This window comes from Malus domestica, chromosome 06, assembly GCF_042453785.1.
Source record: "Malus domestica chromosome 06, GDT2T_hap1".
Lineage (NCBI taxonomy): Eukaryota > Viridiplantae > Streptophyta > Magnoliopsida > Rosales > Rosaceae > Malus > Malus domestica.
The window spans coordinates 8,054,599-8,126,687 of NC_091666.1; the positions used below are offsets into that span (position 1 = coordinate 8,054,599).

The 72,089-nt window shown below is 38.7% G+C and overlaps 3 protein-coding genes across 3 annotated transcripts; all 3 read left to right on the plus strand.

Moving 5' to 3' along the window:
• Window positions 1-22,105: 22,105 nt before the first annotated feature.
• Window positions 22,106-23,849, plus strand: LOC139196765 (uncharacterized). The gene is made up of 3 exons (XM_070823107.1): window positions 22,106-22,912; window positions 22,998-23,304; window positions 23,407-23,849. Exons 1-3 carry the CDS (start codon window positions 22,106-22,108, stop codon window positions 23,847-23,849), a joined length of 1,557 nt encoding a protein of 518 aa, XP_070679208.1.
• A 2,094-nt stretch (window positions 23,850-25,943) lies between these two features.
• LOC139196766 (uncharacterized) lies at window positions 25,944-26,972 on the plus strand. Its single transcript, XM_070823108.1, has 2 exons — window positions 25,944-26,339; window positions 26,406-26,972. Exons 1-2 carry the CDS (start codon window positions 25,944-25,946, stop codon window positions 26,970-26,972), a joined length of 963 nt encoding a protein of 320 aa, XP_070679209.1.
• Window positions 26,973-49,714: 22,742 nt separating this feature from the next.
• Window positions 49,715-53,371, plus strand: LOC103437149 (pentatricopeptide repeat-containing protein At5g47360-like). The gene is made up of 3 exons (XM_008375601.4): window positions 49,715-51,423; window positions 52,365-52,494; window positions 53,060-53,371. Exon 1 carries the CDS (start codon window positions 49,827-49,829, stop codon window positions 51,258-51,260), a length of 1,434 nt encoding a protein of 477 aa, XP_008373823.3. The 5' UTR covers window positions 49,715-49,826; the 3' UTR covers window positions 51,261-51,423; window positions 52,365-52,494; window positions 53,060-53,371.
• Window positions 53,372-72,089: the final 18,718 nt, after the last annotated feature.

Sequence of the window (72,089 nt, forward strand, 5' to 3'; positions counted from 1 at the left end):
ACTTCAAAAAATTGACTAATGAAAATGGAACAACTAAAGTTAGAAGAATTCAAGCAGAAAAGAAAACAAAGAACTAAATTAAAACGTAAAAATATACCTTGTCGTGGAACACGGTCTTGAGCTTGAATTCTCCCATGCCACCCATTTTTGTAAGGAAATAATTTATTTATTTTTAGTAAATTTAATTGTCTCTCAAGCTCCTCTTCCCATGTTCCTTTACTTTCTTCATTCCTCCCCACCCTTTTTTTTTTTTTCTGGTCCCCTGAAAATCTAAAAGCTTTAAATTGATAACCATGACCAAGAAAATTGTATTATGTACTCCCGCAATATGAAACAAAGATGTGTACAAGAGTATTTATATAAACTGTGGGTGGCAAAACTGAGAAATGAATTGAAGTTTGTTAAAGTACCGACAAATATATTACTGGTGGCACGTGAAAAATCAGAGAAACTGCATGTAGCTAAGAAAAATGCTAAGGATATCAAGTTTTTAGACCATATTTTATGATCTACATGATGTGATGGTTGATGGTTTAATTTTATATATATATTAGGATTTTTATCACAAATGATCCTTGAAATTGACTCACACAATCAAGATGGTCCCTGAAATTGAAAATCAATCAATGTAGTCCTTGAAAATAGTTGTTGCAAATCAATGTGGTCATTCCGTCATAATTCCGTTAAAATTTATATTAAGTGCTGATGTGGCATATAAATGGATCCCACAAATTTAATTTAATATTATTATGTGAATAAAAAATATTTAAATAATAAAAATCATTGTTATTTTTTTATAATTAAAATATTTTAAAAAAAAAAGAAAAAAGAAGGAGATCATTGAACACTGTTGATCATCTTCTTCCCCTCCTATTCGCAGAAATGATGAAATTGGAAGGAGAAATCCCAAGCTCCTAGTTCGACCATCCGCGTTCACTTTCGAAGCCATTTAACACCTGAAATAATTCCCACACTAACTAATTGCCACAGAAAACGAAATCCAAAAAATGCAAATACTCTCTAATTACAATAAAAAGCACAAAACTTGAGTTTTTTGTGTCCCAAATGAGATCCAACAAAGATTGGAGCTTTACTGTGCTGAGGTTCAGATTAAATTTATCAAACACCAAGGATCAATCTCTGATTAACGCAAAAGGAAAAAAGCGAGCAGAGGATCGAGATCTATCCAACGTATCAAAGGAAAAAGAGGGGGAAAAGCAAAAGAAAATAAAGAAAATCTTCACTTTTTTTCTCTGTTCGAATGATGAAGGTGAGAAATTGATATTATGAGAGAGAGAGAGAGGGAGAGAGAGAGAGAGAGAGAGAGAGAGAGAAAGTGGAGGTGGAGGATTCACTGGTAGCGATGGAGACTCGACGCAAAGCCTTTGAAAAAACCTCAAAGAGCTTTAAAATCTAGTGACTAAGGGCGATGAGATCCTTTTCTGAATTGTGGATTTATGAGTTTGTTGTGACTTTCATATGGGACTAGATTTTCTCCTTCCAATTTCATCATTTCTGCGAATAGGAGGGGAAGAAGATGATGAACAGTGTTCAATCATCTCCTTTTTTTAATTAAGATTTTAATTATAAAAAATAACAATTGTTTTTTATCATTTAAATATTTTTTTATTCACATAATAATATTTAATTAAATTTTGGGACCCATTTATGTGCCATATCAGCATTTAACAAAAATTTTAATGGAATTGTGACGGAATGACCACATTGATTTGCAACAACCATTTTCAGGGACTACATTGATTGATTTTCAATTTCAGGGAACATCTTGATTGGGTGAGTCAATTTCAAGGATCATTTGTGATAAAAACCTTTTTTTTTTTATAATTTAAAGAAAGAATCTAATTATCAACAACCACATTATGTATTATATAAAATATAGTTTAAATAAATTCTCTCTCTAACTTCTCCATAAAGCTAACTAATAAATAAATATATCACTATCAAGTGAAGACCACAGAAACTACAAATAACAGACAAAATCCAATTGAAACGGATATGACACATATCGTAATGATTCTGACATTTCATGTGATAGAATCTTATATATTTTCTTTAAAAAGAGCTCTAGAAATTAAATACTATTGAATTTAACTAGTATAAATCCTTTTCATAATATATTGTTGCAGTTCTATTAGATTAGGAATGTGATTGTGTAAATCCTAGTATATCTTAAAATATCTCTTATATTCCTATTAGAAGTAGATTACCTATTAAATGTTGTAATCCTAAAGGGTAAGAAATTAACCTTCCCTACTACTATAAATAAAGGCACAATGGAATGAAATAACACACACCCGCAATTACACATCTCTCTCTATATGCCGCACCTCTCTCGTCATATGGCCTCCATAATTGTTCAGTAAATTATGCCTACAACACGTTATCAGCACACTCTTGACGCTGTGCTAACAAAAGAATTTATTCTTCAACCAGGGGAGTATTACGTTTTAATCATTCTTCTTATAATTAATTGATTATTTTATTGAATTGATCAACATGCTATTGGTCGTACCCAGTGCACAAGGCTCCCGCTTTACGCAGGGTCTGGGAGAGGTGAATGTCGGCTAACCTTACCCCCATTTTATGGAGAGGCTGCTCCCAAGTCTCGAACCCGAGACCTACCGCTCATGGGCGAAGGCACTTGCCATCGCACCAAGTGCGACCTCTTGATTCAATTTAATTTTTCTTTGTTGAACGTGATACAACGTATTGGAGATGCAATTCTTGCTTTATGAGAATGATCTTCTACAAATTCAAAGGCTCTTGTTGTTTTCTGCCAATTAGGTACGCTTAAAATAAAGTAAGATATTTGAAACGATCATGAAGCATGAAAACATTCCCCATGATGCATGAAACCCCTATGTTTATATTTTCCTTCCAATATATATATTGTGACAGCTTGTCCCTAAAAATTATGGTTTTTGTAATTTTAAAAGTGTGAATTTACGAAAATGCCCTAGAGGTGAAGGTGTGGACTTTCATTGACCAATGTGTAGTGAGACATACTAAATATTCTTTTACCTTATTCCTGAAGTACTCAACGATATGAATGATTAAGCGCAAGCAGAAGTGAATTTGGAATTACGAACCGAAAGTATTTTGAAGAAATAACTATTCTATTTATATTATATTAATGTATGCTAAATTAGGAGGACATGTGTGTGTGTGTGTGTGTGTGTGTGTGTGTGTGTGTGTGTGTGTGTGTGTGTGTGTGTGTGTGTGTGTGACTGAAAGGGGGAAGAAAAAGGAAATGAATGGGGGGAGAAGAAGAAAGGAGGAGAAGGGAAAGGCTGTTTCCCAATCAGGAAGAGAAAAGAAGTGAGGGACCAACCAGAGAAGAGAGCAAGGAGGTATGAAAGTTACTCTACTCATTAAGATCTTCATTCCTCTAAATTTTGGTAATTTTTTGAAATAGTTGGATTTTCTGGCGAGTCGGTGCGGCCGACAGCCACCTGCGGCGACGCATGGCCAGGAGACTATTGATGCTACTTTTAAGCTAAATTAAATGCCCTAAATTCAGTTTTGATATCCGAATGTCATAGGTTGATCGTTTGAATCAAATTTTGTTACAATACTTGGTTTGGCCAAAATATGAATCGACGATCCGACTGTTGGATCGTCACCAAACTTGGTTACATTATAATGCGTAATATTTAAGGATCATAGGAATTTACGGATCAGGAATCCGAAGTACGGATCTTCCCGAATTGGATTTGTAAGTTCGTAAAATAAATGTTAACCGCCACTTGGTTTTGGGTAATTGGCGGAGATCCGACTGTTGGATCTTAATGAAATTTTAGTATGTTATTCTAGAAGCATAATGTGAATCTTTGGAGGTTGCAGATTGGAAATCTGAGATACGGATCTTCTAGATCAAGTTTTGTAGGGTTGTTGACCCAACCGTCGATCTTCGATCGACGGTTGACTTGTGGTCAATGGGTCTCAAACTATTTTAGAATGTCCTTGAGGATGTGCCATATGTGAATTACGTATTCTATTGATAAGAGTTCTGAGATGTGATTCTATAATTGGTCACAGACGGCAATCGTTCGGGACGCCTTGATGTGCGTGCTAGAGAATCATAGTGTGGACTCCAGATGAGTGGGCCTTTTTCTTTTTGTCATATGTATATAATTGATAGTTCCACAAACGCTTCTAAATTGATTTAAGCATGTTACCTACAAATAATTATTGTGAACTACGATTGGCTTGATCCCTGTTTAGGGTACGTAGGTAGTCTAACGAGACGTTGTATGCAGCCATACAATAAATAAGACTCAATAATTAAGACAATAGCCTTGTTTGGGGAATTGAGCAATGTGAAGGAAATTGGTGGAAAATGTGAGACTTAACCTTATGTTTTAGTGGTTAAATGTTGATTATAAATCAATGTGTGAAGAATCGTAACATTGAAGTGAAAAATAGTTAGTAATGATAGTTAATTAAGCTAGTGTTTAGTTGGGCTTATTACCGATAATTATTTCCGAAGGTAATTAGTTCGGGAGTGGGGCAATACAACTTATGTTGTAGAACAGTGGATGTCCACTCATGAGAATTAAATAATGGGCAAGTGGCCCTTCCATTGTCTACCAAAACTTGCTTCATACGATTCCTATTTTCTATATATATACAAAGCCCACACAACACCAAGGGAGTTAGAAGTTCACGGGAAAGAGGAAAGAAAAGAAAGAAAGAGAAAAAGAGAAAAGGAAGAAAGGAAGAGAGAGAGAGAGGAAAGAAGAGGAAGAGAGGAAGATGAGGAAGATGAGGGGAGATAATAAAGAGAGTTATCTTTGTACTCCTATTTTTCAAATTATAATGAAAGCACCACTGCTGCTCCGAGGACGTACTCCAGTCACACTGACTGTAGAGGAACCTCGTAAATTTTGTGTCTTGTTTCATTTATTCCACTGCACCCACAGTCGATTTTACAACACGTTATCAGCACGAGAAGCTCTCATGTCAGTGGAAAGCACAACGCCACAAATCCTGTTCACCTCCTTCAGCTGGAATCTCATAGATAAGAAAAAAATTCATTTCATCTTCAAATCTCAGTACAATTGATTTTCTTGAAGCAACTATATATATTGTTATATGACTGTATATCATCCTTTGCAGAAGCAAAAGAGTAAAAGACTCAAAATTTGTAAGAGAATTTGACAGCCATGTAAATAGCCTCGGAACTCCAACTTGCGGACCTCGGATTGAAATACTTTCTTCTTGAAAGTTGTTCGTCGGCTCAGTATCTACAACATATCAAAATTTCAGAAAATGTTAACGGTGCGATCGTCGCAGATGTCTGAAATACCAAACCAGTTTCCAATTTCCGCAGAAAACTGGGCAGCCACCTTATGAGTACCAAAACTCCATTTCGGTAGCTCAAATCGAAATTGTTTCTTCACAAAAGTTGTTTGGTATCCTCGTATCCATATCATACTAAATTTTGAACTAAATCTAACGGTTTGATCTTCTCATAAGTTGCAGACACTCTTGACTCCAAAACTTATGGGAACCGTTTCGACTTTTTCGAAACTCACCGGAGGAGGAACACCAATTGGAACTTATTGTTACTATTATTTACTGAGTAACCAAAATGACTTCGAACTGTGAAATAATAATAAAAATAAAAGGGATGAAACAAAAGAAGTGGCAGACCAAGAAAATGAAAAAGCAAAACATGAGGACTTAATCATTGCATTTTCTGTTTTGGCATATTTATGTGCATGGTGTTGGTTTAAAGCCCATGTCACAAGTTCTACTTATTTAAAGCAATTTATTTACAGTGGGTAGAATTATTACCCTTTGTTTTAAAGCTTTGATATTTATGTGAATGGTGCTGAATCAAAGCCCTTGTCACAAGCTTTATTTACTTTAAAGCAATTTATTTACCATGGACGGTTTTACCGCCTATTGCTTTAAGTTTTAATGGTGCTGAATTAAAGCCCTTGTCACAAGCTTTATTTATTTAAATGCAATTTATTCATTATGGCTGGAATTACCGCCTATTGCTTTAATTTATTTATTGTACTTATCTTTTGTTACAATGAGTATATATAAGACCCAAAGTTCCTTGATCAGATCAGAACCTGCAGTTTCTTGATCCTCATCATATAAAATGATTGGACCCGAAGTTCCATCATACAAAAAGATCAGGCATGAAGTCCTTTGATCCTGAAGATCAGGACATGAAATTCCTTGATGAGTACCGTAAGTTTAAAGTGCCGCAGTGCCTCAACTTAACTATAATAAAGGACATAAGAGTCTCAGTTCACAGACTATTAAACAAGGACCAGAAGTTCCTCATGTCCATACTCAAAATGGTTTAGCAGAAGCATTTATTAAGTGGGTGAAATCAATTACCAATGCTCTGCTCATGAAAACGAAATTGCCAATTTTCTACATGGGAACATGTAAACTTTACATGATGCATTATTAATTCGATTGAGACATGTTACCAACCATCAATACTTCTCAGTACAACTCGTGTTTGGGAACCAGCCAAGCATTATACTTTCACGAGTTTTTGGTTGTGTTGTCTATGTGCCTGTAAGACTGCCACAACGTACTGAAATGAGGCATCATCGTAGATTAGGCATTGATGTTGAACATCATCTATCATTCAATATTTAGAACCCTTGACTGGGGATATATTTACCGCTTGATTTGCGGACTGTCATTTTGATAAGACAATTTTTCCGCTGTTAGGGGGAGAAAATATCGTTCCAAAAGAACAATGAAAAAATATCATTCCAGAAGAATGACGAGAAATGATCGTTCCAGAAGAACGAAGAGAATTTATTTTATTTTGATTCACGAAGCAATCAATGAGAAAATGAAATATGAATAATTGAATGATGCAACGAAAGTGATGAAATCATATATACTTACTGCAAATGTGTCTACAAGAATTGATGTCTCTGTTGGATAAAATAATGAGACAGTAAATGATTTATCTGTTGCACACCTGAAGCGTGGCAGATTTTTAGACTCAAAAGGTTCAGTTATTCGAAAGAAGAATAATATGGCACTACTGAACTATTGCATTCCCGAAGCATAACTGTTGCATGCCAGAAGCATGACAGTCGCCGCATGGATACACGTCCCAGATAGGACAATCCACAGACATGGGAATATTGATGTCTCATGCATGTAGCATGATAGATGTATAGGTTCCAAAGACTCAACTCCCGGAAGTGGAGATTAAAATCCAAGCTCTATAAAGCTCAAGAGGAGGTTATGATCCACATTCTCTAAATTATGACTATCCTGGAAGAGATAGCGTCATGCCCTTGAAGAGGCAATGGATATCCAAAGAAATGAAAAGTTTTTATGCATGCGCATGCACATGAGAATATGGGATCACGGATTGATGATAACCAATGGTAATTTTGGTTTTTATAAGTAGCTACTAAATTCATCAATGAGCTATGTTAATATTGAGTCACGTTCTTTTGTTCGTCGACAAAAGAAAAATTATTGGCCAAAATGGAGAAAGGCAATTCCATTACGATTTTGTAAGAACGTGGACAAATGAACCTATATATATTTGAATACAATACAAATAGCCAAAAGATGTTGAACCAAGGAGGTTACATATCGGCATTTGTAATACATTCACATAATATGACACAAGGTTACTAATTGAAACCTGAAATTATACTCTTGTAAACGAGTTCATATAAATGGAGAATTATATACGAAGGGTTGTGAATCGCCCACATCATATCTCCATAAGTAAATCCCTCAAGTATACATGGGAGCAAATTGCTCTGTATAAATTCCAAAGGAAAATGTGTCATGAAGTGTAGAAAATCCTTGAAGGATTCAAATTGCTTGAAGTAAGCCCCTGAAGGGTAAAGCATAAAATATATACTCAATATCAATGGATGATATAAATTGCCTTAGTGAGTACTATCATTATGATATTGTTGCAACATACTAAAATCTCTTACAAGAGTCAATGACATTAAATTATAACTCTTGAAGAGTTGATGATATTAAATTGGGACTCCTGAAGAGTTTAGAAAAATTATAAAGTGTTGAAGGAATTATTGTCTCGAGCTGCAGATCGAACAATCTACCAACACGAATCTTATCCATGATATTTATGATATTAAAAGAACCATATGGATTGAAGATTATGAGTTGAATACACATATGATGAAGACACTAAGAATAATCATTTATCTTCGTGAGGGTAAAGATAAATTAATATTTGGTCCAGAAGTACCACATCTTAGTGACGTATATGCTTTATTGTATTTGGCACAATACATTGAATGAAATAAAGCTTATTTATTAATATCTCCAAGAAATTACAGATATATACATACACATGAGTTAAAACAAACAAACAGGATGGAGCCTTCACAAAGGTTGCTCATGTGAAGCCTCAGTACTCGGAAGTACCCCAGAAGGGGGAGGCACTGGAGATTGATCATGTGGCACCCCAGTACTTAGCAAAACACCAGAAGGGGAAGGCATCAGTTGCTTTCGGAATCTAGCAACGAACCTCTGGTGATCACTTTGAATCCGACTTTCGGATTCCTGCAGTTGGACGAGCTTTCTTTTCATGCTCGTAGAGTAACTATTTGCAAGCACGTGTAACACCCTATTCTCGTGCTTGAGCCCTCTGATCTCTTGTTTAAGACTTGCCACCTCCGCCATCAATGATTCAACTTGGCGAGTTTGAGCAAGTAGGCGTTGGCCCATATTGGACACAGAGCCAGCACACTGAACACTGAGAGCCAATGAGTCTTGAACGGCCGACTCTTCAGACCGTTTTGAAAGGATCTTGTTATCCCTTGGAGTGAGAAGATTCCGAGCTACCACAGTAGCGGTTATGTTATTCTTCATCATAGAGTCCCCAACCGTAAGAGGACCATTAGAAGATAAGAAGGACGGGCGCCATATATTATCCTGACGCTGCTCGTCTGTATCACTCCTAAGACTCAAATCTAAGCAAATGTTAGATGGGCAAGTCATTTTTCAGAAATGATGAAGGAAAAACAGAGGTCAAATAAAATTTCAGAAGTGCAAGATAGAAGAAATTTCTACATGCAGCAACTTTTTTAGCATACTCTTGAACACAATTGATGTCTCTATAAAAGAAGAGGCAGCAGAGCCACTTGTTCAAAGATCGAAGAGGCACCGCTCTCCGAATTTCAAAAGCCAGATTTTCCTGAATAAAGTTTGTTGGCATTTTTCAGACGTAATCCCAGCTTTTTCAGATATCGCGTGCAACTTTGTCAAAGATATCTGACAAAGTTGAAAACGCGTAAATCTTACTGTTCTATTTACACCACAGTTGCTGACAAGAGTAAAAGCACATCACCACCACTTGCTATTAAGAAATCTCTATATATGTCGACCTCTGTTCTCCATAACAAGGCAGACCCGCAACACTGCAAGAATACCTAACTCTTCCTCATCTCCGAGAATGCATCTTCAACATAGCATCTCGAAATACTCAGTTTTCTTCCTCTCCGAGAATACCTCTTCAAACATGTCACACCAGAGCAAGATTATCACATATCTTCAGGGACCAGAGCAAGATTATCTCATATCATGCAATCTCCCTGTCATTTCCTTTGTCCTTGTTCTTGCCTGCGAAGACAAGGATAAAGAAAGCAATATGTCGGAACCTCCACTCAAACTCCCGGTAAGGAACCGACTGCCTGGAACCTTTCCTGATTGCTTACCTAGTGTTGCTCTCGAGTAGTCATCTTCAACGGTTGGAGCTGGGTCTCCAGTCACTAAGAAGTGATGAACCATCCAAATGCAAGGGTTGCACTCCACTCCGGCATCAGAGGGCAAATACTGCCGGAGAAGATGCCACACATGCATGGGGGAAAAGCAGGGAAAATACTACTTAAGCAAGGGGAGCAAGTAAGGAAAGTGAAAATGATACATTGAAGCATGTGGAGACAAGCGCAACAAACGCGTGCTGATTCATCCCTGACAAAACTGAAGATCACTTGCCACATGAAGCTCCTCATGGTCCAATTTCATTCAAGATCAAGCCTCGAAGGTCCTTGAAGAAATCACAAGTCCGATTCAAGATCAAGTGTTCACTACTCTTGAATCAAATTCCGCTCCAGATAAAAGGAGTAAATTCAGACCTTTGGATGCTAGTCTAGCAGAAAGTCCTACAACCCAGTTCAAGAAAAAGCCTGTGGAAAGTTAACAACAAGTAAAGCAACTCTTTCAGCAACTCTTCTTACTAAGAGACTAAAGCAGAACGATCAACGATCAACCTAAATGATTTGAAATCAGAGGGAGATACTCATCAGGGGGAGCATCCAAGACAGATCAAGATTTTAACGAGTCAATCGAAGACTTGTGGCCATCCAAGGGGGAGTGTTGTAGAACAATGGATGTCCACTCATGAGAATTAAATAATGGGCAAGTGGCCCTTCCATTGTCTACCAAAACTTGCTTCATACGATTCCTATTTTCTATATATATACAAAGCCCACACAACACCAAGGGAGTTAGAAGTTCACGGGAAAGAGGAAAGAAAAGAAAGAAAGAGAAAAAGAGAAAATGAAGAAAGGAAGAGAGAGAGAGAGGAAAGAAGAGGAAGAGAGGAAGATGAGGAAGATGAGGGGAGATAATAAAGAGAGTTATCTTTGTACTCCTATTTTTCAAATTATAATGAAAGCACCACTGCTGCTCCGAGGACGTACTCCAGTCACACTGACTGTAGAGGAACCTCGTAAATTTTGTGTCTTGTTTCATTTATTCCACTGCACCCACAGTCGATTTTACAACAACTTATGCATTTTATGCCATTTGTATATATGTTTATATGTTTGGAAGTATTAGGATATGGTTGAATTTCAGATTTACATCCCGGTATATTCACATGTATGTTACTTGCACATAATTAAAGGTGAACGCTCTGAAGTGCAAAGGTGAATGCAAGACACGCAGGTAAGTTCAGGTGAGTTTATGGTATTAATTGAAATGATGGAGTTATGGCATGACTACATTTATGCTTTAGGCAACTTCGACCTTGTCGTACAAGTTGCCCATGAGTCGTACACGTTATATCAGATGTAGTTAGAGCTCATAAACCTGCACCCCAATGTTAGTTTTCCCGTCTGTGGCCAGGGCACAATCCTTCATGTGATGTTCACCTTCTGCACCTTACGCTCACCTTGGATCCAAGGTAGGTGCACAATTCTATCATACAGACCACTTTAGGTGGTTCTGACTCATGTGCAGGTATACTTATTGAGCTATGGATAAGTCGTACAGGTCATTGGAAGTGACTCTGACTTATGAGCTAGCATATATGATGAGATGCTAACATATATGATGAGATATGCTATGAGCTAACATATATGATGAGATATGTTATTAGCTAGCATATATGATGAGATATGTTATGTGCTAGCATATATGATAAGATATGTTATGAGCTAGCATATATGATGAGATATGTGATGAACTAGCATATATGACGAGATATGTTATGAACTAGCATATGTGATGAGATATGGATAAGTCGTACAGATCACTAGAGGTGACTCCGACTTATGAGCTAGCCTTGATTGATGAGATATGGATAAGTCGTACAGGTCGCGTGAGGTGACTCCGGCTAGCATGTGATGAGATATTGATTCAAGCGTACACGATAGGTAGATCCGGCTAACATGCCATTTCATATTGGTTTATTTCACCTGGGTTACTTATTCTTGTTGAGATATTGGACGTGGCATAACTGTAAGACTATTATTTTGGTTATGATTTTGATTTATAGTCACGCCTGTTATTTTTTGGGAAATTATACAGGTATTACGGTAAGGGGCTACTACCTTTGGTGGTTGGAATTGGTTTGAAAAGTTTTGTTTCACTCACTCACATTTTCTATTTTTGTACCCCTTCAGATTCTAGCAGCAGAGTTCCGTATCGACAAGGATTCGTGGCACTTTTTAGCACGTATGTCTTTTTATGGTAGTATAATTATTATCTCACCTTACTGTACTATACCTATGCTTTGTATCACACGTGAAATTTGTCCAGATGTCGGCCAGCACGGCCCGATTCAGGGTCCTAGTGAACATTCTGGGTCGGGGTGTGTTATATATTGTATATGTTCATATATTTTGTCAATATATATATATATATTTGTTTCATGCATTACGCAATTTTTGCTATGTGGAATAGTCAAAGAATCGAAATAAAATAGAAGTATGATTTTTTTTTTTGGGGTTCTGAAAACCCTAGAAATCGAAAAAGAAAAAAAAAGGAAACCTAAATTCGCAACCAAGCTGTGGCTGGAAGCCACGACTCAGCCAAGCCGCGACGTTGTCTCCTTGGTTGGACCTACGATCACTTGAAGCCAAGGCTCTCTGACCCTCTTCCACCAATACTGGTGAAAACCGACGACCTACAGTCGTCAAGTTGACAGCCTCTTTGTCCCCGATGACCAATTCGACTGAGATTCCAGATTGAATCTCATCGGGCTTTCGACAACCAACTCGCAATTTTCTTCGATTCCGACGTTGAACAAGTCTCCGTCGTGAATTTAAGGGTTCTTGTTGACCCTCGAGTTGTCCTCATCTGAGAACACCACCAATTGTGGCGCCGCCGTTCAGCTATACCAGCAGTTGCACGCACCCAATGAAGTTGGGGTGCCAGGACCACAAACCAGACCCGTTGGTTTCTAAAGCCCAGATTGGGCATTTAGGTTTTTGAGCCTGTTACCCAGTGGCTCGTCTCTGCCAATCAGCAATTGCTGCTGGGTTTACATCACTTGCAGCCAACACTAGCTCATGCTGGGTTCCACAACCAGCAGCATGGCGGCTCATTTTCACATCCCGAGCCCAATTGGGCTTCCCTAATTGATTTGGCCCGGAACCCAGATTGGACTGGGGTTACCCATAGCAGATATAAACCCATTTTTTGGGCTGCTTCCTAAGTAGCCTGCAGTCAACATAATTTCTGTGCATAGGCCTGAATCTCTTAATTACTTTGCTTCTACGATTGACCCTGAATGGTCCCGATCTATTGAATTAATTAAAAATGACCTGCAGTCTATTAATCTAATAATTAATCCAAAATTATTGACCTGAAGATTATTTTTGGACATTAACGATTCAATAATTTATTTCTCTTCTTTGAACCGTTGACTCACTTTCGTAGTCCCGAATCATTCACACTTGAGTTCCCCAAAAAACTCAAATCCACTGCACTTAGTTATATATTGCATTCTATGTTCTTGCAGGAACCTCTCTTTTTATGAACTAAACATTCATAAACTAAATTGAACCTATAGTTTCAAATTTAGTGCTTTTGAAACCTGAAGTTTTCATAAAACAATACACCCATGAAAACCCGATGTTTTTCATGAAACCATGTCTTAGAACTCAAATGTTCTAACTTTGATGCTTATGGATGATTTATTCCTATAACACCAATCACAATCTTGTTCCCTCTAATTCAGTGGATTGTCGAACCGTCACAAGTTTGATTTTCCTGATTTGGACGTTTCTAATAGAAACCACTTTATGTGGGTTACAAGACGTGAATCTCCACTTGACTATCAAGAAGCCGAGAAACCATTGAAGCCAACAATGGCATAGAAGAGCTGAATAAGCCTTCGCCATGATCGTTATTCGAAGACTTATGCTCAAAGCATTACAAATGGAAATACCTCCCGATCGAGGATTCCTTGGCTCTTTGGCTCGCTCCTACGGATTGTCTAATCATGAAAGGCATTACCTGAAGCACACAATGATTACATCCATGAATGAGAACAATTTTGAAGTTTATAAATCCCATCGAATTTTGACTGGAGAATACTTTTCTCGTCCTTCCTTGTTTCTAACTCGCCCCTGAAGCAGTAGTGTAGATAGCAGAAGTTTACCAATTCTCAGATCTGATTACTACCATAAATGTGAGAGAAATGTATGAACCTAGTTCGGCTGGAGTCTACCGAATAGCTCGACCCAGTTCAGTCAAAGCATATTGAATGGTGATGCACTGCTTGTGAGACCCCGTTGTGGAACCAAAAATAATCACAAGGCAACACGTGGATTTTTGGGTAAAAGAGGACAAAAATACCCTTGAGGCGTACCGAGATTCCTACGCGCAAGCGGCGGACAATCATCATCAACCAAGTCAAAAATGCTCCAAAAAAGGTAACCAATTCCAATTTATCTCATCCATCCTCATTATAGGTAATTACTTCATAACCTATAAATTATCCCACAAAAATAGAGATTAATTGGCTAATTAATGAATTAATTCATTAATCACCAAATTAATCACCCATTATACCCCAATAAATCACCCCAAAATCACACCAAGGGCCGGCCATTCCCATCCAAAAAGAGCCTATCATATTCTCTACCTTTTCCACCATTTTCCCTTTTTAATTACACTAATTAGCTAGCCAATTAAACCCATAACCATCAAAACATTCCTTTATGTTTAAATTAGCCAATTAATCATAATAAATTGGCTAATTAAACCTAAACTAAACCCAAAAACCCTAGTGATGGCCAGCCACTTCCTATCCCTATAAAAGTGATCCCATTCTCACCAAAAAGCCATTCCAACACTTTGGTAAAAATCCCAAAATTCTCTAAACATTCTTTCTCTCTAAATTCTAACTTTGGCATTGGAAGTTCTTCGGCCAAAGCCCCCCCATTCATCGTGGGCGCGTGAGGCTCTTGGCCTTAACCTAAGGTGTTAATTGTTTTGTAGGTGCAAAATTGTCCAAGATCAAGGAGGAAGAAATTTGCATCCACAAATTGGTCCTTTCATTGAGAGAAGAAATCCACACTCGTAGAAGACTCTCGCATAAAAAAGGCTTTTCTCTATTTTCTAGTCTACTTGTATTTTTTCGTATATTCTTATTATTAGAATTTTTTATTTGCAAAGATTCTTTGATAAAACATAAAAGAAGAACACAATGGCTAGAAATTTAGAAAATTCCATGAGTGAAAATTCTAATATCCAAGGAATGGGACCACGGCAATCCACGAGGTTATTCCATGTTCTTGAATTCAAGTTTAGTGTATGTTTTACTTATGGATAATCTTATTGTTATTGTCCTCGAATATGAGTTAATTGAATCATGTTTCTTAATACATGTGACCGATTCAATTAAACACGTGATTAGGTAGGAATGTAGTTGTCTGGATGAATGCGTACCACGCACACTAACTTTACACCTAAATCACATCTCGAACAACGACTTCAAGTCTATCCAACCTGATTAAGAGCATTGGCACACTCCTCGTTGTATGAATGGTATTGCATCACCATTTAAGGGACCTTAAATTCTCCATGTCATTGAGTTTTTAAGGATATTTGGGATGACAATGATCATAAATGAAACCACTAAAGAAAATAGAGTGAAATATCTTTGCACCACCTCCAAAAATGAGCCTGAAACTTTGATTTGGGGCCAATGAGTTGTCTCCCAACTGGGAATACACCACATATGGCCAGCCTGAAGCCAAGTGATTGAGCAGTTTACTTGCTTTGGCACGACCTTTTGGGACACTTAGATCAAACAATGATGCTACAACGCATCTCCTTATCTGAAGTAAGGATATTGTACTTACAAGCACACTTTGCCAAGCATGCTCATAGGGAAATTGATTTTCTATATCATTCCTCGCAAAGATACGACACGACTTTTCTTTCACAGTGGATTCAAGGGAATATATGTGGACTAATCCAACCAAAACACAGACCATATAAATACTTATGGTTTTGGTTGATGAATCGACAAATTGGTCACATGTTTATCCACACACATTACTGCTAAACCTCTTGGCCGATTAAGGGTTCACCACCCTACTTATACCATAAAGTCCGGGAGACTGGATAATGCTGGAGAGTTTATATCGACGGTTTTCGATAAAGTATTGCATGTCGTTTTGGGTTTATAATTGAACATCAAATTCCCATGATTCACCCCAAATAGCCTCGCCTAATGATCATAAAGCGCAATTTAAATGATCGCCCGAATTTTGGTAAATGTACCAAGTTTTCAGTTTCTACCTAGGGCTATGCAATCCTTATACATAGTTATGTTGGTCTGCCTTGAGGCCCATTGCCACCTAACCTATATGACGTTACAGTTGGTTATTGGGTATGAACTTGATGCCTTTCGTATTTATGCATTTGGGTGTGCATTCCATGTGCCAAGTTGCACCGCCTTAACGTACCACCATGGGTCCTTAAAGAAGGATGTGTATCTTTTGTCGATCATGATTCTTCTTCACACTAGCTCTCTTAGAGCCCTTGCATGCGATTTCTTTACCACTCATTTACGGGTTGTCACTTTAATGAGACAATCTTCCCGCCGTTAGGGGGAGATAAGAACGTCAACGTTCCTGTAGAACGACGTGAATTTCCATGGACATTACCCACTATGTCTCATCTTGATCCCTATACCGCACAAGTGTGATAAGCAAAGTGCGATAAATTCTAGTTTTCAGAATGTTGCTCCAAACGCATTCCTCTAATCTAGCTAAAGTGACAAGATCATATACTAGCTGCAAACATGCCTGCAATGATAGACGTACTTAACAGACGTCAAGTCAACATCCCTAGAGGGTGCGCCGCCCTTGTTGGACGGTTTAGACGCCCTTATTGGACGATCTGGTACACCGACAGATAGCCAATTAATCTGTTTTGGCCTGGAGCATGACAAATCACTATGTTTGTAGGATTCACTTCCCTAGAAGAGGAAGGCACGACACAAAATGAATTTACACTTGATCGCTGTCTCAAATCATTTCCATCTCATGAGATTAATCTAGATTTCTCCCGAGATTTAAAGTTTTTGGTCTAGTATACTAGTTTGGATAAGCTAAATGGAATTGAAATGAGATTATCATTGATGATGTTTTCACTTATATGGTGGCTACCGACATAAATGAAAAGCGACGATATTGAACTGTGTTCCGTTGATTAAGTGACAACGTAGAACTAATTGGACAACCAAAATTACAATCCAGGTCAAATTCTTTACCAAAGTGTGTATTGGACTTGTCGTTCCTACACTGCTTGAGGTAACCCTATTATGTTCCGAGTGGGAAAGGAATCGTTATGAGACAAATGAAATAGTGCGATATGATGCATGCCTTACGGCCCAAGGTTTATCTCAAAACGTCCTGTGATTGATAACAACATTATGAAATGTGGTTAGTGTTTTCTCCATGGGGATATAGATACAGAAATTGACATGTAAGTTCCTGAAGAAATACATGGACTGGTTCAAATAGTTCCAAACCACGGAACACCCTCTTAACTTGTTTGAGGCGTTCACTTACAATTCGACGGATGTGGTATACTCGTCTAAGTGATTATTTGATGAGTTATGGATATGAATTATGCCCTTGCATGTTAAACTATGAAGTCTTATTCTGAATTGCTAGAGTTACAGTTTATGTCGTTGACACGAATCTAACTAAGACTCCGGAAGAGCTTGAGAAAACTGCTTCGCACCTGAAGATTGAATTTGAGATGAAGGATCTTGGGAAAACTTGTTTATGCCTTGACCTGAAGTTGAAGCATTATTCTGACGGTATTTTAGTCTACCAGTTGAACTACACCCTAAATGTGTCACCTTTGAGTATATTGATCGTCCATACGTTATATGTAAATGAAACCCTTGAAGAGGATATGGAATCCAAAATTTCATATCTGAGTTCAACTTTGCGCTCCGTTGTACTTAGCTCATTGTATTTAGACAACATCTCTCTCGCTGTTAATCTTGGTAAAGATACAGCACCGCGCCTACACGCAACCACTGAATTGATATTAAAGACGTACCCTGAAGGTACTACTAGGGCAAATCCCAAATGCATCTCAGCAGATCCAACCCCCTTGATCCTCGAAATGATGCTTGTCTTGTTTGTTATGATGACGCAGGTTACTTATCAAAGCCACACAAGACAAAATCCCCAAATGGTTATGTCTTTATTGTTAGGGATTGTTTGGGCCCAAAATATCAGTTTGGGCCGAGTATAGAATTATTCTCGACCCAGAAGGCCTTACGACAGGCTTATCAGGGATCGTTTAGTTCTGGATCAGTTAGGTCGTGGGCTTCCAAACCTGGGTCGGTTAAGTCATGCTGCAAGACGAGTCGAATCTTGGTGCAATGAGGAGTCTCGGCAAGATTAATAACCCGAAAGTGAATCCGGCTCAATAAAGGACTAGGTTCATAATTAAAGTGAAAATAGGACTGGTCGAGTTAGTGTTTGATCAGGAGAAAAAGTCCTAATCCGGGTAGGTTTTTAACTCGACCTTGAAGGTATCCGGTGCTATAAATAGAGAAGGCTGTACATCGTTTGAGCCCCCTCCAATTCAACACACAATTGCCCTGTGCAAACTCTCTCAACAACTTTGAGATTTTTATTTTCTCTTTTTGCTGGCACATCTTCCGTTGGCATCAACAGCACTGTGAAAGTAACCGGTGATATCTTAAGTCGGCATAGATAACTCTGTCGTCATAGAATTAGCCGATCTCGCAGCATCTTCCGTTGGCATCAACAGCACTGTGGCAAGGACGGTTGGTTACCTATCCAAGTCTCGGTCTAGAAGGATTTCCGAATCCTTATTGATTGAGGTCATTTCATTAGCCTTCTCGGGGAAGTGAGGTGTTATAGTTTACTGAGCTCGGCGCATTGCACGCCGAGTTATTTTATGATTGGATACTCTCAAGTGGGATTTAGAGTTCGGCATTCAGACGGCTGAACCACGTTCACTATTAAGACTTATATTCACTTTGAGTATTTGTGCCCTTACACTTTGGTGTCGATTCGGCGTGAGTTTACTCTGACGAATAACATCACTGTGACCGAATCCGATGACGGTGATTCATGAACTTCGTAAGAATAGTAGCTTGTCTTTAGGTTCGAGAACCCAAGACGCCGAGACGTGTTCCTTCCTCGGTCACAATCGCAAGACGCAGAAGTCAGCCGCGCACCTAACGCAACATCAATAAATTTACTCCTCGACCGAGCTCAGCTGACGAGTTGGCACGTCCCGTATTCACTGAAGGACATAGTTAGCTTATAGATTACTCGACCTGCGCGTCACGTAGGCTTGGTAGTTTTTAGGGTCAACATTTTGGCACGCCCAGTGGGACCTAGTGCTAAACTACGAAGTTCATGCCAATTGAAACGCGATCGGTAAAAAAGAAAACCGTTATGGGAAAATCAACAACCGATTTGCCAATTCAGAACATAGGAGAAAGTGTGCCGCAGACGCAGAATCCTATCAACGCCGTAACACCTGAGTCCACGAGCGCGATTCGTCGAGAAAGGGAAGTTAATCTCGGCGGTCAGTTTCGCGGTCTTGAAATCCCTAACAGGAACACCTGCGTTCTCAATGAAGGGATAATGGAGGATTGTGACGAGGATGGTGGCGAAGGATCTGATCCACCAACAAGATCGTTTCTTCGAAAACGACTTGACGACCAATCTCGGACGGTTGAACAAACGTTTAGTCAAGGAATCAATAAACTGCATGACGTGATACGTAATACCAGTGAGGCATAAACCAGATTACTTGAAATATTGGTTAGTAAGGTCAGCGACGGTAGGTTTTTCGATCTTGCCCAGCACTTGCCACTAAGAAATAATCTATGACCAATCGTACCGGCCAAGTCAATCCTTGCTCGGCTCAAACCAATTAACTTTGAGAAATAAGGAGGATCAAATAGTAGGTCAAACGGATCCGACCAGAGAGTGGAAGCAACACCCGTCGATATGACCGAGGTCCAACGGATGATTGATTCGGCCAAGAAGAAAGGGCCGAAGTTCTCTAAATTTATACATCCGTATCTAGCTTATGTGGAACAGTTCGAATACCCTAGAGGTTTCAAAATCCTGGATTTTAGCCTTTTCGTCGGAGAATCATCCTTATCATCGTTAGAACATATGGCTCGTTTCACTGCGCAATGCGGAGATGTCAATAGCGACTTTCACAAGCTGCGACTTTTCAATTTTTCGCTGACCGGTTCAGCATTTGCTTGGTATATCAACCTCCTACCAAATTCTGTCCAGAGCTGGGAGGAGTTGGTCGAGAAATTTCATGAGCAGTTTTATCGGCCAGGGATGGAAATGTCAGTGTCCTCGTTAGCAAGGATGGCTCAAGCATCCGACGAGTCACCAATGGATTATCTTACCAGATTTAAATCAGCCAGGAATTGGTGCCGAGTACCTCTCCCCGAAGTCAAATTCGTCAGACTTGCTCTGAACGGTCTTGACGTAGAATATAAAAAGAAGATTTCGAGCAATATGATTATTTGCTCGGCCACTGAAGAAACAATGAAAACGTCAAAAGTTTATACTTTTGATATTACAAAGGCCGATGCAATTTTTGATCAATTGTTATCAACGAGGATCATCAAACTTCGGCCCGAGCATAACATTCCCAAGGCCGAAGAGCTTAAAGGAAAGATATATTGCAAATACCATAATTCAAGCAAACATTCGACAAATAATTGCGTCGTGTTTCGAGACATCGTCCAAAGCTGGATTGATAATGGCAAACTCATATTTCTGGAGAAGAAGATGAGTGTTGATACTGACCCATTTCCCACGGCAACAGTAAATATGGTAGATGCACGCCTACCTAAGGACAAAGGAAAAGGGAAGGCCGAAGCCGTTACAACGTAAAACTTTCTGAATCAGAATTCTCGGCCACGTTTCACTGCTGATTTTCGTTCAAACAAACCACCTACAGCTCTAATGAGACCCGCTATTGTCAAGCCCATGACAGAATACAACACTGACGAAGAAGGTGGGTCAGCGCTTTTATGCAGAAAGTGTAAAGCAAATGTCAACGCTGAGCCAAAGGAAAAGTTATCTCCGGCTATAATGGAACAACCTACAGCCGCAACACAGCAAAAAGTGCTCAACGCAGGCCAACATCAAGGGGTTTTGATAGGCTCGACCCTAAAGTGCGGGTGGAAAAAACATCTTCGGTCAGACGGTGCCTCGACTTTGATGCCCCATTTTATGACAAAGATTATTACATACGCAATTCTAGCAGCTCGGAATCATCACAGAGCCAAAAAACTTTCAAACCTTCTAAACCTTGAGACCAGCGTTGGTATACATATCACTCTTCGAAATGTGTATACACTGCACTGTCCAAATCCCAGAAACATCGACACCAAAGAATAGACTGCATGGCCCGCCGACGGGCAGCCCAAGAAACTTCGGTCCCTAAATGGCGGTCGAAGGAAACAGTTGCCAATGATGATTAACGACCATCTCCAACTATTATAACAGAGCTGGTTCAAGGGAAACGGCTAGTCAATCGAGATGTTGAAACCACATTTGAGGAGGCTGATAAACGGATCAAACTTCTTCTTCGGCCCGAAGAAATGAAGGCACACTTCGAGCATTTCAGGCAAGAAGCTGAAAGTACACTGTCCCCGCCAACCACACAAGAACCTTTGATCAAAATTCTACGGAATTTACATCCACCATTTCTCGGGGAGGCATTTGAATATATGCGAGAGTTTCATGAAAAACATTCCGCCAATGATCTATATGGCTTGCCAAAAGCATGTCAAGATATAATCTATCTCGTCCTAACTTGCCAGGATGCCGAGTGAATTATTCAGAAGACCTCAGACCCAGGATTGAAAGCTAGGTTCCAGCACATACGAGAAGCTCGAGTCATTGGCTTTGAAGTCGACCCATATACTGATATCGATGCAGCCGACCTTCATTTCTCAATGGAGGACCTTCAGTATTTACGATACCACTTCGAAGTCTTTTCAGCTGTTTCTCTCTTCGGCCTTACGACCAATGAAATAACACGAGTTGCACGGTTGGATGCCTATCTCGACACCAGGGATGCCCGTATAATGTACCAAGAGCAAGCTCGTATCCTGGCATCAATCCTAGACACATTTCCAATTTCAGATGCACCTGAGGCACCTACACAGAACAAACAGGCTTCCGAAGAGACACCGCGAGAACAAACCATTGAAGAATGAGCCGAGGAGTCTCTTAGTACAACTCCGACAGAAGCAGATGCTGCAGTCGGTGACCAGGAAAGAGAAGAGGCTGAAGAGGATGATCGTAACTCGATGGGCCCATCGGTCTTGGATAACATGGAAATCAGTATGGTCCATGTCTTGCTCGCTGATTTTCAATCGAGCACATCTCAACTGAATTTCCTCGATGGCGACGTAATTACCGAGGAAGCTAGTCACATTGTTTTTGTAACTGTTGCTGAAGTCGAGTCGACAACAAAAGATGACAACCTCAAGGCAGCTTTAGCCGAATTGTTTCCTCGCTCATCATTGGCCAAACTTCATCATTTGAAGCCATTGTATGTAACGGCCCATATCGAAGGGTATCCAGTCTCCAAAGTTTTTGTCGACTGTGGAGCCACTATCAATATCATGCCTGTAAATGTCATGAAGGCATTACGTCGCTCCAATGACAAACTTATTCCCTCCGGGATCACAATGAGCAGTTTCGTCGGAGACAAATTCCAAACCAAAGGGGTGTTTCCTTTAGCAGTAAACATTACCGGTCGTAATCACATGACCGCCTTTTTTATCGTCGACTCCAAGGCCGAGTATAATGAACTGCTCGATCGAGACTGGATTCATCAAACCAGCTATATTCCTTCATCATTGTATCAAGTGCTCGTTTTTTGGGACGGTAAATCAATCATTGTTCACCCGACCGATAGTCAGCCCTTCGAAGCTAACATGATCCAAGCACGGTATTATGATGACCACATCGACTACATCACCCTACAGGGTTTCAATGATGAAGGACGACCGACTCGGATTTCTGTTCAAAAAGTTATTGAGGTTGGCGTCGAAACTGTCCACAAGGATTCGACGAGACTCGGTTTAGCTAACTTTATCCCCGACCCCGATGTTTGACACCGATCGGGAAAATCATCGGGCCGCGGTTTCATCTACTATAGAACAACTGCTGGCTCATTGGTATACTATATCTAAGCAACTAAATTCAAGCGTTAACCTTGTCGAGTTCCTCGTCGAAGGAGATAATGGTCCTGTCTTATCTCTTGACAAAATTCAAGTTGCCCCGGCCGAGCTCGAAGACAATCGACCCCAAGTTAAGGACCCCTTGGAAGAAATTAATTTTGGGGCAGCCGATGACCCATGGCTTTTATTTATTAGTGCTTTACTTTCCCAACCTATGAAAGCCGAACTTCGTGCCCTGCTTGAGGAATTCAAAAATTGTTTTGCTTGGAGCTACCATGAAATGCCTGGCTTAGATCGCACTCTCCTCGAGCATGAGTTACGTATTAAACCTGGGTGTAAACCTTTCCTTCAACCACCTCAATGATTCTTGACCGAAGTGCAACTCGGTATAAAGGATGAATTGGTTCGGCTTTTGAAAACAGGGTTCATTCGGACAGCTCGATACGTTGAATGGTTGGCCAATATCGTTCCTGTTTTAAAGAAAAGTGGTGCATTGCGCATTTGCATTGACTTCAGAAATCTGAATCTGGCAACTCCCAAATATGAGTATACAATGCCGATTTCGGATTTGTTAATCGATGCCACGGTGAATCATGCGATCTTATCTTTTATGGATAGACATGCCGGGTACAACCAAATTTTCATTGCCGAAGTCGATGTGCACAAGACTGCTTTTTGTTGCCCGGGGGCACTCGGCACTTACGAATGGGTTGTCATGCCATTCGACCTCAAGAACGTTGGCGCCACATACCAACGAGCAATGAACACCATATTTCATGATTTAATTGGAACCATCGTCGAAGTCTACATCAACGATGTTATAATTAAATCTAAACGCCGGCAGACACATTTGGATTATCTCTGACAGGCTTTCCTCCGTATGCGTCAACACAACCACAAAATGAATCCTGCCAAATGTGCCTTCGGTGTGTCGACCGGTAATTTTCTCAGCTTCCTCGTGAAGGAGAAATTTTGTCCTAGCTAAGAACAAGTATGAACATTTGAATACACATGCAAGCTATTAACACTTTAAAGTAGACATGCATCCAAAAACAATTCATAAAACCCATGACTTTCAAAGCCTAGTATATGGTGAACCAATAAACTCTTTAACAACATTAAAGATAAGTAAAGATTTAGAGTTTCTTTACCCTTGAAGCTCATCCTTGTTCACCCAAGTGGAGGGCCTTCAAGTCACCTCCAAGCTCCTTGAATCCTCCTTGTGTTTTCCTCCCTTTAGTGCTCATTTGAAGATTTGAGGAAATGAGGATAAGTTCTCCAAAACACCAAAAGTTTGATGTCTCTAAGTCTCTTCACCAAGGATGTATCTTGTGAAGATGATATGGATGACTTAGGGAAGAAGAGATTGCTAGATGTCCCTTCCCTTAGTGGCCGGCCTCTTGGAAGAAAATGGAGAGAAAATGTTTCACCCAATTTCAACTAAAAAACCCTAAAAAGAAAATAGCTATAAAGTTGCTTTTATAACCTTTTCTTTGGTGAGTGGCAAACTTGCAATTAAGCAAGCTTTCACCATCCACCCTAATGGCCGGCCATCATATTGTTGTTGGGCTTGTTGCTCATTTTGTTTTAGTTGTCATACAACTTAAACATAATGGGCCTTTTGGACCAAAACGCTTTTGGGCCCCGAAACCCAAAACCAACATATAAGCCCAATACGAACCTTTCGTAAAATTTATTAACTAATTAATTAATCTTGACCATTCTTCAATTAAACCATTTAATTGCTTATCCATTTCATTTAATTTCTTCACATACATCCTTACTCGGTGTACGATCCATTAGGTTCCATTTAGCGAGGCAGTGGGCGATGTTACTCTTAACGATCGATTGTGAATTGAAACCACATTTCAATTCTCCCTTTGATGATTAGTGTTTGCTAATCATTAGGGCTTCCACAAACCATGAGTGACGCCTAGCAGAATATCATGGTTACCCAAGCTAAGTAGAATTGGTTGGAGAACCTATCCAATTACAACTACAATGCAATACGGTCTTTCTCTAATACAATACTCTTAATCACATTGTTTAAGTGATAGTTTGTTTCATGTCTACTATCCAATGTGATACTTTCCTATATGATTCCCTTGAATATGATTTGGAACAAACTTCCTAAGTCATATTCATTTGCTTTGGCCAAAGACTTTAGAATCATATCTTAGAGTATTCTCCTTCCACCTTGGAAGGTTAGAGATCCCTTGTTGTGCATTCATATGCCTACATGACTAGATAGCTTGACCCCAACAATGCCGTGGACATTCCAATGGAATGCCGTTTGACATGATCAAAGATCAAGGACCTAACCATTAGACATCTATGATGCCTCAGGTCAAATGACTACTTTGCATATTGCAACTTTAGAGTTCATACATGACATGTATGTTCGAACTCTCTTTTGATCGTAGTTCAGTGTACTCGATTACTCTTTCGAGCACCTATGTGTTTGTCTTAGTGTCCAACACCAAATGACTTGAGACTAGTCATACTCACGCTTGAGTCAACACAACACATACTAACCTTAGCGGATTGTCAATGCCCAATTGGCAATCCTATGGCTAGGAACGTTTTAGGAATGAACATAAGAGAAAGGTCTCGATAATCTAACTCACTTAGATCACTTATCTCTTAGAACAAATACATTCCTTGGATTCTCTTATTGCTTAAACACATGATACAATAAATAGTGATTAACAATAAGATTTGCCCTCCATTAAACATATAAAAGTTTAATACATTAAGTATTCCAAAAAGCTATTACATCAAATGAGTGGCTTTGTGGGCATACTTCCAACACCTCGTGCATCACCGTGGGATTGAAGTGGATGAAAATAAAGCACGCATAATCATCAATGCTCCACCCCCGACGACGAAGAAATAACTACAATCCTTACTCGGTAAGATAAATTTTCTCCGCCGATTTATAGCTAACTCGGCGGGTAAAATGAAAGTGTTATCTACGCTTTTGAAACTTAAGGATTTAGATAAATTTGAGTGGAAAGATGAGCATCAGGCGGCGTTTACACAAATCAAAGTTTCCCTCACGACACCACCTATCCTCGTCCCACCCCGACGCGGTAAGCCTCTCAAGCTATATATCTCGGCGGTCGAAGAGACCATCGGTTGTCTCCTCGCGCAAGACAACGATGCCGAACAAGAGCAGGCTATTTTTTACCTCAGTCGAAATCTCAATCAACCGGAGATCAATTATTTCGCCGTCGAGAAACTCTGTCTCGCCGTATTTTTCGTCGCCTCTAAGCTTCGGCATTACATGCTCCCATCGGTCACACAGGTCATTGCCCAGACCGACGTCATCCGCTACATGCTCACCCGACCAATCGTAAAAGGCTGAATTGGGAAATGGACAATGGCGTTGTCTGAGTTTAGCTTGTAATACGTGCCCCAGAAAGCTGTCAAAGGCCAGACACTGGCTGACTTCCTCGCTCAACACCCTTCCCCCTATGGTTTTGGGGGCACCAACGTCGAAATCGGCATGGTTGAAACGCGCGATAACTACTGGACGATGTACTTTGACGACTCAAGTACTTCATCCTCGGCTGGCGTCAGAATTGTCATTCAATCCCCAAACCACAATCGTTGGTATTTTTCGCTCAAGCTAGATTTTGAATGCACAAATAATCAGGCCGAATACGAAGCCCTTATCATCGGCCTTGGCATCCTTCATGACTTGCAGGCAACCCGTGCCCTTATCCTCGGTGACTCCGAACTTATGATTAACCAACTTAATAGATCTTTTCGATGCATGAGTTGTACCCTGGCACCCTACCACATGGTTGCCAGCTATTTGGCCGAATCCTTCGACGGTATTACATTTGAACATATTTCTCAGATCCATAATACCGACGCAGACGAATTGGCTCAAATCACCTCCGGTGCACAACTCCTCGGGGGCAAGCTAGGCCAAGAAATACCGGTGTTACGACAGCTATACCCGACTTTGGTTAACCAGTAAGTCCTTCGACGCGACAACGTGATACGCACCAGAGTCATGTCCTTACCTTCATTGTTAGACCGACAAGACCTTATAGATGTTTGCGTCATCGAGGCAATACCAGATGATTGGAGAAAGCCCATTATGCAGTATCTTGACAATCCCAATGGCAAACATAATCGCAAGACAAGAGTTCACGCCATAAACTATGTCACGTATCAAAACGAGTTATACCGAAGGGGTGAGGATGGTCTATTACTGCTATGCCTCGGCCTCAAAGAGGGTGCTCAAGCAATCACAGAAGTTCATGAAGGGGTTTGCGGAGCTTATCAGTCCGGACGTAAAATGCGGTGGTTGCTTCGACGACACGGTTATTTTTGGCCAAGAATATTAAAGGATTGTATCGAGTTCGCACGAGGGTGCATACAGCGTCAGATTCATTGTCTTATACAACGGGTCCCGGCCGTGTCATTACATTCGGTCACTAAACCATGGCCCTTTAAAGGATGGGCCATGGACGTATTCGGTAAAATCACACCATCTTCCGGGGCTGCCAAGCACGCATGGATACTGGAAACAACTGATTACTTCACTAAGTGGGTCGAAGCAAAATCATATGTCGAGCTAACGTCTAAAGAAGTTTGCAACTTCGTGGAAGAACACCTTGTGACCAGATTCAACGTACCAGAAACGATTATAACTGACAATGGCACAATCTTTACAGCCGAGAGGTTTAAAGAATATATGGCAAGTTTGAAAATTCAGCTTAAACAGTCTACACTGCATTATCCACAAGCAAATGGGCAGGCCGAAGCAAGTAACAAAGTGTTGATCAGCATTCTCGAGAAAATAATAAAAGAGAGGCCTGTCATGTGGCATTTAAAGTTAAATGAGGCTTTATGGGCATATCGAACATCACTCCGATCGGCGACTGGGACAACCCCGTATGCACTAACCTACGGACACGACGCAATGTTACCAGTTGAGCTAAGCATAAATTCGTTATGAATAATTGAACAGAGTAGTATGTTCATCGCCGAATATAATCAGTCCATGAGACAGGAGTTAGAAGACTTAGAAGAAGCGCGACTCGATGCTTATAACTTGCTGGTGGCACAAAAACAGATTACCGAGTGAGCATACAATTAAAAGGTCCGACAATCAAACGGTGTTTCCCATAGGAATTAAAGACCCTAGGTTCGGCAAATGGTCGCTGACTTGGGAAGGTCCTTTCGTCATACATAAGGTTCTCTGTAAAGGCGCATATCATCTTAGAGACTGAACTGGTTTAGTTCACAAATTGCCAATCAATGGGAAGTTTTTAAAGAAGTACTATCCGGTCATATGGGAAATGCGGGAATAGAAATTCATTTCATTAAGATCGATAGAAGAATACACAAATTGAGTTGGTCAATCAGTTTACATTTAAATAAATTCAGGGCGAAGAAGAAAGAAGAGTGCTGAGAAGAGCTTTAAGCTCCAGCCACCGCACCTCGCCCATTATGACCTCGGCCTGCCGGTTCTTCTTGTCCATCTTCAACTGCTCGATTTGTTTTGCGCTCGCCGCATACTCAATCAGACAATCTCTGCAACTCGACTCGAAGTCATTCGCAATCTCAGAAGCAATAGCCGACCTTCGTTTTGCCAGTTCGGCTATTTGATGATCGAGGTCGGCCAAGGCTTCCCTTTTCACCTTTAAAGCATTAATCTTCAGACGAAGAACGTCTTGGACGGCCATGGCAACTTTCAGATCTTGTTCAGCCTGAAGAGCGTTCTCAAGGACACTAAAAGTCTTCCGAACTTGCTCTAAGGTAGACGACGCCTGAACGATGGCTTCGACGCTCATTTGACCATCTGTGCCGAGGTCGTTTAGGCAGACACCCAATAAATCGAGGCCTTTGCGTTCAAGGACTTGTGACGCAGAGAGAGACAAAACTTTTTGCACCCGAACTAGAGCAGTTGAATTGGCGGGGTCAGTTGTAGGGGCCGAAGGGCCAGCCGCTTCAATAATACTTGACATGAGGGCTTTGAACTCAACTTCCCATGAAGCCTGCACACAAAAATCAGTTTAAGCTCAAGGAAATCACGAAAAGGGTAGCAAGAAGGTTTTGTTTTTTAAACCTGTCGAGAGGAGACTTCGACCATGTCTTCAAGATCGTTGCTCGAACCTAAAGAACTTAATGGCCGAGCCCAATATCTTAGATTACTTCTCAGTTCACGCGGCCGATGAAGGTTATCTACGTTCGATGACCACTGAGGTGGCCAAGAAATATAGATAACACCCTTCGGCTCATAGAATTTTTGATGAAAAGAGCGTACAGACACCTGACATTTAGTATTTTCCTGGTTTAGAGTTCTATGGCAGAGAAATAACCAAAGAAAGGCGGTAGAGGGTACTTACGAAGGTCGAAGTGGCTTCCTGCAGAGGAATATTGAGGTCCTGGTCCTGCGAATGAAAGGGCGTTTCCGCCGTCGCTTCTGGCTCTCCTGCAGGTCGTTTGCCACGGTCGGCCGTAGAAGGGCCAACTTGGACAGCCGCCTCGGACACAGAAGGAGGCACCTGACATTTAGTATTTTCCTGGTTTAGAGTTCTATGGCAGAGAAATAACCAAGGAAAGGCGGTAGGGGGTACTTACGAAGGTCGAAGTGGCTTCCTGTGGAGAAATATTGAGGTCCTGGTCCTGCGGATGAACGTGCATCTCTGTCGCCGCTTTTGGCTCTCCGGCAGGTCGTTTGCCATGGTCGGCCGTAGAAAGGCCAACTTGGACAGCCGCCTCGGACATAGGAAGAGGTTGACGGCAGGGTCGAAAACGACTCGCCAGTGGAACCTCGTCGTTCCTGTCGCTCTCTTCCAGAACAAAGGCCGAGGGTTTTGGATTTTCAGGATAAGTTCCCTTGGTCACAGGGGTTGCCTCTTCCATGACAGGTGCAGCCTCGACCGGTGGAACAACAACTGGTTTACCTACTTTAGAAACAGGCCGTACTTGGACTATTTCTTTGATCGAAATTGGTCGTTTCTCAACCAAAGCTTGGGTGATGGGGGGAGAAGGGGAAACACTGGGAGTCGTCGCCCCCGTAGTTTGACTGGAGATAACGTGAATCTCCAGTTCCCCTTTCTTTGCCAACTTTTTGACCCGTTTGGAGGGCCGAGGAGCTTCGATGGCTGGCTCGACCTCTTGACGAGGCCGTTTGCTCAACACGGCCTGCACAGCGGTCTTAGCCCTCTTAGAAATGACTGATTTTTTCTCCGCCGCAACCGCAGCGACCACTTCCACCTTTTTCAGTGGTCGACTACCTGGGAAAGTAAAAGCAAATCATCGAAGCCGACTAGTAGTTCAAAATTGAAGGAAAAAGGTAGAAATAAACTGTTACCTTAGGGTTGGGGGGCAGGAGCCTTTTTAGGTCGATCACCCAAGATTTTGTTCAGAACGGTTTCGACTGGAACACTAAAAAACTGTTGGGTATACTCTTCTCACCAATCACCGAAAGTGTTAGTGCAAAGAGGTTCTGGAGTGACCGGTCGAAGATGAAATTTTTAGCACTGCTCCTGGAAATCTCTTTTGGCGTCGTTGCATTCCTTCTCTGAAGAGCCAGGTTCGCATCCACAGCTTAGGACGGACCGTGAGGAGAGAATGGGGACTGGGTAACCTTTGAGGTAGCCAAGCTGCCGAGCGAGGAAGTTGGGATGATACACTTCCCAACTCGCTCGGCGACCCTCACAGCCAAGAGACAGGTCACGGGCAAGCACGAAAGACCCCCAAGATTGATGAAGGTTAGCATCTTCGTCCGTGCCCCACGCTGATGTAGGAAGTCTGATCGACGAAGGGTATTCTCGACGACGGTAAATCAAGAACTCGTCATCAGAAAGGTCGTTAAGAGCGAAAAAGTATCTGAAGACTTCTTCAGCTTGGTGAGGGGGGATTGGCCGAAAATCCAGCTGAGGGCCGATCACTTCATTGGGCGAGAAATTAGCAATCGTTGGCCGAAGAGGAGCAAAGTAGACCTATAGCCAGAGTTGGAAGACCCAGAGGGGACTATTCTGCTGCGGATCGATCTTATCTAGGGTCGTTTCGGCCAAACAGCGTAGGAGATGGGCGAGAATGGCTGGGCTGAGTGCTAGAGTGTGACCGCTAGCTAGGGCTTCGACCACTGGCATATTGTCGACCAGACACTTATTAGATTTGGTACAACATATAAATTTGTTGTACCAATAGAAGAAGAAAGCCTCTTATTCTCCTTCTCGCAGAGCCTCTTCTCCTCGGCCGGTAAAATAGAGATAGAGGGTGTTATAGTTGAAGAAGTTCTTGTGAAGCTTTTGAACCTCTTCTTTCGAGGGTGTTTGGTCTTCACCGCTTAGCGTCTCAAGGGCCCGTTTGTCGAAGAGCGCTTTCAAGTTAAGGTTCGACAGGTACCCAGAAAGGGCAGTGTCGATTGGGATTCCAATCGGGGAAGTCCCCAAGATAGCAGTAAGATCAAGGATGGTGGGGCCAATGGGGCTGAGAGGGAGGACCATGGTGTTGGTGGTCGAACACCAGAAGCATAAGGCCGCTAGGATGAGCTCCTTATCCAGGATGACCTCCATGGACGAGAGGTAAATAGCGTCGTAGATGCCGAGGGCTTTCCATTGCTCGCTAAAGAGCTTTTCCATTCGTACAACCCAGGCTGCCCAAGTTGTAGTGGTCGAAGGCCAAGAGCCTTGAAGCCTTGCCACATCCCACTTCGACCATTCAAACCCTTGTAGCAAGGGTGATAGGCAGTGCTCCTGGAGAAGTCCAGTGATGATTGATGGTACTGCCGCTTTAAAGAGAGGACCCAAGATTTGATAAGGGGTGCTCATGTCACTTTTGAATCGTATGGTTTTGATCGAACTTCGATCAATAATTTTCCGACATTGGTCACATTCCTTGGAAAACTTGGAGATGAAGGAAGCCATTGTAAGGGGGTTAAAAAAATGCGACACGAAAGAAGTTTTTCTGGGTTGGAGATTTGAAGACGAAAATCTAGAAGGAGAGGATGCACTGGAGAGCGATGGCAAGAATTTCAGAAAATTTAAAAGTGTAAAGTACAAATAAGAGAATTTCGATATTTATAGAATGGTGGAAGGAATGGCAATCGTTCGAAATTCAAAATGAAGGGTAAAATCGACCGAGAAATTCGCTAATCATTATGAACATTTAGAAAATCCAGTTGAGAAGACCGAGGGTTTCGTGTTTCGGGGGACGCACGATTGCGTGTGACGGTGAGATTTATGGTGAAAGACGTCTTAGCGTCTGCACGATGCTGAATGGTTCGCAGATCAAGGCGGCATGGTTGTGTTCAGCAACAAGGTCATGATGGTATGACGGTTCAGGGAGCCGCACGCTTTAAAAGTCATTATTAGGGATTAGCCGTATAAAAGGATGCCACGTGGTGTATTGGTTAGCAGGATCAAGATCATGCAATCGTGCTCAATAAATGCACCTTGGAAATAGAGTATTTGGATTTTGAGTGTTAATTTTGCTTCTTCAAGGTCGGAGCTCGACCAGAGGATTCAGGCTGAGGACCTCAGAAGCGAGAGGGCAATGTTTGGGCCCAAAATATCAGTTTGGGCCGAGTATAGAATTATTCTCGGCCTAGAAGGCCTTACGACAAGGTTATCAAGGATCGTTTAGTTCTGGATCAGTTAGGTCGTGGGCTTCCAAACCTGGGTCGGTTAAGTCATGCTGCAAGACGAGTCAAATCCTGGTGCAATGAGGAGTCTCGGCAAGATTAATAACCTGGAAGTGAATCTAGCTCAATAAAGGACTAGGTACACAATTATAGTGAAAATAGGACTGGTCGAGTTAGTGTTTGATCAGGAGAAGAAGTCCTAATCCTGGTAGGTTTTTAACTCGACCTTGAAGGTATCCGGTGCTATAAATAGAGAAGGCTGTACATCGTTCGAGCCCCCTCCAATTCAACACACAATTGCCCTGCGTAAACTCTCTCAACAACTTTGAGATTTTTATTTTCTCTTTTTGCTGACACATCTTCCGTTGGCATCAACAGCATTGTGAAAGCAACCGGTGATATCTTAAGTCAGCATAGATAGCTCTGTCGCCGTAGAATCAGCCGATCTCGCAGCATCTTCCGTTGGCATCAACAACACTACGGCAAGGACGGTTGGTTACCTATCCAAGTCTCGGTTAAGAAGGATTTCCGAATCCTTATTGATTGAGGTCATCTCATTAGCCTACTCGGCGAAGTGAGGTGTTACAGTTTACTGAGCTCGGTGCATTGCACGTCGAGTTATTTTATGATTGGATACTTTCAAGTAGGATTTAGAGTTCGGCATTCAAACGGTCGAACCACGTTCACTATTAAGACTTATATTCGCTTTGAGTATTTGTGTCATTACACTTTGGTGTCGATTCGGCGTGAGTTTACTCTGACGAATAACATCACTGTGACCGAATCCGACAATGGCGATTCGTGAACTTCGTAAGAATAGTAGCCTTGTCTTCAGGTTCGAGATGTTGGAAATGTGCCCTAAAGCCAATCATATGATGATACTTTACGGACATTTCACATGTTAAACTAATCTAGTTTAACTATAAAGGGCAAAGATTATTGTTTGAGCCGTCTCATATAAATGTTATATGCTTAAACGATAAAGTCCAAGGAATATGTGATTGGGAGAATGTAATCTAATGAAGTTAGATTCATGAAACCATTCTTTCGTAGACACATCCTAAATGTTCATGATCATAGGATTGCCAATTGGGCATTGACAGTCCGTCAAGATCGGTACGTGCTATGTCTTCTCTCAGGGAGAGTGACTAGTCTCGAGTCATTGGTGTGTGTGACATCAAGACAAGTACGTAGGTGCTCAGTAGAGAATGAGTTCACTGAACGCGATCAACGAAGAGTTCTCATACTCATGTCACATGAGAACTCATGGTTGGGATAATGCAAATTAGTCCTTTGACCTGAGGCATCACAGTTGTCTTGTGGTTAAGTACTTGATCTTTGATTATGTCAAAGTCTCCCCTTCGGGGTGTCCACGGCATCGTTGGGGTTAAGCCACTTAGTCATGGAGGCAAGTGAATGCGCAACAAGGGATCTCTAACCTTCAAACCGTTTGAGGGAGAATACTCTATGATATGATTTAGAATCTCTGGCCAGAGTATGAATGAGATTTGGGAATGCGTTCCGAATCACATTCAAGGAAATCATATAAGCACACGAATCACATTGGATAGTAGACATGAATAAATAAACTATCAAACCAAACAATGTGGTCAGGAGTATTAGATTAGAGAAATATCGTATTGCATTTGCAATCCCAGACTGAATAGGTTTTCTCTACCTCTTCTGATTAGCTTGGGTAACCATGATATGCTGCAAGGTGTCACTCATGGTTTGTGGAAGCCCTAAACGTGTGTAATCACTAAAGGGAGAATTGAAAGTAAGTTTCAATTCACAATCGATGTAAAATGGTTTTAATCGCCCACTGCCTCGCTAAAAGGAACCTAATGGATCGCACACCGTGTAAGGAGGAGATTGAAGAAATAATGGAGATGAGTAAGAATGATTAAATGGTTTAATCATTTATTTATGGCAAGGGTTAATTAATATGTTAATTAATCAAACAAATAAGTTCGTTAAAGCCCTCGGGATAGTTTTGGACCTTAAGGCCCAATGGGCTTCGAACGTCAAGCCCATTAACTTAAGTTGTATGACAACTTAATGAATAATGATTCACAAAGGCCCAATTAGTCCAAAATATCCTAATGGCCGGCCATATTGTTTAGGGTAGTGAACTTGGACTTATTTACAAGTTTGCCACTCAAATGAATAAAGGTATAAATATGACTTTATAGCCAAAATTCATTAAGGGTTTGTTTTGGAGAAAATTGGTGAGAACTTGTCTCTCCATTTGTCTCTAAAGAGGCCGGCCACCTTGGGGGGTGCATCTTGCAATCCCACTACTCCAAGGTCACTCATTTCTTCTCCAATCTCTCCTTGGTGAAGAGACTTAGAGGTTCTCAATTTTGGGAACTTGGAGAAACCTATTCATCCATCCAAATCCATAGATTTAAGATGCAAGGAATGAAGGCCCTCTCTTTGGGTGATTAGCCTTTGCTTATGCAAAGAGGAATCTACAAAGGTATAAATTTCAACTCACTTTGTTTTGAGTTGAGTTTTGGTTCACCAATCTACTAGGCTTTGAATTTCATGGTTAATGTTTTGTTTTTAAGTGCATGCAAGCATGATTCCGCCTTTAATTGTTAATTGCATGCTTATTGATGTTGCTTAAATGAACATGTTTTCACAAAATAATCCTTCAAGTGGTATCAGAGCCTAGGTCTAGTAGTTGGTGAATCCTTTTGTGTTTTGTAGTTCATAGTTTGTGATTTAAAAGTTGTAATATGTTACAAGCTTTATTCTTGTTTCTTTGAATGTAAATTTTGTTAGAAAATTTGCCATCTCAAATGTTGTGGATGTAGTTCATATGAGCATGAATATTGAAGCTAAAATTTGGTGCCATGACTTTGGGGATTTTCGGCCAAATCCAAAGGGTGGATTTTTTGGTTCTTGTTTGACTTGTTAAAAGTGTTTTCAAGTGACTTTTGGAACCCCTATGTACCCTAGTTTGGTTAGATGTTATTTCCCTAAAGTTTGAATGGTTTTGGAATGTTTTTGGGTGGAAAAAGTTCATGGAAAAATTTTGGGTTTTTCATGTATGTTCTTCATTGTTCTTGACATTTTTGCCAAGAACAAAAAGGTTTGTGTTTTGATTCAAAGTTTTGATTTATTTCATAAAATTTATGTTTTATGTTTTTCAAATGATTTATTGCATTAAATATTTATTTGAATGGTGATGGAAATGGTGATGGGTGTGTAAGGATTAATTTCCTTTCACACACACCACTTGCACCACTTGTTGCTTTATGTCTAAAACTCACAAATCAACACACACATCACAATATCCTCTTCCAAAACCGGCCACCCCCTAGTGGGGGTACTTTTGGGGCCTTTTATGCAATTACATAAAGTTTTGATACTTTTGTGTATTTGCACTTTGGCCCAAAAGTTTACGTTTTTACGTTTAGGTCCAAAAACGCTAAAGGACAAATTGTTTTGCTCCTTTAATGAAGTTTTTACATTGATTAAATTTTGGGTTCTATTGTAATTACATGAAGTAGTGGACTTTTGTGTCTTTACAAAGTGACCCCAAAAGTTTTGCAATATAGCCCAAAAGTTGAGGTTAATTGCTTTATGGCCCAAATTAAGTAGAGAACAAAATTGTTTTGTCTCTTTAAATGAGAATTGGATTTTCATTTTGTTTAGCTCCATTTAAATCAATTTTATGGATACAAAAACCAAATGAAAATTGTTGCATTCAATTTAATTAGTTAAAGTGTTAATTAATTAAAGGGTGATTATGAACCTAAGCCTAATATAATTGAGCTATGTGAAAGGCCGTTTCAAATTTGTTTGAACCATGGGAATGTGTAGATTAGATTTTGGTTGTAATTTGATTTGATCAAATGTTGTAAAAGGGCATAATCCCTTCTTTACTTTAAGGTAATTTGTTTTATGCAAATGTTGTAATGAGCATAAGCTCACCTTTACTTTGAAATACTTCTTTCTTACTTTATATGATATGCATGAAAATGAAGTAGTTGGGTCCAACGCCCCTAAGACAACACTCCTTAATGTGATTAAACGCGTAGCTAAAATCAATCACCATCCCTAGACCGAGATTCAACACAAGGCTCGTGTTGAATCTAAACAAAGGTTCATAATCATCCTAAGGCCCTAAGGCAACTATATAGTCCATCAAATGAATGCAAAGGTTATGTTAGTAGTATCATATACTCTTGCTTTAAAAACCGTTTTATAAAGCATAGTGGGAGTATTATATACAACTAAAAACAATCATATGGACCAATAGTTGTAATAGGACCAAAATTGTTTTAATAGAGATTAAAATGTATGTTTATATGTGATGAGACCTAAAACCCTCAACCAAACCATTATTAAGTTGATAAGCGTGAGAGTGCTTAGAACACTCTTTCGTAGGCCTTCCACCGTGGTGGGATCCAATCGTTTATGACTTGTACACCGGCTTCACCCTATCATGGGGGAGTACAAAGTGCATGCTTATACTCAGGAGGAATCCATAAACATATGATGAGGTGAGTGTAGGCAACGAGGATGGCCGACATCGTATCATCGTGAGGCTATTCTTGAACCCCTTCACGAACTAAGCATGGTGGGAATGACTTAACTAAGTGCAATGGAGCCAACATCATATCATTGTGAGGTGACATTCTCTAGAGGCCAAATAAGATGGGTACTTGCATTAGTTGCAAATGAGTAAGCGTACTCTCTCATTATTATTAATGCTAGCCAACATCATATCATTGTGAGGTGGGTTTGGTAATAGTGAGCCTCCCATAACCTACTAAGAGTTTCATCCAAAACTCTCGAATTCCAATGAGGGATATGGAATTTGCCAAAAATAGTGGGTGGTGCTATTTGATTTAAAGACCCGAATCAAATGACTTAAAATCAATCAATTTATATTCGTTATGTATTTGTTTACCAAGATATTTGCAAACGCTATCCAAAACCTTGACAAAGAAAAGCCGAAAGTTTAGTTTCCGGACTTAGTACTACAAAACCATAGATTGTCTTTAATGGCTTGTAAATGTACCTAAGTAGTCTCATCCTCACAATCTTCCTATTGATAATGTATCATTAGAAGAATATGTTAGAAAAGTCTATCATAAAGAGGACAACAATTTTAAATGTCATAATTCTTCAATTACAAATTGTTGTATGAAGAAATAAGAGTTGCTTTGAACAACCCTTAATCAATACAAACATTAGTGCTTGTTTCTTTGTTACATGAACAAGGAACTTGAGAAGAAAGCACAAAGGCATGGACACTTTATGTGCCATGATTCTTCACTTACAAATTGTTGTATGAAGAAATGAGAGTTGCCTTGAACAACTCTTGAAAGTTTGTAATTATGTTTAGAACATAATGGTTGATTGACAAAAATAGTCCATTAACATGGACTTATCATGATTTTGAATCATTGAGTGTTGAAGTGATAAACCACTTAACGAGACGGAAACTAGGAAAGGACTTCACCTTTGTTTCCCTATCCTTATATTTCACTAAGTTTATTGTAAACTATGTAGTGAACAATAACCACATACTCTCCAAAATGTTTGATGTGTATAACACAATTGAAATAAGTTTCAAGAGAGATAGTGGGAGTTTAGGGACCATGACTATTGTAGTCAAAGGAGAAGTCAAATGAAGAAGATAAAATTAACTCCAAGGGAACGAACTTTCTTTATGAAAGGATGGACATTGGAAGGGGTATTTGCAAGAAATGTCTTGCAAGTGTCAAGAACACATCTTTCGAAGGTGTTGTAAATTGTTCTTGAAAAGTTCAAAACAGTTGGTTCTTCTACTTGAATGCTTGATTCCGTATTAGTAACTATGTTTTACAATCGTTGTAAAAGTGTGACTAATAAGAAGTAGAAGATATATGAGAGAAGAAAAAGGTGCTTCACATTCGGAACGTGAATAAAATAAAGATCTCTGTGAAAGCAGATAGTACTTACTTCCTCATATGAACTACCAAAGAAATTGGAAAAACATAGATTGTCTTTACATTCCAATTTTAAGGAACTAAATTCCGTCACTATGTGAAATGGATAAATATTTTGTTTGACAAAACATTGTTCTTTATTAATCAATGATTGGATTATGGTAATCTAATTGATTGTCTCTATAGTAGAGATAATATGGTGGTGTTAAATGTTTAGAATACAATGATGCTTAAAACCCAAAAGGTTGCAAGGTAGTGACTAATCCCAACTAAAGTTGTGATACCTCTAAAACATAAATTACGAGTTGGTCATAGATGGACGCTTTGGATCGTTAGATCCGGATCCAATACCTTCTTGTTAAAATTGTATAGAGACGAAATGTTCGAATCTTTATTCTTTTGGAAAGAAGAAAGAATCACAAAGTTGTTGAGGTTAATTCACTTAGATGTTAGTGGCACTTGTCCACAAACATAATACTACTCATGTTGTATGACATTCACCGAAGATCACTCTCGGTTGGACTATAGTTTATTTTGAATAAACACAAGTCCGAATACTTTGCAAAAGTTTTCAAAGAATTCAAGAAATGTAAGTAGATGAGTAAGACATCTAAAGTATTTACCTCCTTAGATTTGATCCAAGGAAAGGTAACACTTTAGATGAGTTTCCTTGAAAGATATCAAGGAAAATAGCATCATAAGATAATGTATTTCTCCATTAGGAGAAGAACGAACTCGAATAAGATTTAGTTCGTTAGATGTTATCTATTACCCATATATAGGATATATACTTCTAAAACAATATGATTGTCAATGAGAAGATCTTCCAATATTTTCATGACTCCATAAGATGTAGTTGGAAAGAAAGACAAATCTTAAAACATGTTAAGATTTGGGGTTGTGTGCTAATAAACAATATTTGTTTGATAACAATCTTGTGGGATATCCTTAAATTAACTTTTGGATATCGCTTCTATAAACCAACTAACAAATGTTGTTTTGTTGGGTAGTTCATTGTAATCCTACAATGTGATTTGCCTAAGAGCAAATGAACGAGGGATAGAACTCAAAGAATGGTTCTTTGAGAGACAAGATAATAATCAACAAATATAACAACCTAGTTCCTATACCAAAAGCTCCAAGGTAGTCGAGAAGGATTTATAAACCGTCTCAGTTGAATGGTTTGAACTTTATGACTATGTCATAGAGTTGCACCTCTTAATTCGAAAGAAATAAGAATGAAAATCCTTATGACTACATTGAGTGTATATATGATATATACTCAAGAAAATGGTAAAGTACCATTTGACCCGAAATAATGAAACCTTCATAAGCTAATTGGTAGCTTAAGGTGACTACAATCAAAGAGAATGGTTGACTTTGAAGGAACCATTTTTGACGTAGTCTTAGTTTCAATTAATTCGAAGATTGCTAGCTACAATTAAATGGTGATTCAATGTTTGGACATAATATAGGTTTCCGAAACCATTATTAAGATAGTCTTGATAATATATGTCTAAAACTATGAATCACAAGACATGTAAGTTGTAGAGATCCATCCATCATGGATCTTAGCAAGCTAGTGGGAGCTATAAGCATCTTATGAGAGAAAGGTCAAATCGTTTGATTTCTCATAAAGATGTAAATGAATCTTTTATTTACTAGGTTTACAAAAGATTAGTGGGAGTTAATCACATTCCTAAATTTGTATATATATATATATATATAAATATATATGTGATATATATGAATGTATATATGATATATTAATTTTGGAAATGAAAAGAATACTTCTTCGTTAAAGTTATGACTTTAAACATTCTATAAACGATAGAATGTATATGGGAGACATAGTCTATAAACATGGGAAGTAAATCTATAATGATAGATTTCAAGATATAATTTTGATTATATCAATCCCTAATAATAGACAAAAGATGCTAGGAAGTTTCTCATATGATGATAAACTTCAATTAGAATGACGAGTCTAGTGAGACTAGCAAGTTGCTCTTCTCAAAGGGAACGTACCCTTTGACTCCCAAAGAAATAATGCGTAAATAGAATCCTTTATGCATACGCACAAAGGTGATTTATGTATTTCATATTGTATGAAAAACATTGATATGAGTTGTACCTAGAACGGTACAAGACGATATCAGTGCAAGCCCAGGATCAGAACCATGGCAACTGTCAAGTGAGTCCTTAAGTATTTAAGAAATACTAAAGGATAAATTCCTCAAAGATCGAGGAAGAATTAGAGTAACGTAATGGAAGCGTAAATGTATTAGATTATGAATCTAATCCATCATTGGATGTTTCTTCATTATGAATGAAGAGATAATCAAATATCTCTTTATTATGACTAAAGAGATATTTGGATGGAAACATTAAAGTAATGACTTTAGTGTGTTCCATTATGAATGCAAAATATATTGCCATATAGAAGTTTACAACAATGTTGTTTAGATGGGAAAGTTCATTTATGAACTCTCTATTCGGTTCCAACCAGAAAGTGTATGACACTAATGGGGCGATAGCTCAAGCCAGGGAATCAAGGTCTCATCAAGGTCCGAACTCAAATGAGAGACTGAACCACATGATTGAGAATCATGTATAATGGTGACGTCGTTATTCTCAAGGTTGCTTCTATGGATAACATATAGATATCCATTGTCTAGGCCTACTACTCAGCCATTTATGAAATGACTACAGAAGAGGTATCATCATTGATGAACAAGCTGATTGGCTCTAGTATAAGTGGGAGATTGTTGGAAATGTGCCCTAAAGCCAATCATATGATGATACTTTACGGACATTTCACATGTTAAACTAATCTAGTTTAACTATAAAGGGCAAAGATTATTGTTTGAGCCGTCTCATATAAATGTTATATGCTTAAACGATAAAGTCCAAGGAATATGTGATTGGGAGAATGTAATCTAATGAAGTTAGATTCATGAGACCATTCTTTCGTAGACACATCCTAAATGTTCCTGATCATAGGATTGCCAATTGGGCATTGACAGTCCGTCAAGATCGGTACGTGCTATGTCTTCTCTAAGGGAGAGTGACTAGTCTCGAGTCATTGGTGTGTGTGACATCAAGACAAGTACGTAGGTGCTCAGTAGAGAATGAGTTCATTGAACGCGATCAACGAAGAGTTCTCATACTCATGTCACATGAGAACTCATGGTTGGGATAATGCAAATTAGTCCTTTGACCAGAGGCATCACAGTTGTCTTGTGGTTAAGTACTTGATCTTTGATTATGTTAAAGTCTCCCCCTCGGGGTGTCCACGTGAAGGATTTATTTTGAAAAACATGTTCATTTGAGCAACATCATATGGCATGCAATTAACAATTAAAGGCGGAATCATGCTTGCATGTACTCAAAAACAAAACATTACCATGAAATTCAAAGCCTAGTAGATTGGTGAACCATTAATCAACTCAAAACAAAGTGAGTTGAAATTATTACCTTTGTAGATTCCTCTTTGCATAAGCAAAGGCTAATCACCCAAAGAGATAGGGCCTTCATTCCTTGCTTCTTAGATCCATGGTTTTGAATGGAAAAATAGGTTTCTCCAAGTTCCCAAAATAGGGAACCTCTAAGTCTCTTCACCAAGGTTTGATTGTAGAAGAAATGAGTGACCTTGGAGTAGTAGGATTGCTAGATGTACCCTCCAAGGTGTTGGCCTCTTTAGAGAGAAAATGGAGAGACAATTCTCACCCATTTTCACCCAAAATAAACCCTTAATCACATAATGAATATTTGGCTATAAAGTCCTTTATATAGTCCCTTCAAATAAGTGACCTAAAGAACAAAAACCCTAATTCATCTACATGGCCGGCCTACTTTGTGATTTTTGGGCTTTTGGGCCTTTGTGAATCTTTATTCATTAAGTTGTCATACATCTTAAGTCAATGGGCTTGACATTCGAAGCCCATTGGGCCTTAAGGTCCAAAACTATCCCGAGGTCTTTAACGAACTTATTCGTTTGATTAATTAACATATTAATTAATCCTTGCCATAAATAAATGATTAAACCATTTAATCATTCTTACTCATTTCCGTTTAATCTTCAATCTCCACCTTTTATGGTGTGCGATCCATTAGGTTCCTTTTAGCGAGGCAGTGGGCGATTAAAACCATTTTACATCGATTGTGAATTGAAACAATTTTCAATTCTCCCTTTAGTGGTTATACACGTATAGGGCTTCCACAAACCATGGTTGATGCCTAGCAGCATGTCATGGTTACCCAAGCTAATCAGAAGAGGTTAGAGAACCTATTCAGTTCGGGATTACAAATGCAATACGGTCCTTCTCTAATCTAATACTCTTGACCACATTGTTTGGTATGATAGTTTATTTACTCATGTCTATTATCCAATGTGAATCGTTTGCTTATATGATTTCCTTGAATGTGATTTGGAACGCATTCCCCAATCTCATTCATACTCTGGCCAGAGATTCCAAATCATATCATAGAGTATTCTCCCTCAACTGTTTGAAGGTTAGAGATCCCTTGTTGCTCATTCACTTGTCTCCATAGCTAAGTGGCTTAACCCCAACGATGCCGTGACACCCCGAGGGGGTGAATTAGACATAATCAAAGATTAAGGACTTAACCACAAGACAACTGTGATGCCTCAGGTCAAAGGACTACTTTGCATTATCCCAACCATGAGTTCTCATGTGACATGGAATATAAGAACTCTTCGTTGATCACGTTCAGTGAACTCATTCTCTTATTGAGCACCTACGTACTTGTCTTGATGTCACACACACCAATGACTCGAGACTAGTCACTCTCCCTGAGAGAAGACACAGTACGTACTGATCTTAACGGACTGTCAATGCCCAATTGGTAATCCTATGATCAGGAACATTTAGGATGTGTCTACGAAAGAATGGTCTCATTAATCTAACTTCATTAGATTGCATTCTCCCAATCACATATTCCTTGGACTTTATCGTTTAAGCATATAACATTTATATGAGACGGCTCAAACAATAATCTTTGCCCTTTATATGTTAAACTAGATTAGTTTAACATTTGAAATGTCCGTAAAGTATCATCATATGATTGGTTTTAGGGCACATTTCCAACACCACGACATCGTTGGGGTTAAGCCACTTAGTCATGGAGGCAAGTGAATGCGCAACAAGGGATCTCTAACCTTCAAACCGTTTGAGGGAGAATACTTTATGATATGATTTAGAATCTCTGGCCAGAGTATGAATGAGATTTGGGAATGCGTTCCGAATCACATTCAAGGAAATCATATAAGCACACGAATCACATTGGATAGTAGACATGAATAAATAAACTATCAAACCAAACAATGTGGTCAGGAGTATTAGATTAGAGAAAGACCGTATTGCATTTGAAATCCCAGACTGAATAGGTTTTCTCTACCTCTTCTGATTAGCTTGGGTAACCATGATATGCTGCAAGGTGTCACTCATGGTTTGTGGAAGCCCTAAACGTGTGTAATCACTAAAGGGAGAATTGAAAGTAAGTTTCAATTCACAATCGATGTAAAATGGTTTTAATCGCCCACTGCCTCGCTAAAAGGAACCTAATGGATCGCACACCGTGTAAGGAGGAGATTGAAGAAACAATGGAGATGAGTAAGAATGATTAAATGGTTTAATCATTTATTTATGGCAAGGATTAATTAATATGTTAATTAATCAAACGAATAAGTTCGTTAAAGCCCTCGGGATAGTTTTGGACCTTAAGGCCCAATGGGCTTCGAACGTCAAGCCCATTAACTTAAGTTGTATGACAACTTAATGAATAATGATTCACAAAGGCCCAATTAGTCCAAAATATCCTAATGGCCGGCCATATTGTTTAGGGTAGTGAACTTGGACTTATTTACAAGTTTGCCACTCAAATGAATAAAGGTATAAATATGACTTTATAGCCAAAATTCATTAAGGGTTTGTTTTGGAGAAAATTGGTGAGAACTTGTCTCTCCATTTGTCTCTAAAGAGGCCGGCCACCTTGGGGGGTGCATCTTGCAATCCCACTACTCCAAGGTCACTCATTTCTTCTCCAATCTCTCCTTGGTGAAGAGACTTAGAGGTTCTCAATTTTGGGAACTTGGAGAAACCTATTCATCCATCCAAATCCATAGATTTAAGATGCAAGGAATGAAGGCCCTCTCTTTGGGTGATTAGCCTTTGCTTATGCAAAGAGGAATCTACAAAGGTATAAATTTCAACTCACTTTGTTTTGAGTTGAGTTTTGGTTCACCAATCTACTAGGCTTTGAATTTCATGGTTAATGTTTTGTTTTTAAGTGCATGCAAGCATGATTCCGCCTTTAATTGTTAATTGCATGCTTATTGATGTTGCTTAAACGAACATGTTTTCACAAAATAATCCTTCACGAGAACCCAAGAGGCCGAGACGTGTTCCTTCCTCGGTCGCAATCGCAAGACGCAGAAGTCAGCCGCGCACCCAACGCAACATCAATAAATTTACTCCTTGGCCGAGCTCGACCGACGAGTTGGCATGCCCCGCATTCACCGAATGACGTAGTTAGCTTATAGATTACTCGGCCTGCGCACCACGTAGGCTTGGTAGTTTTTAGGGTCAACAAGGATATTATAATATGTTGGAGGTCCACGATATGACCGTAGTTGCGAAATCTTCGAATCGTTCCAAGACTCACCTCACTTCACTACGCCACAAGTGAGACATGGTTAGGAGTTCTTGTTGAGCATATTGGAAGTACTTGTTGTTTTTATCTATCGTTGAGTCCCAACGACGATCCATGAAGATTATGCCGCATGTATCAACTCGACCAAGCCATGATACATCAATAAAGTCAACGCCAAAACATATTGCGTCTACATCTACATCATCAAAGCATCAAGAGATTGAAGTCATGCAAGCCGATTCCAGACAACCTTGCTGACCTCTACACGACGTCATTGCCGAAGTCAACCTTCCAAAAGCTTGTCCGAGGAATTGGTATGCCTAACTATCATATGTAATGCTTGTAGTTCACATTTGGAAGTTATGTCAAACTCAAGGGGAGTATCCAGAAGTATACTCACTTGATCTTAATGTACTCTTTTTCCCTACGATTAGGAGCATTTTTCCTACCTAACTAGGTTTTAACGAGGCACCCATCCTGGGCTGATCATACCCTTGTGAGTTCTTCTACTTGTGTCCAAAAGATGTATAGCTTTGACTTAATACAACTTCTCACTTTTCTCCTTAGTCTATGGGTTTTTCTCCCACCTTGGGTTTTACCATAGCAAGGTTTTGTGAGTTTTACTTTTTATGCATTATTCCATTAATATGAGACTCGCATTCGCTCATTGTGCCGACGACTTCATTAACTATACTTACTTCATCGCTAAAGACTTGATACGCCATTTACTTGAGTATTTACACACTCAATGAAGAGTGTTGCAGTCCTATTAAATTAGGAATGTAATTGTGTAAATCCTAGTATATCTTCGAAGATCTCTTATATTCCTATTAGGAGTAGATTACCTATTAAATGTTGTAATCCTAAAGGGTAAGGAATTAACCTTCCCTACTGCTATAAATAAAGGCACAATGGGGTGGAATAACACACACTCACAATTACACATCTCTCTCTTCTCTCTCTATATGCCGCACCCTCTCTCTTCATATGGTTTCCATAATTGTTCAGTAAATTATGCCTACAACATATATATATTTGTGGGTAAATTACACAAAATTATCTCAACTACAGATCGAGCCACAATCTCATATTTTATGTTTTAAATATTACAATGTCATATACCTCACCTTGTAAATTTGTTGCAAAAAAAGTAAGATCTCTGTCAGTTTTTCTATCAATTTTTCTATTAAATGTTGACATTACTTGAGGCGGGACCCACTCCTTAGCTCTATTGGATAGAAAAATTAAAAATAAAATCATATAAATATTTTTATAAAAAAATGTGGGACCCACCCCTACAAACCTGTCACCCTCACTTTTCTTTTTCAGTCCGCCTGTCTCCCCCCAACTTTCCTTCCTTTACCACCAAAACCACAACCTATTCCCTCACCGCTGCCCTAACATGCCAATTACCTCATATTCACCAATTACTCACGTCCAAGACTAGGCTCACCACTAGCACCTAACCGCCCATTTTCCAGTTAAGGAATCCACGTGGGTGGCCTGGATTGGCACCTTCTCTCCCTGGACCAATCCTACAGACCCTTGTGTCTGATTAACCTTAATCTTTGCCTCGACCATTTTCTAGGCGACTTCCTAGGTGAGTTTAGGAGACAAACACCATCGCCACAACTACTGTTCCATTGATGCCATCGGTCTTGCCTTTGAAGAGAACAGTGATGGTGCAGTGGTATGGATTAGAGCGGAATGTGGTAGGGGGATGAGTGCCATGGGAGTAAGATGGAGATGAAGGAGATTAAGGAAGGAAATGGTGGTCTTGGAGAAGAAATGAGACACCATTAGAACAAATTGGGAGAAAGGCAAGAAAGAGAGAGCGATTGAATTGGGAGAGAGTTTTTAAATATTTTAATTAATAATTAATTTTTTATCTAGTTGGACAAGAGAATGGGTCATATGCCTACCACGTCAACAGTTAACAAAAGTTAGTTGATACATGTGGCATTGTCTTCATAGATTGTCTTTAGGACTCAATGATGGATGAAAAACCGCAGGTACTTCGAATATGCTTAGCAAAAACTTTTAACCATATTTTCCACGTGTAGGGCAGTGAGTTGAGTTGAGTCTTGAAACGACTCGAAGATTCGCAACTAAGTTTTATATCGTTGACCTCCAAAATATAGTATTCCCACAGTAAAGACATAACCATTTAGGAACACGCCTTTTGTGGGTTTGATACGTAACTAGTGTTAGCATAACAAACAAGACAAGCATCATTCCAAGGATCAAGAAGGTTGGATGGGCTTGATGAGTAGGGATTAGCTCAAATCTGTAATACCTTTAGGGTAGCGAAAAAAAAACATCTTTAATGCTAATTTAGTGACTACGTGTAAGCGTAGTGCTGCTTTTTTACCAATAGATCAACAATGAAGAATAGATCACGTCTAATGCAATGACTTAAGTACAACAAAGCGCAAAGTTGAACTTAGTCTACTTAGATATGGAACTTTGAGTTTCACAACCTCTTCAAAGGTCTCATTTGCATCCAGCGTATGGATGATCCTTCATCTCAAATTCCATCTTCAAGTGCGAGGCGATTTCTCTAGCTCTTCCAAACTCTTAGTAAGATTCATGTCATCGACATAAATTGCTACTCTAGGAATTCGGAATGCTTATTAATTTAACACGTAAGAGCGTAGTTTATTGATATCCATGACTGATCAAATAATCACTTAGACATGTATACCACATTCGTCCGGATTACTTCAATCTGTAAATTAAACACCTCAAACGAGTTGAGAGAGTGTTCCGCAATCTGGAACTATTTAAACTAGTTCATATAATTCTTCAAGAACTTACATGTAAATCTTTATATCAATATCCCCATGGAGAAACACTAATCACATTCATAATGGTGCAATCAATCACAAGGCGTTTGTGAGAAGCCATGCGCCATAAATGGTGCATTACATTGCACTATTTCATTCATCTTATTACACTTCCTTTCCCACTTGTAACATGACAAGGTTACATAAGGCAGTGTAGGAATGACAAGTTCAAACACTCTTTGTTAAGGAACTTAATTCAACCTCATTGTAATTTTAGGTTGCCAATCAGTTCTACGTTGTCACTAAACAACAAAACGCAGTTCAATATCTTCACTTTTCATTTATGTCAATAGCACCATATAAGTGAACGTCATCAATGATAATCTCATTCTAATTTCATATCTCACCCAAACTAGTATACTGGACTAAGAACTTCAAGTGTCGAGAGTTATCCGGATTAATCTCATGAGATGGAAATGGTTGAGACAATGATCAATTATGGATTTGTTTTGTACCATGTTACTCATCTTCTAAGGAAGTGAATCCTACGAACCGAGTGCTATGTCGCGCTTCAGGTTAATGATAGATTGATTGACTATCCGCTAGTGTACTAAGCCTTCCAACAGGGGCGGCCAACTGTTATTTAGGGGATGACACACCCTTCAGAGATGTCACGTCGACGTCCGTTATTTACGTCTATTTTCGCTTACATGTTCGTATTTGGAATATGATCTCGTCACTTTAGCTTAGTTAAAGAAATGAGTCCAAAGCAACTTTCCGAAAAACTAAAATATGTTTAGTATGTGTTCTTTTTTATTCGGAAAAAAAAAAAACAACTTGTTGTAGGCCTTTTTTGCTAAGAAATTATAGAGAGAGGAAGAGGAGCGGCAATCAAAGAGAAAAGAGAGAATTTGGTGAATTATGTGGGGTGATTTTTCACACCTTGCGCCTTTATTTACAGTTGTAATCCTTGTGTTTCAAGTAATAGATGACAACTAGGACACTATCTAAAATATATTATGGAACTATGTAACGATTCAATAAGATTTATACAATCACAATTCATAGTACTGCACCATATCTATATTTATTTATATGACAAAAGGTAATGCTAAGTAAACTAAATTGGAAATTAAATAATGTGTCACTAATAAAAAAATAAGTATGTTAATCAACAATTCAATAATAATTCAATAAAAATTTGTAAACTAAATAACATAGAAGTTGATGATTAGATTATTACTTAAATTTTTATTAACGTGCTTATTTCTTATTGATGACACATCATTTAATTTGCAAATTTAGTTTACATCACCCATGAGAAAAAGGTAATAGCAAGAAGAATAAATTTGTAGACAAAATTTGCAAACTAAATGACATGGAAGTTGATAATTAGATTATGAGTAATGCTAGAGAGACTAAATTTGTAAACAAAGTTTTGAAAACTAAAGGACATGAAAATTGATGATTGGTTTATTACTTACACGTTGATATACGTGCTTATTCTTATTGATGACATATAATTTATTTTACAAATTTAGTCTTCCTAGCATTACCTTAGATTATTACATAAGTGTTGATTAATGTATTTATTTCTTATTAGTGACATGTCATGAAGTCTTCAAATTTAGTCTATAAATTTAGTGTATCTAGCATTACTCCTTAAAAAATCTACAAATTTCAAAATTTTCTATGTTTAGCCAAAACACGGTCGTTTGGTTAGTTAGAGTGGCCGCCTTCTTCTTCCAGCTGCCTTCCCGGCACTCAGCATTTAGGGTTTAATCATATTTGGATCAAAACCCTTAAATTTCATTGAAATGATGAGCCTTTCTTCAATCTCCCGGTTCGTCTCCTCCTCTTTCGGCCTCAAAAATCACAAATTGTCAATCCTGCAGTTCTCTACGGCGGCGGCATCGGCTGAAACAGTGTACAATCACCTGCAGAGAAATGGTGGCAACGTAGAGGAAATCCTAGCGTCGATTCAGGTGAAATTGGACTCCAAATATGTAAGTCAGGTTTTACAGAGATGCAATGGTAGCCAATCACAAATGGGTCTTAGGTTTTTCATATGGGCTGGTCTTCAATCCACTTATAGGCACAGTTATTTTATGTATAGCAAAGCTTGTGAATTGTGTGAGATTAGGATAAAACCGACTGTGATCTTCGATGTTTTGGAGGCTTATAAAGTTGAAGGGTGCTTTGTTAATCTTAAGATGTTTAAGGTTGTTTTTAATTTGTGTAAAGAAGCTAAGCTTGCTGATGAAGCTTTGAGGGTATTAAGGATAATGCCGGAATTTGGTTTGCGTCCAGATACTACGGTGTATAATGTTATTATAAGGTTGTTTTGTGATATGGAAGATATGGATATGGCTGAAAGTTTGGTGAAGGAGATGGATTTGGTGGATCTTTGTCCCGATTTGATCACGTACATGGTATTGATCAAAGGGTTTTGTAATGTGGGTCGGTTAGATGATGCTTGTGGGTTGTTTAAGGTTATGAAGGAACATGGTTGTTTGCCTAATGCTGTGGTGTACTCGGCACTTCTTGATGGATTTTGTAGGTGTGATAACATGAAGAGAGCTTTAGAGTTATTGAAGGAAATGGAGAAGGAAGGTGGGGATTGTACTCCTAATGTAGTTACATATACATCTGTGATTCAAAAGCTTTGTGACAAGGGATTGTCGACGGATGCCTTGGTTATTTTGGACCGAATGGAAGCTTGTGGATGCGCCCCAAGTCGCGTTACAGTTAGTTCTCTTATTAAGGGTTTGTGTGTGGAAGATCGAGTTGAAGAGGCTTATAAGTTAATTGATAGAGTTGTTGCAGGAAGTAGTGTCAGCTATGGTGATTGCTATAGTTCTCTTGTTGTGTCCTTGGCAAGAGGTAGGAAACCTGAGGAGGCAGAAAAGGTCTTTAAGATGATGGTTGATGGCAGGGTCAAACCAAATAGTTTGGCCTGTAGCATTATGTTGAAAAAACTTTGTTTGGATGGTCGGGTGGTTGACGCTTTGTGCTTGTTTGATGAACTTAATAAAATGGAATGCTTGTCTTCCATCGACTCTGATGTTTATCCTGTTCTTTTAATGGGACTTTGTCAGCAAATGCATTTAGTGGATGCTGCAAAGCTAGCGAAAACAATGCTAAAAAAAGGATTTAAACTGAAAGCTCCTTACGTTGACAATATAGCTGAGATCCTGAAGAAATCTGGAGATGAGGAGTTAATTAAGAATTTGACTATAATTGCAAGGTGAAGTTGAACAAAAGAAAATCTTCATTTGTCTTGGAGGTTCCCATTTGTTTATCTGGTTGTGTTCTCCTACTAAGCTCAAAGTCTCCGACCAAGAAGAAAACAATTGTTGAGTTGAGCTGGTAGTATTTGCATATGATATGTCTGGGAAGTGGAAATGACTAATGGTAATTCCTGGTAGCCGCTAAGTACTTTGACTTTATGTTGTTCTGAATTCATCAAGCTGATGCCTCAAATCTATGTGAATGATATATTGAATAGTGTTCATAAGTTCTAGTATCAGTTTGATAATTCTAGTTGGAAATATCAGTCTACTTCACTGCAATAGGAAAGCATGTGAATAAGCAAACTGCATTACTCCTTTTCTTTTTAGTTCTTTTATTAGATTTCAGCTTGTGTTTCTGTATTAGGAGAGGGAGGTAGAGGATTACGACTGCTGATATTCAGATGGAATTTCAAATGTCTCCTCTTTTCCTTATGTTGTGGATGAAAGACGGTAGGTTTTTTGCTAGCACAGTTGCAGTCTCATTCTTGGTGGCCTGTGATTGTATATATGCAGTCTTGAATATGTGGATTTGAGGCTATGAAAATTTTATTCCTTTGAATAATTGAAAATGAGGCCAAGAATTTTCTCCTTTTCAACCGACCTCATGCCTGTACTATTCCTCTACCTCTTGGTGTTGAATGCCTTACTGGCTTTTCTAACATTCATTCAACCGCATTGGATTTCTGATCTAGTTTTGCTTCACAGTAGTTTATACGTGGTCTTCTTTGATTTTTAGTTTTAATAAATATCTCTCGATCATATAATAAACGACGGGCACGCATAACAAAACTGTGAAGAAATTTGATCACAACTATTACTTTGTTAGTGTTACCGAGGTCTCTGCAGTCTGCTCATGGCATTAGTGAAGAAAAGTTAATCAAAACAGCGATAAGCTGATACAGTTCATCTATTCCTGAACTTTCTCTGTTACTTTAGTGTTACTGGTTCTTATGTATATGGTCCCGTTTCTGAAGTTACTTTTGATATCTTGGTGCCTGTATTCTGTATGACCGGAATGTTTCTTCCAAGGCCTGACATTAACTTTGATGTATGAAATTACAGGATGACTTGGCTCCCATCATATATCTTAAATGGCCAGATGTAAATGGCTGGGCCTTAAGAGAATTGTGGACGTGTGGCAGTGACTTTGTTGGGATTATTTCAGTAGCTTACAGAACTAGGCACTTGCATGGTAAGTTGGAATTTTAGTTACATATTTATCTCTCTTTCCCTCATCTTCTCTGACGAAGAAGTGATTTTGCTGATGGAGAGATGCTCATCTTTGTTCATCTTAATTATATGTTTTCAACAGTTTGACATGACACTGTTTTGATACCCAAGGAATCGTCATGGTTTAGATACATTTATTTTTTATTTTTTGAGACTCGAATGTCTCCTAGGTTGAGCAAACTAGTATTCAGCTACTTCCGCTCATCCATCCCTTAAATAGTTGCAAATTACGTATGTGATCAGTAACCGAATTGAATCTCAGGGCGATACAAACCTTTAAAACACAATTTTTATCATGGAATTATGTTATCTAGTCATATTGATTGTTCTTGAGAAATATGGAAAATTGTTCAAGCTATGTCAGCTCGTTTTTCCTATCATGTGATGTAGTCCAATGTGGAATACTTTGATGATTAATTGCATATTAGTAAATTCTAAGCGTCAGAAGGTTTCGTTTTATGGTTCATAAAGTGGCCCGTGGTTCTTACACTTGTTTCTTAGCTGACAAACCTTTATATTGAGGACAGGATAAGTTGGAAACCTTATAAGAAACAAAAATAGACGACGAGGAAAGGCGACAAGAGAGGTAGGTATACCAGATAAGTGAAGTTCGTGATAGAACGACGAGGAGCTAGTTCCACCCCAATTTGATACCAAAGCACCAATTGTTGTACTTGATGTTCATCCTATACAGGTGCCTGTAGTCATTCAAAAGCTTTAGTGATTAGCTTCCTGGGTTCAGAGGGGAAATGTAATTGCTTCGGTTACGATTATTACTGCAAGTTTTTATGGCCATTGGGATTCCATTAGTTGGTATTTAAAAATTGTGAAATGACTTAGCCTGAGGTTTATCATACTTTAGTGGTAGGATTAGAGCTTTAAATCACTAATTTAACCACTTAAACATGTCCAAAATTTTACTCGCCACCAAATGATGTAGCAATTGACATATAGGAGTGAGCTTGTTTGAAAATGCTTATTTAAATAGCACTTTTGCTCATTTGTGAGCTTCTATTAGGCACAATGAAATTTATCTTTATATATAAAGCCAACAACCCCTTTTGGGGTCACAAGCTTCACCAAAAAATTTTGGACAAAAATGCCTCCAAACAAAAAATTTCAAAAGCAGCCCAAAATAATGCACCAAATAATGCAGAGGTATATTCGTCATTTTAACAGTGTTTTTTTTAATAATTGATTCATTTTGTACATTTTCTTTTTTTAAAAAAAAAAATTAGTACCTCACAATAAGCTAGCAATAATGTGATTCAATTAGTTTTTCATTAAATATTATTTTCTGTATTTGTAAATACGTTCAAAACATCTTAAGAGGCGTGCAATGCCAACAACAACAACAACAACAAAGCCTTTTCCCACTAAGTGGGGTCGGCTATATGAATCTTAGAACGCCATTGCGCTTGGTTTTGTGTCATGTCCTCCGTTAGATCCAAGTACTCTAAGTCTTTTCTTAGGGTCTCTTCCAAAGTTTTCTTAGGTCTTCCTCTACCCCTTCGGCCCTGAACCTCTGTCCCGTGGTCACATCTTCGAACCGGAGCATCAGTAGGCATTCTTTGCACATGTCCAAACCACCGTAACCAATTTTCTCTCCTATTTCCTTCAATTTCGGCTACTCCTACTTTACCTCGGATATCCTCATTCCTAATCTTATCATTTCTCGTGTGCCCACACATCCAACGAAGCATCCTCATCTCCACTACACCTACGTGTTGATGCTTCACCGCCCAACATTCTATGCCATACAGCATTGCCGGCCTTATTGCCGTCCTATAAAATTTTCCCTTGAGCTTCAGTGGCCTACGACGGTCACACAACACGCCGGATGCACTCTTCCACTTCATCCATCCAGCTTGTATTCTATGGGTGAGATCTCCATCAAATTCTCCGTTCTTTTGCAAGATAGATTCTAGGTAGCGAAAACGGTCGCTCTTTGGTATTTCCTGATCTCCGATCCTCACCCCTAACTCATTTTGGCCTTCGTTTGCACTGAACTTGCACTCCATATATTCTGTCTTTGATCAGCTTAGGCGAGGACTTTTAGATTCCAACACTTCTCTTCAAAGGTTAAGCTTCGCGTTTACCCATTCCTGCGTTTCATCTATAAACACTATATCGTTTGCGAAAAGCATACACCAAAGAATATCATCTTAAATATTAAGTTTGTGATCTTCGCTAGATTGCTTCGGTCATTAGTGTGGATAAGTATGTAAATGGATAGAGACAGGAAGCAAACACAAGATGTACGTGGTTCACCCAGATTGGCTACGTCTACGGAGTAAAGGAGTTCTCATTAATTGTGAAGGGTTTACACAGTATATAGGTTCAAGCTCTCCTTTAGTGAGTACAAATGAATGATTTAGTACAAATGACATTAGGAAATATTGTGGAAGAATTATCTCGTAATCACGAAACTTTTAAGTACCGAAGTGTGGTATCATCTTCACTTGCCTTATCTGTCTCATAGGTAGATGTGGCATCTTCTTTGGAAGTACTCTTCCTCCTTCCAAGGATGGTATCTTTAACTGGTGGAGATGCACAAGGTAATGTATCAATTTCACTTGACGTTTACTTGTAGTTTCAGGCTTGGTCAAGCGCGATACAAACCATATAGTAGGAGTCCCCCAAGTCACCGAGCTAGGGGATCTGCTGAAAGAGGTGACAGACAAGGTAAGCAATCAGAGCTCCAAGCAATCAGTCCCAGATCAGAAGTTTGATTTCGAGTTCTGGCTGATTGTTATCCTTCTCCTTATCTTGCAGGTAGCATGAAGGATAAAGAGAAGAAAAGGAGAAAAGATGATATGAGATACTTTTGCTTTTGAAGAAGTAACTTTCCACAGGCTTATTCTTGAACTGGGTTGGAGGGTTTTCTTGTTTCCGCCAGAGTATAAGGCCGACTGAAGAATTTGAGGGTCAAAACAAGTCCATCAAATCTAGAGTACGTTCGACCCTGCTGATATGGGATACTTTTGCTGTTGACAAAGTAGTGGATGTATCGGCACGTGTTCTGTTGCACTTGGCTCCACATGCTTCCTTGTATCATTCTCACTTGCCCTATTTGTTCCTCAGGCAGATGTGGTATCTTCTCGGGAAGTATAAGATATTGAAGATGAGTACTCGAGAGCAATGGGGTTCCAGGCAGTCAGTTCCGGACTGGAAGCTTGATTCCAAGTGCTGATTGATTGCTCTCTTTCTCCTTGTCTTGCAGGTAAGAATAAGGCCAAAGGAAAAGACAGGGAAAAAGCATGATATGGGATACTCTTGCTTTTAATCCTGATGATATGAGATATTCTTGCTCTAGTGTAGCTTGTTTGCAGAGGTATTTTCGGGGGGAAAGAAAGCTGAGTATTTCGAGAGGCTTCGTTGGGAGTGCCCTCTTAGATATGAGGAAGGGTTGAGCATTTTTGCAGGTCTGCCTGTCCGTTGAGGATGAAGGTCGACATATATAGGAGTTTCCCTAACAAGGAGTAATACTATTCTTTTACCCTGCTTGGTCATAGCACGGTAGTGGGAGCTGCCAGCTTCACATGTTTTAACTCTGTCAGAGCACTTTGAAAAAGTGGTCTGTGGTATCTGGAAAGCTGATGTTACGTGTGAAGATTACATACAAGCTTTATCCAAAGAGATCTGGCTCTCGAAGTTGAGAAAGCGGTGTGAGGATTACAGACAAGCTTTATCTAAGGGGCTCTCGAAGTTGAGAAAGCGGTGCCTCTTCGGTTTTCGAACAAGCAATCCTGTCGGGGATCTATCTCTCGAGATTCGGAGAACGGTGCCTCTTCGATTTTTGAGAAAGCAATCCTGCTAGGAGTCTGGCTCTTGAGATTCGGAGAGCGGTGTCTCGTCGCTTTTTTAGAAAGTAATCATGTTGGGATTCTGGCTCTCGAAATTCGGAGGACGGTGCCTCTTCGATCTTGAAGCAAGCAATCTTGTTGGGAGTGTTTTCTCGAATGTGAGTAAAAGTTAGGCCTGTTTGCTAGTCTACCTTGCCACGGAGCACAGAGGTTGACCCACAGGGACTTTCCAATTATCCAGCAATGGTCATGTTCCTTTACCCTTGTAGGTAATAATATGGTAGCTAGACCTTCAAAATTTATGTGTCTAAACTTTGTTAGTGCTGTTTCTTTGCTATTCTTTTACCCTTCTTGGTCATGGCGATGTAATGGGAGCTGCAAGCTTCACGTGTCTAAACTTTGTCAGAGATTTTTGGCAAAGTTATCTGTGGTACCCGTGAGCTGATGTTGCGTGTGGAAAGTGAATGATTGAACAGTAACATTCACGTGCTTTCTACTTCACTAGAAATCTTCGACAAAATGCCCGTAATTTCCGCAAAGTTGAGTGTGCATGTGACAGGTGCTGACAAGGCTGAAAAAGCAGGTGCCTCTTCGATTTCTGAGATCGGCCCTCGTGGTCTCTGAGCAGCCCAGCTTTTGAGAAAGCAAGCGCCTTTTCGATTTCTGCGATTGACCTTCGTGGTCTTTGAGCAGCCCAGCTTTTGAAAAAGCAAACGCCTCTTCGATTCCTGAGATCGGCCCTCGTGGTCTCTGAGCAGCCCAGCTTTTGAGAAAGCAAACGCCTTTTCGATTTCTGAGCAAGCGCCTCTTTGATTTCTGAAGTTCCATCGAGTGCGGATTTTTATAGAGGCTGGTATTAAGTTCCAAAGCACACTTGAATCTCCACCAGTAGAAGCTCCTTTCTTGCATTTCTAAGATCTTGATTTGTCCGACCTCTTTTCTCTTCAACACTTTTGAAAATGTCTGGCCCCTCCGACCGTCGTTTTGACTTGAACCTTGTTGAAGAGGCAGCCACGCCTTCTCCAGACAACATATGGTGCCCATCCTTCTTATCCCCTACTGGTCCTCTGACCGTTGGGGATTCCGTGATGAAGAATGATATGACCGCTGTGGTGGTGGCCAGGAACATTCTCACTCCCAAAGATAACAGACTACTTTCTAAACGGTCTGATGAGTTGGCTGTTAAGGATTCTCTGGCTCTCAGTGTTCAGTGTGCAGGTTCTGTGTCTAATATGGCCCAACGCCTATTTGCTCGAACCCGCCAAGTTGAATCATTGGCGGCTGAAGTGATGAGTCTCAAACAGGAGATTAGAGGGCTCAAGCATGAGAATAAACAGTTGCACCGGCTCGCTCATGACTATGCTACAAACATGAAGAGAAAGCTTGACCAGATGAAGGAATCTGATGGTCAGATTTTACATGATCATCAGAGGTTTGTGGGTTTGTTCCAAAGGCATTTATTGCCTTCGTCTTCTAGGGCTGTACCGCGTAATGAAGCTCCAAATGATCAACCTCTGATGCCTCATCCTTCTAGGGTGCTGTCCAGTACTGAGGCTCCGAATGATCCCCCTCCGGTGCTTTCTCTTTCTGGGGCTCTGCCGACTGCTGAGACTTCTCCTAAGCAACATTTGTGAATGCTCCCTCTTGTTTGTTTATTTTGACTCGTGTATATGTACATATTTGTAACTTCTTAGAGATATCAATAAATAAGTTTTGTTTCATTTCAACGTATTGTGTTAAATACACCAAAGCCTTCTTCACTAAGTTCTTTGAATTTTTCTTTTGTTGAAGCTTGTATGTTAAAGCTTTGTGAGTGGAGCATGTAGGTTGAGGTAGTGTTCCCTTAATTTCCCGAGTGGGGAAAACTTCTCGATTGGAGACTTGAAAAATCCAAGTCACTGAGTCGGGTCGGCTATATGAATCTTAGAACGCCATTATGCTCGATCCTGTGTCATGTCCTCCGTTAGATCCAAGTACTCTAAGTCTTTTCTTAAAGTCTCTTCCAAAGTTTTCCTAGGTCTTCCTCTACCCCTTCGGCCCTGAACCTCTGTCCCGTAGTCGCATCTTCTAACCGGAGCGTCAGTAGGCCTTCTTTGCACATGTCCAAACCACCGTAACCGATTTTCTCTCAGTTTTCCTTCAATTTCGGCTATTCCTACTTTACCTCGGATATCCTCATTCCTAATCTTATCATTTCTCGTGTGCCCACACATCCAACGAAGCATCCTCATCTCCGCTACACCCATTTTGTGTACGTGTTGGTGCTTCACCGTCCAACATTCTGTGCCATACAGCATCGCCGGCCTTATTGCCGTCCTATAAAATTTTTCCTTAAGCTTCAGTGGCATACGACGATCACACAACACGCCGGATGCACTCTTCCACTTCATCCATCCAGCTTGTATTCTATGGTTGAGATCTCCATCTAATTCTCCGTTCTTTTGCAAGATAGATCCTAGGTAGCGAAAACGGTCGCTCTTTGGTATTTCCTGATCTCCGATCCTCACCCCTAACTCATTTTGGCCTCCATTTGCACTGAACTTGCACTCCATATATTCTGTCTTTGATCGGCTTAGGCGAAGACCTTTAGATTCTAACACTTCTCTCCAAAGGTTAAGCTTCGCATTTACCCCTTCCTGAGTTTCATCTATCAACACTATATCGTCTGCGAAAAGCATACACCAAGGAATATCATCTTGAATATGTCATGTGGGAGAAGGAGGTAGGCAATGAGCTAGCAATAATGTGATTCAATCACTTGTTTATTAAATATTATTATTTTCTATATTCTTAATGTAAATTCAATAGAATGTAGATGAAAATTGAAAGATCAATTTTATTAAGTGAATTCAGCTGCTTTGATTGGTTTGTGAGGAGTTTTTTTCTACCATGATCTAAGAATATTCATTTACTTGAAATATTTGACTTTCCTTTTATCAATTCACACATAAATACATTTAAAACGTGTAAATCGTGTATAGCACACCGTGATTCAAAAAATGCTTTCTGCACGCGATCACACGCATGCATGAAGACTAGTAATAATAATGCATGTGCTACTTAGAAAAGCACCTTCAATTTTTGGTGATTTGAAAGCACTTTAGTTATTTTAAAAACATTTCTAAACAAGTCTCGTGTTTTATCAAATAAAAAATAGGGTATGTTATCAACACTCATTTTTCCTTTCCCACATCCTTCTCAATTTTCGGTCATCAGATCGAATGAATCCAAGAATTTCAAAATGATGAAAATTAATAAGAGTGAAAAGTAAAAATGGGTATGTAAATAGCACCATCCTAAAAAAAATAAGAAAGCAGTTCAATGGTTGAAAAAAGTTTTGTTTGTGCTTGTAATTGCACATATATGAACAAAGAGTAATGTTGGAGAGATTAAATTTGTAAATAAAATTTTGAAAACTAAAGGATATGGAAGTTAATGATTAATTTATTATTTAAGCGTTGATATACATGCTCATTTTTATTGGTGATACATCATTTAGTTTACAAATTTTATCTTCAAATTTAGTCTCTATAGTATTATCCTATAAATAAATAAACATAAAGCAATCGAAATAGAATCTGTTAATTATATGGGCTTAGGAACATCGCCAACCACAAGTTCTGGCTGTGAACAAATGGACGGCTTCTGATGTTGACTAAAATGTAACTTACCTATAATATCTTCTTATGAGCCGGATCATTTTCATCAAATTCATCCAATTAATCAATATGAGCCTTTGAAATTTGATCCAACGGCTAAAAATATGGAATCTTTTAAAAGTTGTAATAACTTTAACCGTTGGATCAAATTTCAAAAATCCAAATTAAGTGCTTTGGTGGATTTGTGAAAAGGATCCACCTTCTTATAAAACCAAAGGTGCACCTATAATTTAAAGCATTAAAGAGCCAAACCTTTAGTACTTCCGTTTCGAGTACAATCAAATAAGAAAGCGTTTCTAGTAGCAGTAGATAATGAGCATCTTGAATGGTGTCGTAAGTTTGAAGTTGTGGTAGATATGCCATTTCAAAATTCCTTAAATTTATCTATTAATGACCTGAAAAGAGACTTGGTGAAAATAATTTTTTTTTTTCTTCAGGTGAATGGTATTTGATGATGTGGATGAATGAATCGTACAAGAGCCGACAATGCATCGATAGTTTGAAAGTCACTTATTCAAGCTTTAGACCATCGACAAATGCATCAAGAGTTGTGAGCCATCCATCTAAGCCTAGGAAGTAAGCAACCGTTCCTCTTTCTTCCGCTATGAGTTCTCTTTACTTTTTACACTAGGATTAGCTAGGGTATTCAATGTAAGTTATAACAGTTTGTATGAACAACTGCTCCTAGCATTCTTTTTATTTTTAATAGATCTAAAATTTGTACCAAAACCTCCTTTTTTTCTCGTGGTCCCTTCTTTCTTCCCTAATGGGTTCTCCTTATCGTTTACACTAGGAACTAGGGTAATCAGTGTAAGTTGTAATAGTTTGTATGAGCGATTGCTTCTAGCATTCTTATTATTTTTAGTAGATCTGGAATTTGCATCAAAACCTCCTCTTTTCTCATGGTCCCTTCTTTCTTCCCTTATTGGTTCTCCTTACCGTTTACACTAGGATTAACCAGGGTAGTTAGTGTAAGTTGTAACAATTTGAATGAGCGACTACTAACATTCTTCTTATTTTTAGTAGATCTGGAATTTGCATCAAAACCTACCCTTTTATCGTGGTCCCTTCTTTCTTCCTTTAGGGGTTGTCCTTACGTTTACACTAGGATTAGTATGAGCGTTGAAGATCTGAAATTTGCAGCAAAACCTACCATTTTCCTGCGGTCCATTCTTTCTTCCCTTATGGGTTCTCCTTACCATTTGCACTAGGATTAGAGTAGTCGGTGTACCGGTATGACTAAGAATATAAATGCGTTACTTCTTTTGGTGAAATTGAAATGTAGAAAATATACTTAATCTTCCTCAAAAAATGAAAGAAACTGTAAGGAATGAAAGTCATCAAATGCGTGGGTGGGGATCAACTGCCCATTCTGGATTTTAGTAGTCATAATATTAGATCTTAATAAATGTTTTCGATTCATTTGGTATGAATTGCTATTCTTAGGGTAAAATATTATGCCCTTATTCTCATCTCCAAACTACCAAATTGGTTTTGTCTTTGTCCAAACCACCAAAAAATGAAAATTCATTCCATTCAAATCGCCTATTTCCATTTTCAAAATACCGTTCCAATTGCAATTTCTAATTTTTACAAGTGCAACGCTTTTCTAATTGTAGTATTTTGAACTTACACGTGTTTAAATCATGTCGCATAACTCGTATAAAATAGTTTCATTTTCACGTACTCATTTCATGTAAGTGTTTTACATTGTCTAATTTCATGGGTCAAGAATGCTATTACCATGGTTGATCTCATGATCACCGCCATTGTCGACTAGCCATTTTTTTTCTCTTAAATTTTCCTCTAATAATTCATAAGAGGATAAGGTTTTGTTTAAATTTGTATAAAGAGGGTGAATTTTGTTTTGAATGACACTTGTTTATTTATTTTTAAGTAAATTGTAGCAATTGTCCCTCAATTTTAATCAAATTAGAGCAATGGTCCCTCAACTAAAAATCCATTACCATTGATCCTTCAACTTATCAAAATATGTAGCTATAGTCATTTTCATCAATTTTGTCAAAATAAGTTATCTTTGAATAACTATTTATATAATTAGGGTCGAGAAAAACAAATAAAAAAATCAACGAAAGAGTGCCATTCAATACAAAGTCCATCTTGTTTGTTTAAAAACACTATGACGAGATCACGAGATCAAAGTGCATGCAATGGGTATTGTATTATATAATATAATATATATATATATATATATATGTATGTATGTATGTATGTATATTGTTTGAGCTGTAGCAGCTTTTTATCTCTCAATTCTTCTTTTTGTTTTTTTGTATCAACTATCCCAACTGTCATACGCACAAGTGAGAAAAAAAAAATCCTTCAAAATAAAAATAAAAAACAAAACAAAACGAAAGAAAAGAACCCGTTGTCATGATCATGGTCCGAAATGCTGATAATATCGGCGATACCGCCGATATTATCGGTTTTTAGGGGAACCGATTTTTTTTTCAATATCCAAATGGTTTTCGGGATAATATAGCGATATTATCGATAATTTCGATAATGGTCTGCTCGGAGAAGAACGCCGGAGCTGTAGAAGCTCCGGCCGACTGTAAAACAGGACCCTAGACTCCGATCTAGGTATGAAAATGAAATAGAAGACGAGATGAACGTTTTTATATATGAAGTTTGCCGTGAAACCGTCGGAGGTGTTCGGAAAGTGAGTCGACACGCACGGCCTCGCCAGAGTTCGCTGAGTTGCAGAAACGAGAATGAGAGGGAGAAAGACGAGGTTGCTGATGATGATGGGTGTGCGTGTGTGTATGTGGGTCTCGGACCCTCGGTGCAGAGAGAAAGGAGAGAGACGACGGCGGCGACGAGGGAGAAGCAGAAGCCGATCTGCCGATGTGGGTCTCTGTGCGTGTGTGTGGAAGTGGGAGAAGGATCGAGGGACCTTGGGTCTCTGTGCATGTGTATGTGTGTGGGAGAAGGATCGAGAGACGTAGGAGATCTGTGTTTGTTGTTGTGGCCCGTGGGAGAATGGAGAAGGGGGAGAAGGGGGAGAAGGGACCTCAGAGTCAGAGAAGAGAAGAGAGAAGGTTCGAGAGTCTGAGAGAAAGACTGTATGCGTGTGCGGTGAGTGTGCGTGTGTTGTGTGCGTGTGTGGTGTCATGTCTCTGTGTGTGTGTGGTTGGGTCATCTCATCTGAGATGCCTGACTGATTTCACAATATGTCAATAACTTTTTGCAGTTTCAGACCATGGACATCAAATAATACTGCTTTTATAATGAAACCGTGTGCCACTGTGAGTCCATAATATTCTTTCACATGCAGAACAGTGTGCCATTGTCTATTATATTTTTTCACCTTATCAGAGGTGGAGTATCACTATCAGAGGCATTCAGAGCATTTTCGTTTCTTCTTCTTCCCTTACCATTTTCAAAGCCATTCCAAAGCTTGAACACAAAGGGTTCCATATTTAAGGTAAGTTTACAAACTTATATTTATATTATTGTAATTTATACAACAACAAATAAATTTGTGTGGACTCGTATGTTAATTTTTTTAAGTAATTAATACTTGCATGTTACTTTTTGTAAGTAATTAAGTAATGTTAACAATTACATGTTAATTTTTTTAAGTAATTAAGTAATGTTGTATAATTTGTTGGAAATGTGCCCTAAAACCAATCATATGATGATACTTTACGGACATTTCAAATGTTAAACTAATCTAGTTTAACATATAAAGGGCAAAGATTATTGTTTGAGCCGTCTCATATAAATGTTATATGCTTAAACGATAAAGTCCAAGGAATATGTGATTGGGAGAATGCAATCTAATGAAGTTAGATTAATGAGACCATTCTTTCGTAGACACATCCTAAATGTTCCTGATCATAGGATTACCAATTGGGCATTGACAGTCCGTTAAGATCAGTACGTACTGTGTCTTCTCTCAGGGAGAGTGACTAGTCTCGAGTCATTGGTGTGTGTGACATCAAGACAAGTACGTAGGTGCTCAATAAGAGAATGAGTTCACTGAACGTGATCAACGAAGAGTTCTTATATTCCATGTCACATGAGAACTCATGGTTGGGATAATGCAAAGTAGTCCTTTGACCTGAGGCATCACAGTTGTCTTGTGGTTAAGTCCTTAATCTTTGATTATGTCTAATTCACCCCCTCGGGGTGTCACGGCATCGTTGGGGTTAAGCCACTTAGCTATGGAGACAAGTGAATGCGCAACAAGGGATCTCTAACCTTCAAACAGTTGAGGGAGAATACTCTATGATATGATTTGGAATCTCTGGCCAGAGTATGAATGAGATTGGGGAATGCGTTCCAAATCACATTCAAGGAAATCATATAAGCAAACGATTCACATTGGATAGTAGACATGAGTAAATAAACTATCATACCAAACAATGTGGTCAAGAGTATTAGATTAGAGAAGGACCGTATTGCATTTGTAATCCCGAACTGAATAGGTTCTCTAACCTCTTCTGATTAGCTTGGGTAACCATGACATGCTGCTAGGCATCAACCATGGTTTGTGGAAGCCCTATACGTGTATAAACACTAAAGGGAGAATTGAAAATTGTTTCAATTCACAATCGATGTAAAATGGTTTTAATCGCCCACTGCCTCGCTAAAAGGAACCTAATGGATCGCACACCATAAAAGGTGGAGATTGAAGATTAAACGGAAATGAGTAAGAATGATTAAATGGTTTAATCATTTATTTATGGCAATGATTAATTAATATGTTAATTAATCAAACGAATAAGTTCGTTAAAGACCTCGGGATAGTTTTGGACCTTAAGGCCCAATGGGCTTCGAATGTCAAGCCCATTGACTTAAGATGTATGACAACTTAATGAATAAAGATTCACAAAGGCCCAAAAGCCCAAAAATCCCAAAGTAGGCCGGCCATGTAGATGAATTAGGGTTTTTGTTCTTTAGGTCACTTATTTGAAGGGACTATATAAAGGACTTTATAGCCAAATATTCATTATGTGATTAAGGGTTTATTTTGGGTGAAAATGGGTGAGAATTGTCTCTCCATTTTCTCTCTAAAGAGGCCAACACCTTGGAGGGTACATCTAGCAATCCTACTACTCCAAGGTCACTCATTTCTTCTACAATCAAACCTTGGTGAAGAGACTTAGAGGTTCCCTATTTTTGGGAACTTGGAGAAACCTATTTTTCCATTCAAAACCATGGATCTAAGAAGCAAGGAATGAAGGCCCTATCTCTTTGGGTGATTAGCCTTTGCTTATGCAAAGAGGAATCTACAAAGGTAATAATTTCAACTCACTTTGTTTTGAGTTGATTAATGGTTCACCAATCTACTAGGCTTTGAATTTCATGGTAATGTTTTGTTTTTGAGTACATGCAAGCATGATTCCGCCTTTAATTGTTAATTGCATGCCATATGATGTTGCTCAAATGAACATGTTTTTCAAAATAAATCCTTCAAGTGGTATCAGAGCCTAGGTCTAGTAGTTGGTGGATCCTTTTGGGTTTTGTAGTTCATAAGTTTATGATTTAAAAGTTGTAATTGTTACAAGCTTTATTCTTGCTTCTTTGAATGTAAATTTTGTTTGAAAATTTGCCATCTCAAATGTTGTAGATGTAGTTCATATGAGCATGAATATTGGAGCTAAAATTTGGTGTCATGATTTTGGGGATTTTCGGCCAAATCCAAAGGGTGATTTTTTGGGTTCATGTTTGTCTTGTTAAAATGGTTTTAAGGTGACTTTTGGAACCCCTAAGTACCCTAGGATGTTAGCCTCATTTTGAATGATAAAAATTTGAGTTTTATTGCATGAAAACATTCATGGAGCTCTTATGGGTTTTCATGGATGTTCTTCATATGTTCTTGATGTTCTTGCCAAGAACACAAAGGTTTGTGTTTTGATTCAAAGTTTTGATTTATTTCATAAAGTTTATGATATATGTTTTTCAAATAATTTATCATGTATTTAAAGTGTTAAATATTTGTATAAATGATGATGGAAACATCAATCATCAAAACATATATTATTTTTATGAAAGTATTTAAAGTGTTAAATATTTGTATAAATGATGAAAGAAATATCAATCATCAAAACATATATTATTTTTATGAAAGGTGAAAGCACTACTTGATTGTTTTTGACAAAACTAATAAATCAAAACACCCACCACTCCTTTTTATCCCTAAAAACCGGCCACCCTAATAAAATAGGGTATTTTTGGGGCTTTTATGCAATTACATAAAGTTTTGATACTTTTGTGTATTTGTACTTTGACCCGAAAGTTTACGTTTTGACGTTAAGGCCTAAAAACGCTAAAGGACAAATTGTTTTGCTCCTTTAATGAAGTTTTTGAATTTATTTAAATTTTGGGTTCTAGTTGTATTTACATGAAGTAGTGACTTTTGTGTTTTTACAAAGTGACCCCAAAAGTTTATGTTTTCGCAATATGGCCCAAAAAGTTGTGGTTATTGCATGATGGCCCAAATAGGATGAGAACAAAATTGTTTTGTCTCTTTAAATGAGAATTGGATTTTCATTTTGTTTAGCTCCACTTAAATCAATTTTATGGATACAAAAACTAAATGAAAATGTTGCATTCAATTAATTAGTTAAAGCGTTAATTAATTAAAGGATGATTATGAACCTAAGCCTAATATAATTGAGCTATGTGAAAGGCGTTTCAAATTTGTTTGAACCATGGGAATGTGTAGATTAGATTTTGGTTGTAATTTGATTTGATCAAATGTTGTAAAAGGGCATAAGTCCTTCTTTACTTTAAGGTAATTTGTTTTATGCAAATGTTGTAATGAGCATAAGCTCATCCTTTACTTTGAAGTATTTCTTTCTTGCTTTATATGATATGCATGAAAATGAAGTAATTGGGTCCAACGCCCCTAAGACAACACGCCTTAATGTAATTAAACGCGTAACTAAAATCAATCTCCATCCCTAGACCGAGATTCAACACAAGGCTCGTGTTGAATCTAAACAAAGGTTCATAGTCATCCTAAGGCCCTAAGGCAACTATATAGTCCATCAAATGAATGCAAACCTTATGTTAGTAGTAACATATACTCTTGCTTTAAAAACCGTTTTAAAAGCATAGTGGGAGTATTATGTACAACTAAAAAAAAAAAATCATATGGACCAATAGTTGTAATAGGACCAAAATAGTTTTAATAGAGATTAAAATGTATGTTTATATGTGATGAGACCTAAAACCCTCAACCAAACCAATATTAAGTTGATAAGCGTGAGAGTGCTTTGAACACTCTTTCGTGGCCTTCCACCGTGGTAGGCTTCAATCGTGTGTGACTCATACACCGTATTCGTCCAATTCTGGGGTTGCAAAGTATGTGCTTACATTCAGGAGAAGCCTATACACATATGATGAAGTGAAAGGTAGGCAACTAGTGTGGCCAATATGGAGTTCTTCTAAGGCCATTCTTGAACCCCTACTTGAACTAGCATGGTGGGAATGACTTAACTAAGTGCAATGGTGCCAATATGGAGTTCTTCTGAGGCATCATTCTCTAGAGGCCAAACGAGATGGGTACTTGCATTAGTTGCAAATGAGTAAGCGTACTCTCTCATTATTATTGTTGCTAGCCAATATGGAGTTCTTCTGAGGTGGGCTTGGTAATAGTGAGCCTCCCATAACCTACTAGGAGTTTCATCCAAAACTCTCGAATTCCAATGAGGGATATGGAATTTGCCAAAAATAGTGGGTGGTGCTATTTTGATTTAAAGACCCGAATCAAATGGCTTAAAATCAATCAATTTATATACGTTATGTATTTGTTTACCAATATATTTGCAAACGCTATCCAACACTTGACAAATAAAAGCCGAACGTTTAGTTTACGGACTTGGTACTACAAAACCATAGATTGTCTTTAATGGCTTGTAAATGTACATAAGTAGTCTCATCCTCACAATCTTCCTATTGATAATGTATCATTAGAAGAATATGTTAGAAAAGGTCTATCATAGAGAGGACAACACTTTTAATGTCATAATTCTTCAATTACAAATTGTTGTATGAAGAAATAAGAGTTGCTTTGAACAACCCTTAGTCAATACAAACACTTAGTGCTTATTTCTTTGTTAATTGAACAAAGAACTTGAGAAGTAAGCACAAGGGCATGGACACTTTATGTGCCATGATTCTTCACTTACAATTTGTTGTGTGAAGAAATAAGAGTTGCCTTGTACAACTCTTTAAAGTTTGTAATTATGTTTAGAACATAATGGTTGGTTGACAAAAATAGTCCATTAACATGGACTTATGATGATTTTGAATCATTGAATGTTGAAGTGATAAACCACTTAACGAGACGGAAACTAGGCAAGGACTTCACCTTTGTTTCCCTATCCTAATCGTTCACTAAGTTTATTGTAAACTATGTAGTGAACAATAAACCACATGCTCTCCAAATTGTTTGATGTGTATAACACAATTGAAAAAGGTTTCAAGAGAGATAGTGGGAGTTTAGGGACCATGACTAATGTAGTCAAAGGTGAAAGTCAAATAAAGAAGATAAATAACTCCAAGGGAACAAACTTTCTTTATGAAAGGATGGACATTGGAAGAGGTATTTGCAAGAAATGTCTTGCAAGTGTCAAGGACACACCTTTCGAAGGTGTTGTAAAATTGTTCTTGAATAGTTCAAAACAATTGGTTCTTCTACTTGAATGTATGATTCCGTATTAGTAACTATGTTTTACAAATCGTTGTAAAAGTGTGACTAATAAGAAGTAGAAGATATATGAGAGAAGAAAAGGTGCTTCACATACGGAACGTGAATAAGATATAGATCTCTGCGAAAGCAGATAGTACTTACTTCCTCATATGAACTACCAAAGAAATTGGATTATAGTAATCTAATTGATTGTCTCTATAGTAGAGATGATATGGTAGTGTTAACTGTTTAGAATATAATGATGCTTAAAACCCAAAAGGTTGCAAGGTAGTGACTAATCCCAACTAAATTGTGATACCTCTAAAACATAAGTTACGAGTTGGTGAAACAAGGATGTTTTGGATCGTTAGATCCGGATCCAATACCTTCTTGTTAAAATTGTATAGAGGCGAAATGTTCGAATCTTTATTCTTTTGGAAAGAAGAAAGAATCACAAAGTTGTTGAGGTTAATTCACTTAGATGTTAGTGGCACTTGTCCACAACATAATACTACTCATGTTATATGACATTCACCGAAGATCACTCTCGGTTGGACTATAGTTTATTTTGAATAAACACAAGTCCGAATACTTTGCAAAAGGTTTCAAAGAATTCAAGAAATGAAAATAGATGAGTAAGATATCTAAAGTATTTACCTCCTTAGATTTGATCCAAGGAAAGGTAACACTTTAGATGAGTTTCCTTGAAAGATATCAAGGAAAATAGCATCATAAGATAATGTATTTCTCCATTAGGAGAAGAACGAACTTGAATAAGATTTAGTTCGTTAGATATTATCTATTACCCATATATAGGATATATACTTCTAAAACAATATGATTGTCAATGAGAAGATCTTCCAATATTTTCATGACTCCATAAAATGTAGTTGGAAAGAAAGACAAATATTAAGCATGTTAAAAGATTTGGGGTTGTGTGCTAACAAGCAATATTTGTTTAATAAACAATCTTGTGGGATATCCTTAAATTAACTTTTGGATATCGCTTCTATAAACCAACTAACAAATGTTGTTTTGTTGGGTAGTTCATTGTAATCCTACAATGTGATTTGCCTGAGATGCAAATGAACGAGAGATAGAACTCAAAGAATGGGTTCTTTGAGAGACAAGATAGTAATCAACAAATATAACAACCTAGTTCCTATACCACAAGCTCCAAGGTAGTCGATAAGAATGAAAATCCTTATGACTACATTGAGTGCATATACGATATATACTCAAGGAAATGGTAAAGTACCATTTGACTCGAAATAATGAAACCTTCATAGCTAATTGGTAGCTTAAGGTAACTACAATCAAAGAGAATGGTTGACTTTGAAGAAACCATCTTTGAGATAGTCTTAGTTTCAATTAATTCGAAGATTGCTAGCTACAACTAAATGGTGATTCAATGTTTGGACATAATATGGGTTTCCGAAACCATTATTAAGATAGTCTTGATAATATATGTCTAAAACTAAAAATCACAAGACATGTAAGTTGTAGAGATCCATCCATCATGAATCTTAGCAAGCTAGTGGGAGCTATTTGCATTTTATGAGAAAAAGGATCAAATCATTTGATTGCTTATAAAGATGTAAATGAATCTTTTGTTTACTAGGTTTACAAAAGATTAGTGGGAGTTAATCATGTTCCTAAAATTTAAAATATATATGATATATTAATTTTGGAAATGAAATGAATTCTTCTTCGTTAAAGTTATGACTTTAAGCATTCTATAAACGATAGAATGTATATGGGAGATATAGTCTATATACATGGGAATGAAATCTATATTGATAGATTTTAGGATATAATTGGATTGTATCAATCCCTAATAATAGACAAGAGATGCTGGGAAGTTTCTCATATGATGATAAACTTCAATCAAATGGACAATTCTAGTAAGACTAAGAAGTTGTTGACTCCCAAATAAATAATGCGTAAATAGAATCCTTTATGCATAAGCAGAAAGGTGATTTATGTATTTCATATTGTATGAAAAACATTGATATGAGTTGTACCTAGAACGGTACAAGACGATATCAATACAAGCCCAGGATCAGAACCATGGCAACTGTCAAGTGAGTCCTTAAGTATTTAAGAAATACTAAAGGATAAATTCCTCAAAGATCGAGGAAGAATTAGAGTAACGTAATGGAAGCGTAAATGTATTAGATTATGAATCTAATCCATCATTGGATGTTTCTTCATTACGAATGAAGAAATAAACAGATATCTCTTTATTATGACTAAAGAGATATTTGGATGGAAACATTAAAGTAATGACTTTAGTGTGTTCCATTATGAATGCAAGATATATTGCCATATAGAAGTTTACAACAATGTTGTTTGGATGGGAAAGTTCATTTATGAACTCTCTATTCGGTTCCAACCAGAAAGTGTATGACATTAATGGGGCGATAGCTCAAGCCTGGGAATCAAGGGCTCATCAAGATCCGAACACAAATGAGAGACTGAACCACATGATTGAGAATCATGTATAATGGTGACGTCGATATTCTCAACGTTGCTTCTATGGATAACATATAGATATCCATTGTCTAGGCTTACTTTTCAGCCATTTATGAAATGACTACAGAAGAGGTATCATCACTGATGACCAATGCTGATTGGCTATAGTGCAAGTGGGAGATTGTTGGAAATGTGCCCTAAAACCAATCATATGATGATACTTTACGGACATTTCAAATGTTAAACTAATCTAGTTTAACATATAAAGGGCAAAGATTATTGTTTGAGCCGTCTCATATAAATGTTATATGCTTAAACGATAAAGTCCAAGGAATATGTGATTGGGAGAATGCAATCTAATGAAGTTAGATTAATGAGACCATTCTTTCGTAGACACATCCTAAATGTTCCTGATCATAGGATTACCAATTGGGCATTGACAGTCCGTTAAGATCAGTACGTACTGTGTCTTCTCTCAGGGAGAGTGACTAGTCTCGAGTCATTGGTGTGTGTGACATCAAGACAAGTACGTAGGTGCTCAATAAGAGAATGAGTTCACTGAACGTGATCAACGAAGAGTTCTTATATTCCATGTCACATGAGAACTCATGGTTGGGATAATGCAAAGTAGTCATTTGACCTGAGGCATCACAGTTGTCTTGTGGTTAAGTCCTTAATCTTTGATTATGTCTAATTCACCCCCTCGGGGTGTCACGGCATCGTTGGGGTTAAGCCACTTAGCTATGGAGACAAGTGAATGCGCAACAAGGGATCTCTAACCTTCAAACAGTTGAGGGAGAATACTCTATGATATGATTTGGAATCTCTGGCCAGAGTATGAATGAGATTGGGGAATGCGTTCCAAATCACATTCAAGGAAATCATATAAGCAAACGATTCACATTGGATAGTAGACATGAGTAAATAAACTATCATACCAAACAATGTGGTC

Excerpts from the sequence above, each read along its gene's own strand:
- LOC139196765 (XM_070823107.1), top strand. The coding sequence starts at position 22,106 with ATGGGCCCATCGGTCTTGGATAACATGGAAATCAGTATGGTCCATGTC. Across the intron at positions 22,913-22,997 it reads ACTTTATCCCCGACCCCGAT|CAACTAAATTCAAGCGTTAA; the intron begins GTTTGACACCGA and ends ACTATATCTAAG. Across the intron at positions 23,305-23,406 it reads TCTCCTCGAGCATGAGTTAC|GGTTCATTCGGACAGCTCGA; the intron begins GTATTAAACCTG and ends TTTTGAAAACAG.
- LOC139196766 (XM_070823108.1), top strand. The coding sequence starts at position 25,944 with ATGAAAGTGTTATCTACGCTTTTGAAACTTAAGGATTTAGATAAATTT. Across the intron at positions 26,340-26,405 it reads ACATGCTCACCCGACCAATC|AAAGCTGTCAAAGGCCAGAC; the intron begins GTAAAAGGCTGA and ends TACGTGCCCCAG.
- LOC103437149 (XM_008375601.4), top strand. The coding sequence starts at position 49,827 with ATGATGAGCCTTTCTTCAATCTCCCGGTTCGTCTCCTCCTCTTTCGGC.